This window comes from Gavia stellata, chromosome 7 (assembly GCF_030936135.1).
Source record: "Gavia stellata isolate bGavSte3 chromosome 7, bGavSte3.hap2, whole genome shotgun sequence".
Lineage (NCBI taxonomy): Eukaryota > Metazoa > Chordata > Aves > Gaviiformes > Gaviidae > Gavia > Gavia stellata.
Genome location: NC_082600.1, coordinates 43,965,674 through 44,032,510, shown reverse-complemented (window position 1 = coordinate 44,032,510; position 66,837 = coordinate 43,965,674). Strand labels below are relative to the sequence as shown.

The 66,837-nt window shown below is 59.3% G+C and overlaps 4 protein-coding genes across 4 annotated transcripts; 2 read left to right on the top strand and 2 right to left on the bottom strand.

Annotated features, from left to right (window-relative positions):
• Window positions 1-6,178: 6,178 nt before the first annotated feature.
• Window positions 6,179-25,427, bottom strand: LARGE2 (LARGE xylosyl- and glucuronyltransferase 2). The gene is made up of 15 exons (XM_059819271.1): window positions 25,358-25,427; window positions 13,046-13,219; window positions 12,492-12,748; window positions 12,005-12,087; window positions 11,595-11,718; window positions 10,886-11,057; window positions 10,616-10,720; window positions 10,183-10,295; window positions 9,942-10,067; window positions 9,627-9,782; window positions 9,346-9,509; window positions 8,782-9,060; window positions 8,304-8,450; window positions 7,931-8,126; window positions 6,179-7,814 (listed from the first exon to the last, which is right to left on the bottom strand). The coding sequence occupies exons 2-15, from the start codon at window positions 13,143-13,145 to the stop codon at window positions 7,617-7,619; spliced, it is 2,220 nt and encodes a 739-aa protein (XP_059675254.1). The 5' UTR covers window positions 13,146-13,219; window positions 25,358-25,427; the 3' UTR covers window positions 6,179-7,616.
• A 5,862-nt stretch (window positions 25,428-31,289) lies between these two features.
• PEX16 (peroxisomal biogenesis factor 16) lies at window positions 31,290-37,788 on the top strand. Its single transcript, XM_059819924.1, has 11 exons — window positions 31,290-31,440; window positions 31,623-31,658; window positions 31,952-32,028; window positions 33,290-33,423; window positions 33,729-33,835; window positions 34,333-34,410; window positions 34,868-35,020; window positions 35,373-35,445; window positions 35,749-35,868; window positions 36,078-36,142; window positions 37,281-37,788. Exons 1-11 carry the CDS (start codon window positions 31,290-31,292, stop codon window positions 37,337-37,339), a joined length of 1,053 nt encoding a protein of 350 aa, XP_059675907.1. The 3' UTR covers window positions 37,340-37,788.
• Window positions 37,789-39,066: 1,278 nt separating this feature from the next.
• On the top strand, window positions 39,067-39,666 carry FREY1 (Frey regulator of sperm-oocyte fusion 1). Its single transcript, XM_059820004.1, has 3 exons — window positions 39,067-39,134; window positions 39,333-39,406; window positions 39,530-39,666. Exons 1-3 carry the CDS (start codon window positions 39,067-39,069, stop codon window positions 39,664-39,666), a joined length of 279 nt encoding a protein of 92 aa, XP_059675987.1.
• A 1,197-nt stretch (window positions 39,667-40,863) lies between these two features.
• MAPK8IP1 (mitogen-activated protein kinase 8 interacting protein 1) lies at window positions 40,864-64,185 on the bottom strand. Its single transcript, XM_059819526.1, has 13 exons — window positions 64,100-64,185; window positions 56,393-56,498; window positions 55,218-55,226; window positions 49,430-49,645; window positions 46,100-46,181; window positions 45,003-45,878; window positions 44,302-44,377; window positions 43,666-43,838; window positions 43,250-43,359; window positions 42,985-43,104; window positions 41,902-41,972; window positions 41,477-41,575; window positions 40,864-41,031 (listed from the first exon to the last, which is right to left on the bottom strand). The coding sequence occupies exons 1-13, from the start codon at window positions 64,183-64,185 to the stop codon at window positions 40,959-40,961; spliced, it is 2,097 nt and encodes a 698-aa protein (XP_059675509.1). The 3' UTR covers window positions 40,864-40,958.
• Window positions 64,186-66,837: the final 2,652 nt, after the last annotated feature.

Here is a 66,837-nt window from a genome sequence, read left to right as displayed (position 1 = left end):
AGCTGTCTAGAAATGTGAACCCTAATTCTGACCTCCTTGGCTTCAAATCATCTTCTTCCCTGTACTGTTGCAGAGACAGCCCTGAAAAGCAGCATGATCAGCATTTGGGAGGACCCAGAGTGAAGTCTCTCCCTCTTAGCCCCACCAAGCTGTGGCAGCCCACAATACAGGGAGTAAACTCCGAAATTTCCTTCCCACGTGAATACAGTGGAAAATATTTGTAAATTTGCAGTGCACATGTTTCTCTTTCTTTTTTTTCCCCAGCTGGGTTGCACCCTGCCCTCTTCGCTTCTGAAGCACTAATGATGAATACATGTTTTTTCATGAAACACGTTTTTAAAATATCATATTTAGATGTCAGACCAAAACTCACTCTTTTACTGAGGGCCTCTCTCAGTGAGCTGCTCAGAGAACCACTGAAATACCGATATTACACTTCCTTGTGGACCATGCCCCTTGCGGGCAGAATTTGTTGTGTCTTTTCAGAACCGTTTTGACCCTTCTTCACCTCCGTTTGTCCTCCCTTGGGATTCTGAAGATCCAGGGCAAGTTCAGCCTTGCTGGGTTACTGCAGAGAGTTTTCTGCCAAGTATGTAGAAACTCTTCAGAAGAGTCAGGAACCTGGAGAAAGAGGAAGATGTTTTGTTGTGCAGCTAATTCATTTGGCGCTTAGGCTTGCCTGGCCAACAAACTACCTCAGCAAAGGCCGTTCCCAAGCACTATGTGGATTCTGTAGTTTCTGGCATTCAGAAGGCAAAAGGTCTCCGAAGAACCCTTCCAACAGCCAGCTAGGTACTGGCTCTGAGGGCACGCGAGCGAGCCTCGCAGCAACACGCTGGTGGGTCCTTGTTTTCAGTGGTCAGACCTGGACCAGGGAATGCCCTAAAAATCAGGTGAGATTAGGAAAACACCAGAGCTGCGAACATCTTGTCTCCAGGTTATTGTCGTCTTACTCAGATCCTTCTTTAAGCCTCAGTCCTGTTTGTAACACCTACAGAATGGAATGTAATACTTGAAAAATATGACTCTCGCTACCCTTTACCTTCAGCTCCCATTTCCCCCATGTTTATCTTTTATCTGGGACAAGAACTTTCTGCATCATTGTGTCTTGTATAGGCTGAGCACATAGTTGAAACTTGCCAATAAAGAAAATTATTTATACCGTGCACTGGTAAGCTTGGTAATTATAGACCCATGAAAAGACAAAACACCTCTCCTAGAGGTTCATTTAAGATGGGCTTGTTTCAGAAAACCAAGACCTTACCTGTGCGAGGGTCTGGCTGTATCCCCTGCCAGTATTCCTAAACGACCTGAGCAGTGAATGGAAAACAGGCTCGCCAAGCGCCTGGGTGCTGTGGAAGTGGCTGTGCTGCGCTGGGGTCTGTGGCATGAGAACAGTCGGGCCAGGGCTCCTCATCTCCCCTGGCCAGAGGTGAGTGCTGCAGCGACAAAGGAAAGGACAGAAGCCTCTTCTGAGAAGCAAGGGCAGTGAGAAGGGGTACAGGGCTGGAGAGAGGGGGAAGGAAGAAGGGAAGCAGGAGCAGCAAAAGAAAGGAAGATTATGTGGGGTAAAGCAGAGCAGAGAGAAGAAATGGAAAGAGATGAGGAGGGAAAGTGAGGGTGGGAAAAATCCAGGAGTGAAATAGGGCTCTGTTATGAGGAGACAGGTATCCCTTCAGTTACAGGGCTTGAAAGTACAATGGAAAGACTACAACAAAAAGGCTCTTTATCCTACCTCGATTTCTGAGTTGGGTTGATCTGTGTTCCAAAAGGACTAAGTGTGGTGGGAGAAAAGAGCTTTTCAGCTGCAGATGGGGAAGGAAGCGGGCACTAAGTCATCCCTAGCTCTGCTTCTGCTGCCGAGTCGTCCCATCCTGACCAGAGCCTTGTTTGGCTTCTGTGCTACAGCGTGGGACACAGCAGATCAAGCAGACCTTGGGGCAGCCAGAGCCTGCTCTCATCTGGACTGAATTCATTAAAAATTTCCCTGGCTAGACATATTCCCAGGACTAGCCAAAAGTTCAGCTCACCAGTGTGGTTGCACCTTCCTAGTTCAAGTGTCACCATCAGCCTAGTTGAAACCAGTGTCAGCTTCCAGAGGTCCTGGGTCCCAAGAAAGAGAAGGAGATGATTCCAGGTAGGACCTGTGAGTCAGGTACTTCTCGGCTGTCTCTTGGAGTATCTGTGCGAGGTTCCTGTTCTCTGGGCCATCACGTCCGGCAGTTCTGTGCAGAGCCAAAGCCCCTCTGTGCAGCACTGCCTCCTTGTTTTCTTAGGATCTGGTTTATTTAGGGACACGTGTAAAAAGGCCGTTCACCAGAGCAGCTAGACAGGGGCGTGTGGTAAGTGTAACGTCGCCTTTCAGGAGCTGAGCCTGGAGAGCCGTGCTGAGGGCCTGCATCAAGGCTACGTTAAGCAGGAGCCCGTGGGGCACTCTCCTGGGAGAACGGCTGTCCCGGCTGTCGTGTGTTCGCAGGGCAGTGAGCTTTCGGTGTCTGTTCCTCTTCCCTCTGTAGTATCCAAGCAGGTGTCAAATGCTTCAGACAGAACTCAGCCCAGTCCCCATTGAGGAAGGAAGAAGTACTTAAGAGTATGTTTATTATCGGGCGCGCATGGGGAACTCAAAAGCCTTCTACGCTTGGCTCTGTCTGTCCGGGGTGCAGAGATGGCACGGAAAGGCGGCAGCAGAAGGCAGCGAGCAGTGAGCAGTATCAGTCTGCTGGCACCCCGCGGACTTTTCATCACCCAGGGAATTTGCATCTTTTCCCTAAATTTACACTGAAAAATGTAGGCCTTGACCAATTCCTGCCCTTTTGTTGCCTGCCTTCTTTTATCTATCTGTGTTGTTGGAAAAGAAATGAAGTTCTGTTGCCTCTGAGCCTTGAGAAAGCACTTTTCTTAGCGACTGGAACGGCCTTGGGGGTGTAGCTCAGGCGGGGAAGGGAGGCAGTGGCTTATGCAGGTCCAGCACTGGCAGGGGCCAGCTCTCAGGGCTGTGTTCGGTGGCCACCCTCGACTTTGGATCCCCAGCGCTGAGGGTTGATACTGCAGCAGCGCTGGGAAGATGCTGTGCCCGTGCATGCAAGGGCAGGGGGCTCCCCTTGCTTGTTAGCCAGATCTATCAGACGGGCATGCCAAAATTGAGGCGGGTAGGGCACTTATTTAAAAGAGAAAGGAAGAATCCCTCTGTGCCTTGCATTTCCGTCTGTAAAGGAGGTACCGGCAGTTCTGACGCTGCAAGAGCTGTTTTTCACGGGCTGCAGGCAGCGGGAGCAGGCACTGTTGAAAGAAGAGGTACAGTCACGCTCCGTGCTGGGTGCGGCCGGAGGCTGCGTGTTTCTGCTTGTTCTGGGCTAATGTGTAATTTCTAATCATAGTCTCATATGTTTCTTTAATTATCACAGGCATCAAAACAGGGATTGACTCTAGAGCCAGGAGTAGCATCTTACCCGTCAGCTCTCCCCTCCAGAAGGTATCTTGTCTCTGAGTCGTTCCTGATGCCATATGTGACAGGCAGCCAGGACCCTCCTTAAGGAGGGGTTTTGCTACCGCCTAAACCCCTGAGGCTGGGGCAGCTTCCCCGCAGCCCCACGCAACCAGAGCCAAGAGGTGGTGGTCGCGGTCGTGCCCCACGGGCTGCTTCGCTGCAGTTACAGCTGCAGGGCCCCCCCCAAGCACCCTCTTACGCTGGCAGAGGCGCCTTGGCCACCTCTCACAGAAGCAAAGCACAAGGGTGCTATTGCAAACTGCGTTAAGCAAAGATTAAGCAAGGTAACCGGGAGGAAGACAGCTAGTGCCAACGTGCTCGGGCTCCTGCGGAGGAAGGAAACAACTTTGCAGTGTTAACAGCAGTGGGGTCTGTGGTGCAGATGGGAAGGTGAGCTGCGGATTTGCCGGGGAGAGCCTGGTGCAGTGGTGGGGTGGCTTCCCATGCGATACTTCATCTTTTGGGGGCTGACTGGCTCTAATCTGCAAACACCCACAGTGCCGTCTGCAGCCGAGGGCAGGTGGGTTGTGCAGGCAGCTCTGCTTGTATTGAGAAAATACTCAGGCCTCAATCACAGCTTCACGCTCCTGCGATGGTGCCGGCAGCATCTCAGTAGGCTCCTTGATGCCACCGCCTGCCTATGTGCCATGCTTCGTCCCGTCCCCCCACACCCGCAGCGTTTTACTCGAGACCAAGCTGTGAAGCAGGAGTCCTGGCTTGGGCTCAGACCAGGAGCTGACGCTGAAGGGTGCGTGTCCGAGCTCCGGTCCCTCCCCAGCCTGCCTGACTTTCTCCAGGTGCTTTTGGTGAAGAGCCCCCAGTTCTGGCGGCGCAGCCCCCTGCGGATGCAGGCCCGGTGCTGCTGCAGCTTCTCTCCGGGCTGGGTTTCCGCAGGGCGAAGCCATGGCTCTGCCCTCCGTGAGCCGGTGCCGCCTGGGCTGCCCCTCTCCCTGCCATCCTCCTGTCCTTGCAGGCCCTGGTGTAAAATGTCCTTTCTGACCGGTACCGCTCTGTTGTCACAGAATCACATCATGAGAACACTGACTCATGAGCTGGTTTGGGTTTTTTAAATATCTCTATTTTTTTTAGCCTGATGCTCATAGTGATCTGCAGTCTCTTTGCTGCCTTCAAGTCCCTTGTGGTTTCAGTTTTGGTACAAATGTGTTTAGATTTTAGCAAATTGAAGTTGGGGGGGAGGGGGTACAGAGCATCTGATCAATTTGTATTTATTTATTTTAACATTTTACTAAATAAAACACAATAAAACCTCTTGTCTCCTTAGCTGTATGTACCAGGCGGGGACAGTGGGTGCCACAGGCGCAGGGGATGGCACGGTGCCTGCAGAAAGCCCCCAGCCCCGGGAGGGGTTTCTGAGCGTGGCCCTGCGCGATGGCTGCGGTGCGCTCTGGCTCGAGGCTTGGTCTCTTGGCAGGGAGAATGGTGCTGCGTTAGTAGAAACCCATTTTAGCTCTAAAAAGGGCTGTGCTCTGTTAAGAAACTCTCAGCAGGCTCTGACTCAGTGGTTGCCTCCAGCTGATGCCACCTGGCAGAGGGCACATGGAGCCCAAAACCGAGCTGGGTTTACTCCAGGTACCTAAACCCTTGTGGGCACCTTTTGGGCGAAGGACTAGCTAGGCTGGGAAGGCTTATCTGAAAACGACAGCACGCAGCCCTCCTGCTACTGGAATAGCAGTACACCTTCCAAAAAACCCTGCAGAGCCAGCATTTCTGTAGCCACCTAACCATCAAAGAAAAGCCCAGAAGACGCCTGCTCCATCCTGGCACTGCTCCACCCTGTCTCTAGCACAGAGCAGGCTAAACTACTGTCTAGATCTGATTTAAACCTGTGTTAGGGCTTAGTGCAGCAGTAGAGCGGTATCAGTGAGCTTTGGCTGTATTAAAAGCTGGCTGCTAGGGACGGGTCGGGTGGAGCTGCGCCTGGCTTCACTGTGATTAGCAATGTCTTTCCAGCCCTTTCCCTTTCCCAAATAAAGCCTCAACAACTTGCTCCTGGCGTACCACCCCTGTCCTCCCCCCTCCCGCAGCTGCGAGGCTGGCGGCTCCTATGGCCTAAGAGCCAGCTTTTATTCCCAACAGTCTTGTAAAGCCAAGGCCGTTCAACGGGCAAGCGCTGGTCGGCCCCGCTGCCTGTGTCGTGGCCAGAGCTGGTTGCCTGTCCTCAGCGGGCGAGGGGAAAGCCCTGTGGGTCACGGCACAGCAGTCAGCTCAACATGCTGGTCTCAGGGACAAGCCGCAGCACTGCCAGAAGCAGCAGCCACATCTCTTCTACTTGGGTGCGATTAAACTGACGACATGCCCAAGCCATGAAGCCCCAGGCTCCATTTAAAGGGCGCTGGCTGTGCAGGCAGGCTGTGCTGCCAGCCCCGCTGCAGCGCCGGGAACCGGCGGACTCAATCCCACCGCAGTCAGTGGCCGCCAGCCGTTTCAGAGCTGGCAGGGTGACAAGGGCATTTCTTTTGCCTGCTGTTGCTCTCTGCTCCCCAACCCTCCCACTGTGCCAGCCAGAAAGGGCTTCAAATGCACCAGGCAGAGGAAGCCCAGCGATGCTTTTCCCCAGCCGAGGCTCAGGGTACCCCCTGCACTGCTCTCCTCCTGCTGCCTTTCCTCCAGGGGACACGTGCAGGCTCCAGCAGAAAAAAAATTAATAACCAGGCAGTTCTAACAAGGACATGAAAAAGAATAAAAAAGCTTTAATTTAAAAATTAAATTAAAAAGAGAGAATAAGCAAGAGGCGCTTGTGTCCTTTCCATACCCCACGCTTTGTATGGCTCCTCCTAGCCGCTCCCACCATGGACGGAAATCCTACTCCTGCACAGAGCTGGCTCTTGCAGCCCGGAGTAATGCTAAGGAGAGAACAGCGGAGACTGCAGCAGCAACTGGCCTGGAGAGCCTCCAGGGCCACCAGCAAAATCATCCAGGAGGAAGAAAGGATTAAAAAGAGAAAAAAAAAAAACAAAACAGGACACCCTAATCATTTAATTCTTATGACAAAAGTATTAAATAATTTAAATAGCATGAGGAAAGCAACCTATCCTCTGTGCTCCAGTGTGTGATAGCGGTGGAACAGCGCCCGGCCAAGCTGCTCCTGGTGCGGGGATGCCACCACAGTGCTCAGCTACGGTCTTGTCCAGTGTCAACCGCATCCCTGATTGTCAATGGCAACGTCTGCGCTGCCATGAGTTGGGGAGGAGCGGGGTGGTCCACCTGCCAGGAATGACTCCAAGCGTGTGCTGGCCCACAAAGCTGCTGCTTTGCCCATCGCGATGGCTGCCTGGAGTGGCTCGCAGCCCTGCCTTGCGGGGCACTGCCAGTCCCTCTACGGGGCCTGTCACTGGCACGGCTGCTTCCAGCCGGGAGGTGCAGGACCGTTCTAGGAGCTGACTGCTGAGGACTGCAGACAGCCCATCCTGTGCTGGGAGACTCCCACACCACCAGTACTGGGCCAACCCCACTGGAGACTTCGCATCCGTATGGATGAGGAGTAACGATATTTCGCCCTGTTAACCAGCCAGCCTCAGTTCGGGCTTGAACCAGGTCTCCACAGCTCCTGGTACTCCCTGGCCCCCTCCCAGGGTGTTGGGAGGCTCTCGCTGAGCCTGGGTCCACAAAGGATGCAAAAGGATGCGCTACATCCTCACCTCCCACTCACCAAAGCCCCAGAGGGGTTTGTGGAGGACTGGGATTTGGGACCACAGGCAGAGCAGGGTAAGGTACAGCTCGCAGGCTTCTGGAGGAGCCAGGCCCCAGGCTGAGGTGAGCTAATGAAGGCTGTGAATCCACATCTGCTAAAACAGGGGAGGGAGGAGACCCATCCCCCTGGCCCCTGGCCCCTGGCCTGGGGAGGTTCCCCTGTAACACAGGAAGACTGCTGCTCCGAAAAACCCCCTCGGCCACGCTGCAGCAGCTTGACCTGCATGCGCTGCCTGTTCTCTCAGCTGGCATCTTCCATCCTATCTACAGGCATCCCGTCGCTGGGCTGCAGAGGCCGTGCTGTGCCAGCTCGGTTCCCTCGGACCAGGCTGCGGTGGTGGGCCAGGGCAGGAGGGAGGCCCTGCGCCCTCCCCTCTCCAGTGTGCTGCTAGCACCCCGCACCCACTGTCCCCGGGCGTCACAGGCTCCTCTCAGCGGTGAGGTATTTGAGCGCAGCAGCCCCATACCGCCGCGACAGGTCCTGGTGGAACTCCTCCCGCAGCGTCTGGAGGCAGCCCCGGTACCCGGCGCTCAGGCGAAACTTGGAGATGTCGAAGCTGGGGGCATGGGGCATGTGGATCATGAAGGCGTTGGGCAGGACCAGCAGCTCGTACTCCTGGGGGCAGAGCCCTTACTGTCAGCATCGGCTTGGTGGTACCAACATGCCACCGCCCGACCAAGACCCCCCACCACCCAGCGCCTCCGTGGTGCCAAAAGCAGCCCCTCACCCACCTGCGCATCCAGCTCCATGATGTGGGACACCTTGTTCCAGCCGAAGCCCACGAACCTCTGGTCGTACTTGGGGCAGTCTCGCCTCACTACAACGTAAGGCTCGAAGTCTGGCTGCCACGCCACGCGGTACGGCACGGTGGCCGTCCGCCACTTGGCGTAGTCAGTTGGGGCATGGCCTTTTGGCCACACGTGGTACCTGCAGGGAGAGATGGAAATGAGAGACCAGGCAAAACTGGCAGCTCCCTGAGACAGGCAGAGGATGCAGGGCGTCCTCTGAGCCGACTGCCCCACAGCCCCAAGGAACAAGGGTACAAAACTGACTTCTGCTGGGTGTTACAGCGCCGTTGGACGGCAGGGCAGCTCCAGTCCCTACCTGAAGGTGTAGAGGGAGCCCATGTCCAGCATGGAGAGCAGCTCTGCTTTGGATTTGGGGAAGGTCAAGCGGTAGTGCAGGGTCTCGAACGCCGGCACGATGAGAGCTGCCTTCCTCTGGGGCAGCTCCAGCTGCTGGATGGAGTTCCTGTGGTGGTAAGAAGGGTGTGAGTTCTCCTTGGCTGTGAGCTGTGGCCACAGCCTCCTTCCTCAGCCCCTCCAGCCTGCCAGAAGGGTATTAATGGGTTTAGACACTTTGCAGTGGTGCCACACAGGGGCAGGAGGAACAAGGCAGCCCTCACAGCCACGGCTGCTTCCTCAACCGCTGGTGTCTGACAAAAGCAAGGCAGGATCCCAAGGTTGAACACAAAGGAAACAATTTCTGCATGTTAAGAACTGCCGCCCAGGGTGTTTCCTGCAAACCCCCATGCTTGGGGAGCCCGGCAGGCTGAGCAAGAGCCGGCTGGAGAAAGCCTTACCTGAGGTAATCGTAGAGGCCATACATAGGCAGGAAGTCAATGTCCGTCAGAAAGACATATGGCGTCTGCGTGTTGGCCAAGGCCACGTTGCGCAAGAGGTTGATGGGGTAGAACTGCCCCTCCTTGTAGACGATGTGGTAGGCGACGTTGCGGCGGGCGCTTAGCACCTCCGAGGCCTGGGCATAGCGCAGGAACTGCTGAGCCTCCGCGTCCGACATGTACAGTGCCAGGCTGATGGGGCCCGCCCAGTGTTTGCAGATGGCCTCCAACATCTGTAACCTGTGAAGCAGAGCGCACTGCGTGAGCCAGGAAACCTGCCCCGTGGCAGCTTGGCCAAACACAGAACTGGGTGCCTGCCAGTGAGCCGTGTGCCAGCGGAGTCCAGTTCAGGAGGGATCGGGAGGAATTGCTGCTCCCAGCTTGGGGTGTTGCTCCTCACTGCAAAGCGCTGGTGGGAGGGTGAGGAACCCGTGTTTCAAGATCCCTGGTAGCTCCCAAGCTGTGGAGCCACCTCAGAGGAGTGGAGGTGGGATCCAACCTCCCACCAGCCCCACCAGCAAGTACCTGTCCATGGAGAGCTGGGCCACAAGGGTGACGTCGGTGGGGTTGGGAAGGGCCAGGAACTCGTACTGCAGGAAGAACAGGTGGATGCGGTGCTGCGTGAGGTGCTGCCGGCGGAAATCGTAGCAGGGATCGTCCTCATCCAACTCCTCCAGCGCTTGCTGCAGCTGCAATGCCATGAAGGTGAGGGAGAGCAGGAGCCCCACGGGGAGCTGGGGCGGCTGCATGGGGTCTCTGCCCACCCCATGCTCTGGGGTTGGGGGCAGAGTCGCAGTCACCCTCACCTGGTTGCTGGGTGGGCTGGGGAGACTGGCACAGCCGAAGAGCTCCCTGCGCAGCAGGTTCCCATCGTACTCCAGGAAGGTCAGGTAGAGGTTGCGGAAGAACTCCACGTGCTTGTTTTTCACCCGCAGCTTCTTGGGTGAGTTCCAGTGGATCACCTGAGGACAGTGGTGTGTCACCCCATGGAGACTGACTTCCCAGTCAGCAGCACCCAGCGCTCCCCAAGCCCTCAGATGCTATGCTGACTCCCCCAGACCTCCAGAGCATGCGCTGTCCTTCATGCCCTCCCCAGTCTCAAAGGCAGCAAACCCACCCACCTTGAGATCCGAGACCTCGGTGTAGCACTGCTCTGAGCGGGTGTGATCAGAGAGCTGCACGTTCCAGAAGCAGGGGAGCCGGTACACCAGGGCCGGGTCCTGCTTGATCACTGCATTAAAGATGTCCTAGGAGACAGAAAGGCGAGTGCACAGGTGGATGAGGAAGACAGCGTGGCTGCCCTGTGCCAGCAGTGCTACAGGAAGGCAGCAGGGCCCACCACCCCGGAGGAGGGACCATTACCTGATCAGCCAGTGAGGTGGAGAGCATGCTCATGAGCTCCCGCTCTGCCGTCAGCCGCCACATCTGCTCCCAGCCCAGGCGACGCAGGCGGTCGAGCAGGAGCAGGATCACCCCTGGGTGCCAGGGAGGAGGGCACTAGGTCACCGAGGGAGCACCCAGACATTACAGCACTGGGACGGGGTAGACCTGGCCTCCCTGCCCAGTGCTGGGGTAATGGCCTCCCTGCCTGGACTAAGGGGTAGACCTGGCCTCCTCCTGCACGCCTTCAGCCCCTGGGACATGCCACTTTTCTGTGCCCACCCACACAACCCTAGGACGCTGTCGCAGCCCCCTCGTGCTCACCAGGCTCTCCTGCCTCACGTCAGTCTTCCCCAGCCTCCCTGTGCCAAGTGCCGCCTCAGCTGGATGCACCACCCCGGCAGCCCACACTCACCCGTGTTGAAGCCACGTCCCAGGGCCGGCCACGGTTTGTGGTTTTTCCACAGATTGCCCAAATACCAGTCACTTTGGTTCTCCACCAGCCCAATCACCTGCTTGTCTGAGGAAACAGAGGGACGTGGATGCAGCCCATCTTGCTGTAGGTTCAGAGGGCCCAAGCAAACCCACTGCACTGGTGCTGTGGCAGACGGGGACTGCCACCCTGAGCCCAGCACCCAGGGCCCTGCCAGGGCCCCAACGGGTCCTAGGGGCACCCTGTCCTCACCAGAAAACTTCCCGAAGACAGCCCAGAGCTCAGCGATGTCAGTGGCGAAGGTGATGTCGGTGTCCAAGACGATGACCTTGGAGAGGTTGGAGGGCAGTGCCTTGGTAAGCGTCAGCTTCATCAGCCCGTAGATGCCAGAGTAGTGCTTGTTGGGGATCCACGACACCTCTGGCTGCAAGGCGAGACGGCCTCAGGGCTGGGCATGGCCATGCCCTGCCCCTGCCCGGGCAGGACGGCTGTGTGTGCCCGACACCCCATGCCGAGGAGGCCAGCAGTGGGGCACAACAGAGCTGTGGAGCCAGCCGAGCCTGGAGCATCTCCTCCAGCTGCACCACCGGCAGCCACACACCTCTCTCCCCAGGCCCTTCAGGCACTCGCTGGCTACATCTCCTTCTCCTTTGCTCTCGCCCTGGCCTGGTTCTTCCTCCAGCCACCAGAACCCCCACCCTGAACCCCAGTGTTTCAGTGCTCAGTGGGAGACCCAGCTCCGCCGCAGAGGCAGTGCCACCCCAAGGGGCCTCCCCACCCCTCCACCACCTGTGCCCCCCTTCTCAGCTGGACCAGCAACAAGTCCAGAAAGGGGAGCAGGTGAGCGAGGGACCAGCAGGAAAAGAGTAAATAAACCCCCTCCCACTCGGCCCTCTCTGCTGCTCCCCTCAGCCCTCCGAGCACTGGGTTGGGACAGAGCAGAGGAGGGGCAAACGCCTGCCTTCAAGTCATCGGCGTTGTAGAAGCTGACGTGGATGGAGGGCACCATCCAGGACTGGAAGAGCGTCTGGAGGATCTGGTGGGCCACCGAGTCTGTGATGAAGTGAAAGTGGAGGGGGTTTTTCCTGCCAAGAGCAAGCGCAGCAGCACTCAGCACCACAGCGGGAGGAAGAGGACACAGTCCCCATCGCTCCCACCCCTGCCAAGGGCCAGACATCAGCTGAGGGGGCAGATGGAGAAAAATCAGCCATCTGGAGGAAACAAATCCCCCTCTGGCCCTCTAAGCAGTGGTACAGGGGTTAGAGAGAGGCCCTGGAGCCCTTCTCCCACAGCACTGCCCCCCCTGCAGCCTGCAGCAGCTCATCTGGGACCCCAAACCAGTGGACCTCTGGCACAGCACCTCCCCATTACCTGTGGAAGAGGATGGATTTCACCAGGGTGACCACATCCCGGCTCGCGTTGTGCCCGGCGCACACAATCGCAACGTGCAGGAGCTGCCCAGAGACAAACAGCGCCTTTTTTGAGACTGGACACCCCCCTGCCCTCACAGGGGCCTGTCAGCTCCTCCCTGGGGCCGCGCTATGGGGAGAGACTCCATAACCCAGCCCTTCCCCCGGGGAAGGAGCCCCAGAGAGAGGTGGAAGTCCCCCGGCTCAGAAGCGGGGACCAGGACTCTGGCTGCCACTCCTCCTGTCTGGCCTCTCTCTCCGGAGAAGCAAGACACCCTCACCCACCGGCTGTGGCCCGTTGAGCACCATGGAGAGCCAGGATGAGGTCTCGGCATGGCCAGAGCATGGGGTGAGCAGTGCCAGGCAGGTTGCACATCCATCCATCCTTAGCCAGGATCCCAGCCTCCCATCCGATATCCCCCATCCACTGTGCCGGTGCCGTCACTCACCTCACACTTGTGCACCGTCCGCTGCTTCAGGCAGGCCGTGCGGTTGCTCCTCTCGCCCCCGGGGGGGTCCCCGTCCTCGGCGGAGGCCCCCCACTGCGGGCTGCCATCGCCGCCCTCCGCCTGTGCCTGGCCGAGCTGCAGGCGGAGCTGCTGGTTCTCCTCCTCCACCCGGCGCACCCGAGAGGCCAGCGCCTCCCGCTCCACGTCCCGGCTCGGCTGCTCACCCAGGCAGGGCGGCAGCAGGAGGAAGCGGCCGTCTGCAGAGGAGACACAGGGCATGCGATGGGCACGGCAAGGCAGAGCTCGGTGGGAAGGGACCAGGTGTGGATGGTGGGGCAGAGCCCCAACTGAGAGGTCCCAGCACACCCCGTGTGTGCCCAGCCAACGTCACAGCTCTGCTCCCCTGATTCCCAGGGATGCCCCTGGAAATGCAGAGCTCAGATACACCTGCAGCAACTTGCATGGCCACAGAGCAACCACCCCAAGGCCTCGGCCTCCCCTGCCCACCCTCTGTTGAGGACCTTCCCTTGATCCGAGGAGGAGGACCCACTCACATTCGAGGCTGCCCACAAAGAGGTAGAGCCAGGAGAGGAGGACGGCCAGGGTCACCGTGGCAAGCAGCAGCTTCAGCTTCACGCGCCAGGAGCGCAACATGGTGTGCCGGCGGGACAGCGGCGGTGAGGATCAGGTGGGCAGCCCAAGCCCGGCTGGCCCCGGCATCCTAGAGCCTGCAAGGGAGAGGGGAGCGGAAAGACCGGTGTCACCAGCAGCCCTGCAGCCCACACCCAGGTGCCTTGACAACCCCCAGCAGGACATCCCCCCTTTCCTGCTCCCTCCAGGATACCGCCTGGATGAGCACAGCAGCAGACAGATGCCCTTCACCGCTCCAGCAACAGCCTCTCCCAGCTGGCACCCTCCTGCCCATGCTGGGGCATCTGGACCCACCCCAGTGCCTGTCCCACCACCCCGCTGTGGCCGCACAGCTCTCAGGGGGCACCTCAAACATGGGAGGAGAGAAGGAATCCTCTAAGTGATTTCACTCCAGCTCTGTTCCTTGCTCCTTGACCACCCCACAGGCAAGGGGGAAGAACGAAGGGCTCCCACGGGAGGAGAGAGGTTGTGCTGGAGAGGTCCTCCCGGAACCAGCTGGCCGGTCACAGGGTGGTTAATGGAGCCTGCCCTTGAGTGTGGCGCAGGGCCCTCCCCCACCGCCTCCGGAGGCCGGAGGGGCCAGGACTGCTCTTGAGACGGGGCCTCAAGGACACGGCCAGCCTGGGTGGGAGCGCAGCCCACGCGGAGCCAGGCGAGGAGCCCAGCTGGGCACGCTGGCTCCTTCCCAGCCCTCCCGCCGGCGGGCTCGGGGGGAACTCCCGCAACGTCCCATACCGAGGTCTGCTGCGGGCCAAACGCCTCCCCCTCCACTCACAGCTACCTGCCCCGACAAAGTTTGGTGGAAAAATCCCAAACGCTTCAGTGAAACTCACTTCTCGGCACTACTGGCTCAATGGGGCACGCCGGGGGACACCCCTCGCCCCGCCACAGCAGCTCTAGCCACGTGTGCTGTGCCGCTTTCATTCCTCGGCGGTGGCGAGACGGGCAGAGCACCAGGCTCCCAGCCTTGCTCCTGCACCCAGGCCCAACACGAGGAGAGAATGCCCGTCTCCAGAGAGCCCTGCCCCGAGATCCCAAAGAGCCAGGTGCCCAGGGCAGACAAAGACGCCACAAAGCAAGGGAACACAAACCTCTCCCCGGCACGCTGGCCTCACTCCCTGCCCCTGCCTACCGCAGCTCAAGGCTGAGCCCCTGCCTTCCACGCAACATCTGGAGGCTCAACAAAAGCTGCAGTAGGGATGAATGGAACGGATTAGGGTCTGCTCCCCCCTGCACACACCCCGCTGGAGCCCATTGATGTGCAGATGCCCATGGGGCCACCAGCGCTTGGGGGCTGAAAGGGCAGCTTGGGAGGACACCACCCTGAGCAGCCCCTGGGGCCAGGGTGCAGATGCCTGCCCACTTGCAGGAATTGCCTGCTGAGGGTGGATGGCAAGCTAGCCAGGAGCAAGGGATATGCAGCAACACGCTCAGGCACTGCAAGGGCTGGGGCAAGGCCAGCCCGAGGGAGCACAGACATCCTAACCTACTGGGGGACACAGCAAAGCCCCCGTGGCAGCAGGCACGGCACCTGAGGGCTGCACCCCTTTTCCTGGCGGAGAAGTGGTCCTGCCAGCACCACAGCTCCCCGCAAGCAGGGCCTGGCATTGCCCTCTTTGCTGCTCTGTAGAGCAGGCCAAACGCGTGCACGGAGGGGAAGAGGGAGCTGACGCATGGAGCACACCAGGCTCAAGTGCCCCTTCTCCCTGCCATGGCCGTGAGCCATGCTGGACCTGGCGAGGTCTCTGCATGCTGCCAGCCTGTCTCCCGTCCCACAAGCCGATCTCCACCCCTCCTGGGCATCCCCCAAACTTTGTGTTGAGCTCGCAGCACAAGAGGCCGGGGCGAAGCAAGATGAGGGAGGTCAACCGGCACCGAGCAGGCTGGGAAGCTGAGGGACGGAAAGGGACTTTAGGGCGAAGGAAGAAGAGAGAAGGTGGTGGCACACAGCAGCACTCCGCCTGCTCCCGCTCGCCCCGTGGCCCCTCTGGCGTGGCCTCAGCGCGGGGAACGGCACTCCGTCCCCAGCCCGCACGTGAGCACGCGACCGGGACGGCAATTTTGGGGGACAGGATAGGACCAGCAGCAGGCCAGTTGGCAAAGACCCTCCCAGAGGCACCCGAGGACTCCCTCCATCCCCCCCACGGCACCCCCACCCCTCCCGCCATCCCTTCTCCCACTCCTCACCTGGCCACCCTTTCCTTACCTGCCTTTCCCCCTCTCCTCCGCCTCCCCAGCCGGCTGGCAGCCCACTGCTGCTGCTGCCTCCCGGGTCTGCCGTTCCCCGTCCTCCCTTTACTCCTCCCTTTCAGATCTGACACTTCCCCCCCTCCTCCCCGCTCTCAAACCCAAGCTCCCCCCGCACGCCCGGCGCTGGCCCCCCTTTCGGAGGAAGAAAGAACAAACAAACCAAGAGATTAAATTCGCTTTCCACTCAAGAGCCCCCAGCGCCAGGGGCACGGAGCTGCCCAAAGTAAATCGGGAGGAAGCCGCCCTCCCTCCAGCCCCCTTCCCGCTCCCAGGCCTCCAACAGCCCTCCTTTGCTGAGATAAGGGAAGCACTGGGATTATTTACCCCCTGCCCAGCACCTGCCTCCTGCTTTCCCGGGGCAGGTGCAGGAGCCTTTGTCCACAGGGAGAGATACTCGGGGGGGGCTTTGGAAGGCAGCAGAGCCCACCCCATCTCCCCTCGGCTGGCAGAGGGGGGCTGCACGGCCAACCCCGGGATGCAGGTACGGCAAGGGTGGCTGCAGTCCTTGCTACCCAAGGAGAAGGGCTATCAGCCGCCATCTGAGCGCGAGCCCCTCGCCTGGGCAGGGTGCAAATGCCGCTGGGGGTTTGAAAAGGAAAAAAAAGCCCCCCCCCGATTGCCCAAGCTTGCTCCAGCCCCACCAGCCCAGGACAGCGGGGCTCCCTGAAGAGCGCGGCGTCCCCGACACCTGCCCAGCACCCCAGGAGTGAGCAGGATGGCAGCAGGAGGAGCGGGAGGCCGGGAATGCTAACTATGTAGAGACGGGCTCTACCTGCAGCTCCTCCCGCGCCTGGCCCCAGGGCTGGGGAAAGGCAGCAGGCTCCTGCCTGGGGCCGGAGTGGAAGGAGGACCCCCCCTGCCCTCCTTGGCCTTGGAGGGAACCTGCTGGAGGATACCTGGAGAAGGCAGGGTGAGGTGGGAGGAGGCCTCCACCAGCAGCAGGCGAAGGGATTAGGATGCAAACTGTCAGCATAGCAATTTAGATGAAACGTAAATTGCCCCCCACCCCGTAACCCAAGGGCGAGCTGCGGCAGCAAGTCCCAGCCTGCCTGGCAAAGACGGAGCAGCGCCTGCAAAGGCAGCCCCCGGGGCCCGGGGCAGGCTGGGTCTCCACCCAGGCAGCACTGAAATCACTGCCCCGGGAGATGCATTTACCTCCCGCTCAGGCAGCTCTTGCTTGCTCTTGCAGAGCCCAGTTACAACAGGCAGTTTCTCCTCAACAGCACCTTTCTGCCCAGCCCAGCCCCAGCAGGGAGAGGAAACCCCGGGGCTGCCCCGCTGCTCCTCTGAGCCAGGGGCTCCCCAGAGCAGGAGACCTCCCGTTGTTTCCCTGCCTGGCCCAGGGGCACATGGAGCTCAGCCCCAGAGACTGTCCTGTCCCTGTCCCGTGGTATCCATCATGTAACGAGTGCTCCAGCTGAGGCATCGGCCACGCAGGGCTTACCCACACTCCCAGGAGAAGCCCAGACCTCCCCGGGGGAGAAGACCACCTCCTGCTCCGGCTGACCACTGCTGCCTCTCTGCACACTTTTCCGGGCCTCCCTATCTTGCTCGCTCCCGCAAGCGAGGGCTCAGCACCAAGCCTGGTGCAATAAGACCCAGCCAGGGCAGGAGCAGGTAGGCTGCTGAGGAGCACAGGCGAGGCAGTGGGGAGCAGATGGCAAGCAAGTAGGCAGGTACCCGACCTCTCCTCTCCCATGAAATGTTAAAGTCACAGCAAGTAGAGCACAAGGTTGGAAGCGGCTCCCAGGCAAGGGGCACGGTGGGTACCAGCAGCCGTGGCATGGCACACAAGCATCCTGGCTCTACCCGTCCCTGCAGCCACAGCGCTCGGCCTCTCCACCCTCCCTCCCCAGTCTCCTTGCTCGCGCCAGACAAGTGCAGCCAGCAGTAAGATGAGAGGTTTCCCAATACTGCCGGTTTCCAGCCCCAGCGTGAGGGTGCAGGGCAGAAGTGCTGTTCGCAGCAGGTTATCGTCCCTCCCCCACGTTCTCCCCGGGAGCCAGGCGTCTCCTGCTTCGGGCAGGGATCGGGGACATGGCAAACGGGACAGAAAGAGGCACCCGGGTCCCCTCTCTCGCTGGGAGAGGCTGACAGCAGACACCAGGGAAGGGGCAGGCAGGACCCTGGTCTAGCTTCATGCCTGGACACCCCTGCCTCCAGTGACAACAGGGCGATAGCGAGGGTACGGGGAGTGTCAAGCCAGGAGAGCCGGGCAGCTGCACAAACACCGGGTACATGCTCACACCAACCTCTGAGGCGTGGGCAGGAGCCCAAGGCTGGCTGCCCGCCGGCCACCCCTCCATGCACAAGCAGCCTTCACTCCCGCGATGGTGCACCCACCTTGTGTGCCGCAGGCTCCCCCTCGAGAGCTGCCCACGTGCTGGCACCCTGCTCCTCCAAGATCCCCTCTTTTTGTAGGAGCATGGCTCAGCCCGACTGGCCTTCGCTCTCCCTGGCTTCGGTGACTATCAGGTGAGCAGTTAATGTTTAGGGAGAGCTGGCAGCGGGAGCTTTTCCATCGCATCAGCATGTTTCCCCCAGCCCCGCAAACACGGAGGGGAGCAGCCCTGTTTTCCCACAGCACCACAGCTGGCAGCAAGGCCCGTGGCAGGGTGGCCGTCTTAGCCTGTTGTCTCTCCTAGAACTAATGGGCACCTGCAGAAGGGGTGCTGAGGCACAGCAAGACTGTCTGCAGGTCACAGGACAGCAGCCCTGAGGGGCACAGGGACAGCCCCAGGCTTGCTGCCCCGCTCCTGTGTCCCCCCCGAGGCGTTACAAGTGAAGAGGTGGCCTGGCTGTTCCTGGTAAAGAGCTGCAGGGCAGCCAGGAGAGGAGTGATTTCGTGTTGACTTACCTAGCTGTAGGTGATAGAAACTGCAAATCCTTCTCCCAGGTCTCATTTTTGGAGCTGGGAGAGCAGCAACACTTTAGCTGACCTGCTTAGACTGCCTCAGCAGGAGCACAACGCGGCAGCTTCCCGGGCTCGCAGGAGGTGAGAAAGGGCCCGACAGCCGTGGCAAGAGCTGCGCAGCAAGACGGGCAACTGAGAAAAGGCATCACGCTTTGAAAAGAGGCAACTGGGGACGATCTCTTGCTCTTACAAAGAGATGGGAGGAGACATGCCGTGTTCCTCGTTCAGCAGGTCACCTTTAAAGCATGTACACAGCACCCATCCGACAAAGCGCCTCACAACTCGGGGTTACCTCCCTGCCCCCCTTCCCATGGCTGAAATGCTGCCACTTGAGGGGGGCTGCGCCAGCCAGCGGATACCACACAGGCAGCGCAGAGTGGGGCAGCTGCAGGAATTTACAGAGGCGGAATGGAATTCAGCCAGGAGAGCAGGATTAAAACCCCATGCTCCGGATTACCACGCCGTCCCTCCCTCCCCAGTCTTATGATAAGCGAAATTTAAGTGAGAATTTCATCTTCGTATTGCCCTGGAAAGAGCAACCTGTGGCAAAACAGCCACCATATTCTAGAGATGGGATCAAGTGACAGCCACAGAGTCGGATGCCAGCACATGAGCTGTGAAAGTAGAAAGTGTTCGCGTCTCCCCACTGCTCCCCGCCCCCCCCCCCAAGCTACAGAGAAAATCCCAGAAAGGCGAAGATCTTCCCGGGACAGCAGTCAGCCGTGCCTCAGTTATGGCTCATTCTTGTGCATCAAGCTCTCCTCAGCCCCGTAAGATTATCACCACACATAATTCTGCTGCTCTAAGAGTTCAGCTTTTTATTCTGCAAAGGTCACGCTGAAAAGCCATCTTCTCTTCTCTGACAGAAGCATAGCACTTGGGGAAGAGGAGCTAACAGTCTTTGAAGGGTGTTAGCTGAAGCTCTGAGCTTGGCTGAAGCAGGGACTTTCGTCACCAGACTGTTTCCCTGTTTCCAGAGGAAACAAGCAAGTTCAGGCTGGGTCTGACACAGGAACATGCCTCGCTGCTTACCTCCCCATGTCTGAAACCCCAGGAATGCATCAGGGAGCGACTCCTCTTGGCAGGGACTCCAATCACGAGGCCCTGCTAGACACAGTCCGCTTTTGCAGAGCGGCACTACAGCCAGCCTCCCTCTCCACAAGCGGGCACTGGACTCAGCTGCACAGCCCCAGTGTGCCCAGGGCTGTGCAGGGCACACATGGGGAGTCCGGTGCCACAGCAGGGCATGCAAGTGTTGCATAGGAGGCTCAAGTCTACCAGACATCCTACAATGCTTACAAGTTGGGTGGCTGCATTTTGCCGCAGCTCTCAGGCAAGGCAAGAGGGGGCCACCCAGCTAGCAACGCTGTCCCGAAGTGCTCTCACTCCTGTTAGGCCCAAGAAGCAGCTGGAAGGATCCGGTTGGCAATAGCCTTCAACCACATCTGTGGGGACACCAGGGCAGCAGAAAGCAGGGTGCTGGCTTGCACTCCTCCGCACGCGCTGCATTTGTCCCTCACTGCAGCAGGGGACCCTGAAAAGCTTGTGTATGAGCAGAGCTGCAGCAGACCGGACACGCTGCCCAGGACACCCACCCAGACATGCCAACGCCACCGGCTGGGTCTCACCCCGGCTAGAAGTAAGGACCACCTCTCGGGGACCAAGTCACTCCCTAACAGCAGGAAGCCCCTCACCCAAGGGCTGTCCAACCCTCCAGCATGGCTCTGGAGCAGACCACCTTCCCCCAGCGCTCAGCCTGCCCTGTGCCCGCAGTACCAGGCTCAGGGCAAGGGAGCACCCTGCATGTCCGTGCCGGTCATGGTTTTCCCACTGAGCCTGTTTCCTGCACAGCGTGGTGGGGTATACCAGCCCCGCTCCAACCTGGCACCTGGAGGTGACCCCGGTGCCTCCTCCCCCCGTGAGACCCTTCCAATGTGCTGCCGAGACCCCCACCAAGCTCATGGAGGAGATACCTGATCAACACACTGCTTCCAGCTTTACCTCCCTGGACTACAAGTTGGTTGATGCCAGGAGGATACTCGGCAGGTGAAGTATTGACACTGACTGGCCTTTTTCTGGGCCTGATGGAGCATAAGCCTGACTCAGGACAGCTGCTCTGACACTAACACAGAGGCTACAGAGTCCTGGATCAAATCTCTTCCACGTGCCCCCCTGGCCAGCACAGCTAGGCACAGGAGGAACCAAGCCTAGGCACTGTGCAGGAGCACTACAAGGGGCAGGAGGACCCTCTCTGCCTCTTGAAACAGAAGAGGAACAGCATTTGGGCTGATCTCCAGCTCCCTTCCCTGTGCTGGGATTAGGTTTCTAATATCTGCATTTTTGCTGACGTCCGTGCTGCAGCTAATGACCAGCTCTGAATCTATTAGGTTCACTGTGTCCCGGTCTCCGGATATGCTCTGGGCATCAATACCTGTTCACCCATGCCATTTCCTAATGCTTCCACTGCCGCGGGCTTGCAGCAGCCAGCAGTTCTGGGGTCAGAGCTGAACAGGGTCAGCAGCTGGGAGCTCCCAACTTCTATCCGAGCCAGTCTGCAGCCAAGCCCTCTGCCAGCTCCAGCTCTGCCATCAGCGCAGCTGGAGCACCCACCAGGCGTCATGCCCCACGCAGCAAAGGGGTGGGAATTTCACCCTGTGAACTACTGATGTCTTAAGTTTGCAGCTAGCAGTGCCCGTGGGTAGGGGCTGACAGGAGATTTCCTGCCCCCCCACCAAATCTCCCTGCTCCCTTGAAATGCTCTTGAACAACCTGCACCAGGAGCTACTCCCCAGTGGGACAAGGGAGACCATACCCCAGCATATCTGACCAGACCTAACAAGGTTGTGGAGTCTGCACCATCTCATACAATATTAATTAGGTTAATTACAGCAATAAAGGAGGCAAAGGGACTCCAACAACCCCAGACCGGCACTCTGCCTGGAAGTCCACAAGAGGCATGACACCATCCTCCCCGCCACCTCTGGGGAGGTGCCAGGGGCACGGCTCTGAGCCAGGCTCCCAGGTGCCTGCCGTGCATTGTCACCGGCAGAGCTGGGCAAGTGGTTTTGGCTGAATAGTTACTGATTGAAAACTGCAGTTTCCAGACAGCTCAGAGCTATTTGCTACTTCAGGACAAGTTTTGGACAAGAGCAAAATGCTTTGTTTTCCAAGAAAAAAGGCTCATTTTGCATTGTTTTGTTTGAAATTGAGCTGCGTTACATTTAAAAGAAAAGATAAAGCGTCTCTCAAACTCGGCTGTGCTGGGTTTTTTTCCTCTAGCTTTTCATTTTGGGCACTAAATCAAGCAATTAATTATTTGTTCAGCTCTGCTCTCCAAACAAGCTGCGAGCATCACGAGCCAAAGGGCCGGAGCAGCTCTGCCCAAGCAGCAGCGCTGAGGAGCGTGTTGGTGTTTTCTGCGCTGCCGGCTCCTTTCAGCTCCAGCTCCCTCGAGGCCAGCAAGCACTCGCCCGGAGAGCAGGACCCTGTGCGAGGGATGGCAGGTGCCCCACCGAAAAGGCATCCACCCGCCCTAGTGGGCAGCAGTTCAGGATACACAACCAAGAGGTCACAGCCACTGCTTGAAGGACATGCTAGGAGCAGGGCTTCCCGTGCAAACCGCCCTCCACAGTGCAAGCACATCACACCAAAGATCCCTCACTAGTCCTGCCGGTACCTGGCACTGGAGCAACTCTTCCAGACGCCATCTCTCGCAGCGCCGAACTCTACTCTGGCAGCACAGGGGAGCCAGTCATGCACACAGGGCACCTGACAAGGAAAGGCAATCCCTTCACTTCCCCTGTGTGCCGCAGGAGGCTGATGCTCATGGAGAGCTCGCGCGTGCAGCCTGGTGCCTCTTCCACCAGGGACTGGCCCAAACTGGGAGCTGTGCTCAAGCAGCCACTCCCACATCTTCCTTGCCCAGAGCTATTCCTGGCACTGGTGCCCTCAGTGCCCAAGCAAGGCTGAAAGCAGAACTCGTCCACAGAGGAATGGAACAACTGCACTATAAATAGCAAACCAGGATGGCTCAGGGCAGGCTCTATAAAACCCAAGCAGCAGTAGTGCTGTCCACTCAGGGTGCCCTGGGCATTTTGTAAGACCTGAAGTGATACCTGAGCTACAGAGAGGCTTACACATTGCAAATAGGCTCTGACAGCACTGTGGAGGAAGAGCTGCTGGCTGGGCTAAGAGACTGCAAACCTATCTGCAAGAAAGCATATGGGGCATTTTCCAAACTGGAAATGAGGTAGCAACTGATGGGGTCAGAAAAGGAGGGGAAGTGGACCCCAGAGGGGAGGCGGTTCCCAAAGCCAGGCAGTGGAAAGGAGAATGCTCCTGACACCCAAACTCCTTACTGACCATTCCCAGCACTCCTGCCCTCCTGCTGCTCCTTGTGTTCCCATCCCTGGGGCTTCTCACACTGCTGAGCTAAACCCTGAACCCACACACCCAAAGGACAAAGGCAGGGAACAAACAGCATACCTCAACTCAACCAAGCAGCAGATAAGTGGCTCAGGACAAAAGCTCACGTCTTCTGCAATCCACAGCAAGCTCCGTGCAGCGCCCAGCCTGCACCAGCAGTGGGACAGAGGCATAAGAGCTCAGCCCATCCTGTGACCAAGAGGGTCAAGTTCCCCTCCTACCTCCAGGAAGACTCTTATCCTTCCACCACACCCATCCTCCCTACTCCCTCTTCCCTGCTGGTGCCTGCATCTGGTATTGCAAATACTCCGCCTTCCCCTTCACGCTGACAGCATATGTCCTATAAAGGGATCTCAGCCTCCGCAGATGAGGATACGACCAGCCTCAAGCAGCACTGCCAGGCACCAGCCTCTCGCTCTCAGCAGGGAGCCCTGCGCTTTCAGCAACGCCGCAGCACAGCTCACTTGGGGGGTACGCTGGGAACCAGAGCACAGGACAGACAGTTGGGAACATGGGGAGAGGCGTGTATGCACAAGGAAGGCACAAGACCTGAACTGAATCACCCAGCATATAAGCACACATGCACACACACATAAAGGGAAGCAGTTGCTTCCTCTGACAAAGTTTTTTTTTTGTCAGAACAGGTAGACAGCACTCGAAAAAACCAAAAACCAATATACCAAACCTTGCTTTATCGCTCCTGGCGCACCAAAACCAGCCAGGACAAAAAAAGTGAAGACAACCAATGCTGACTACAAACCCACCTTGAGAATTCTGGAAGCCCATAGCTCCCTTCCCTCCTCCCCTACGGCTCTGCTGTCCCCCCTCGCCCTTCTTCCTCTGTGCAGCAAGCAAGAAGAGAGGTAGAGGTCTCGAGTTTGGCTGAGTTTCCACTCTGGGGACAGAAGCTCGATAACAGACTGGGCAGGATGTGAGCACCCGTTGAGGAAGAGGATTAGTAACCCCCTAATCTGTGCATTTTGGAGTCTAAGCACTTTACTCCGTTCTCTAATGAAACCACAGAATGCAGAGATTGCCAGAAGGGGGAGAAAGAGGAGGAAGAAGGAAAGGAAACAGAGGCTGTGGCTTAAAGGCTGTTCCTTGTGGCTTAAATGCAAGGGGTGTCATTGGTAGGGATGTATTTCACCTCGAGAGCTTTATACCAGGGCTGCTGAGCATCCTGTTGCCTCCCCTGATCCAATCCATAGCAAGGCTGAGGGCAGGATGAAGAGCAACCTGCGCGATGGCCTGGGGATGGCAGAGGAAGGTGCAAGGAGCTCTATCAGACAGGACGAAGCTTCACCTGTGGCAGCCTCCCCTCCTGAGTCCCCTGCCTCCTGGGAAACCATACAAGAGCCAGGCTGCGTTTGTCTCCACTTCCCAGACCTGTCTGCACAGAAGGGCCTTGTTCAAGCGCTTATCTGGCTCCAGGCTGAGGAGGGGCCCGTGCCTTGCTGCCCTGGCACCCAGGCAGGACGTTCAGCTCTGCGTCGGGCTCGTTCGGGGCTGCCTGGGAGGGGAAACTTTCCTGGCACAGGTAAAGAGGGAAACCTTTTACCGCAGCCCACGACAAACAAAACAAAGCAGTTCAAGTAATGTCTCGTTTCCCTCAAGCTGTGTTCGGGCTGACGTGCCTGTGCCGAGAGGAGGCAGCAAGCCTGTGCCTCCATTCCTGGCTGCTGGCACTTCAGCACGCAGCGGGGACAGCCTCACCGGGGACAGGAGGTCTCTGGGCTGCGGCAGGCCATGGCCCCACAGCACGGGGAGCAAGGCAGCTGGTGGTATAGCTGGGAACAGGAGTGCTGGGGAAGGGCTTCACCTCCCAAAAGGCTCTGCCTCACCAGACCGAGGCAGGGGGGTGCATGTGTGCAGGGGCAGCCTGTCACTCCAGCGTCCCTCTCTTCCCTCGCTCCTATTCTTTGGAATTCCTCTCTTCTGTTTGCTTTGTTTCAGCCCTCAATGAACAGGAAGAAAAGGGAAGGAGCCTTGACAAATCCGATCAAGGCGCAGACACGCTGAGGCTCCCTCCTGCTGGCATGCCAAGCCCTGCACTAATGAGGGGTAGAGAGGAGAGAGGCGGCCACGGAGAACAGTGGCCCCACAGAAACACTTGGTGTAAGGGACAGAGGGAAAAGAAGCTGCTCAGGCAGAACAACACCAGCACAAGCTCCCAAGCCTTCAGAAGGGGGTCTTCCCATTTCCCCTGGCCCAGGGAGCTTGTTCCAGCTCCTCAGCCCAGGTCCCAGTCACCTACTACCCACTACACTAGAAACAAGCAATAGATCGTAGTAGTGTTTGGGGCGAAGGATCCAGACGTGCACGTTCAAGGGAAGTTCAACTGAAACAGCCATGGAGATGGGACCACACTTTGTTCCAAGGATTCATGCAGGGCATCTGGTCTTTCCCTCCAGAGAACAAGGCCACGAGGGCTTACAAGTGCCAGTGTTGTCTCCAGAACCTCCCCACAGGTCCCAAATACCCACACGCCCAGTAGAGAGGAAACCCACAGAGCCAAGACCTTCTGCCATGCAATTATCCCCAGTTTACCAATTTGGGTACAGAAGCATTAAGACAGGAAGGGAGCAAGCACATGTAAACCGTCTACTTCACAAGCAAGATAACTAACCTTTGGAGGCTGCCAATGTTGCAGGGGTACCAGGGAACAGCTGGAGAAGCTGGCAGGGCCTGGTGGTGGCTGTGAGGACCACCCTTTAACCAGGGGTTCTCAGCTTGAAGGGCAGATAACACATCTCAGCGGTACTTGAGGGTTTTGAAGCTTGCCGTCACCTGAAACCCAAAAGACAAAACAGTCACGTGAAGAGCTACTGCATAAGAGAGCTCTGGGGACAGGCCCCTGCACAGCCAAGAGCGTCATAGATCAGCAGCACCCAGCACCTTGGTCCTGTCCCTTCCACAGCCTGTTACAAATCACAGCTCAGTGTCACCCAAGGCTACCCAGACAGCCCATGGGAGAATATCTGCGTGCTGCATGTTCCTAGTCCCAGATCACTGCACCGTCCCGTAGCATGTTCCCCACCCACGCAAGGAGGACTGTACACGTGTCCCCAGAAGTGCTGGCAAAGCCACAGCCACCGTGCTCCATCGCAACACATGTGAGTCCTCACACCAACTCTTCAGCAGGATGAGGAGCTGGGGGAGGGATGCGAGTTCCCTGGCCCCCTCCCAAACATGATAGCAGCAGCAAGTGTTTAGCTTGTGAAGCAATGAAGGGATTAACTATCATGTCCAGTAACCTGAGTCCCTGGGACATACCCTGGGCAGTCCCAGGAGGGGAGTTAAGAGAGTCTATCCAGATAGATGCACAACAGGGAGAGAGAAGGGATAAAGGCAGAGGAGAGAGAAGGCAAGCAAAACCACCATGCAACTCGTGCTGCAGAGAGCGGAGCAGCCTGCACATGTCACTCCTCCTCAGAGGAAGACAAGGTCATCCTCCTTTGCTGGGATCTTGCCAGCGCACCCCCTTCCTCCAGCTCCCATGGAGTTGAGCACCCACACCCCAAAACTGCAGGCTGGAATGGATGACCCCTTTGCCCAGGAGACTACAGCGATTATCACCTCCTTATTGGGAGCAAGCCCAAACCAGAATCAGAGCCACACAAATAAGTTGGGGCAAAGGAAACAGAGAAGAATCAGGAATTTTGATTTAAAGCCCCTTTATCCACACATCATTGCTCCAAGATACAGGAGGAACAGGACCTTCAAAGCAAGTAAAACCTACGAAAACCATCTTTCTGGTCTGTCCCACCTGTTTTAAAACCCCAAACAGAGAAGTAAGTGTGCCGCGTGCTGGGCACCAGCCCTGCCTCAGCACCCATTGCACCCCTCTAGCCACAGCAAACCCCAGGTCAGTCTGGCACAGCAGACTACAAAACAAGGGAGGCAACATCAATCCCAACAAGGGCTGGAGGTAAGAAATACTTTACAACAGCCGTTCACTTGAACAGTGAAACCCACCAACTCCAGCGAAGACGTACAGCACCACAGCTGCTCAGCAAAACCCTCCTCCAGCAACAAAGCCTGACACTACTACTGCTTTGTGAGTCTCCCACAGTACCTGGCTACAAGGCGGCAGCCAGTGAGAGAGGACAGCTACGGACAGGAGGGAACGCTACGGCACGCATCAGTAAACAGACATCTATCCCCTGCATCATCCCCACTCTGCTTGTCCTCATGTGTCAGCTCCCACCTCAGACTGGAGAGGTCTACAGAGGAAACCTTGAAGACGGATACTTCTGGAGCAGGGAGAACAGGATATGAACCAGGGTGCCAAATCCGCCCGGCACACATCACCTTTGCAGTCACAACCCTCCCTCTGGTGCTGCCAGAGCCCTGCATTTACAGGGAGTAGTTCAGCAGGTAGGAGCCAAGTCCCTGATACCCACCTGGAACAGGAAGCAGAAGACCAAGCAGTTTCAATAGCAAAGAGCTGGAAAACCAAAGGCACCTTCAGCGGTGCTAATCCTAATCCAGGCGCGTGCCTGCCACACACGGCAGCGCTGTCCAGTGGGATCTGCCACAGCACGACCACCAGCGTCACTGGGAAAGCGAACTTGCCGTGGGCAGGAGCCTACTCTCCAGGGTGGAACCCACATCCAACGGCTACGGCCCAGCCACCAGCACTTACTTACACAGCACTGCGCACAAGGGCTGCAAGACCTGCAGTGTGGTGGGACCAGTCTCCAGGTCTGCTGCCTTCTCCAGGTGGGGTCAGGGGAGCTTGGGTGAGGCTGGGAGAAAGGCAGAGCAGAAAGCACAGTTGCCCCGCTCACCCAAAAGCAGTTGCAGCTCCCTCTCCCTCAGGATCCAGCTGCATCTCTCCCTTGGACTGTTTCCATTAACCCAGGCCACCAGAGAACTGCGTGTCCAGAAGTTTTTTCCAACTGCATCACATGGTTATTAAAAGATAATCGCCTCTCTGCCTCAGCCTTTAGCACAGGCAGATTTGGGATATTACAGGAGAGACTGCACGTTGCTAATGAATCAGGGAAGGGAGTTATCCAAGTAACAGCCTGGGGCTCTAAATGGCTTTCTGGAAAAGGCATCTGGAGGCAGGAGGCAGTCACTGTCTCACAGCAGGGCTCTGCACACATTGCCAGACGTGTTATTCCTCCTGGGAAGCCAAAAAGAGTCTCCCTCCTGAGATGCCAAGTCTCAGCTAAGCTGGGAAGGGCAGGGGCACCCCAACAGAGAACAGCAACAAAGTGCCTTCAAGTCAAAACACTCATTAAAAGGCCCTTTAAGCTTGTTTGACCCGGGCTTCCCTTCCCCTCAGACTACCGCTTCGAGCAATAGACCTGTCAGCAACACTTCAGGAACTCAAGGACGACACCACGACCATCCCCTGCCAGCCGTTGCCTTTCCAGGTCCCAGGAGCGCCGTCGGAGATCAGAGGTGCGAGCTACCACCACCAGCAATGCCATGCTCTGAGCTTGGTGTCTTTGTCTCCTCATTTGGACTGAAATTTAGAGCTCTCCTGAAAGGTGTAGGCCTCCAGTGAGATACCGCGAGTGAATCAGGCCTTCCATTCTAGTCAGGGCTCATGTGTCAGGGACTAAAATACTCCCTGGACATGCCTCTGTCTGCAGGTTATTTGGAGCAAGTCACAATTTATCCCTAGCTATCCCAAAGGATTGGCTGAGCTCATCCAGAAGCGAGGAAAGTAGACGGCCACACCACGGTGCGGGCAGGAAGGGATGCCCCAAGGAGACAGGGCCAGAAAGGCCATCTTATCCCACACCAGGACTGCTCCCTTCCAACCACAGCCGGAAAGATCCACATCCCAAGCCTCACACTGCCAGGCTCTTTCCCTCCCGGCAGTGGAAGGACAGCAGGAAAACACGGTTGGGGAGAATATCCACTTCCCCCACAACTACCAACCTCCCAAGACACAGCCACGCTGCCATATATTGTGTCTACTCTCCACGTCCCACTCCCCAGCTCCAAGGTGGGCAAGCGCTGTGAGAACATGTCCTCACCTACACCAGCACCCTGCAAGGTATGTTTTGAGCATGGCTTACTTAGGATGAGCTGCCTCAGACCCACAGCAGTGCTCTGCCTGGGGTCAGGCTCCCCAAAAATGGTGTGGTCTCATGGATCTGAGCAGAGAGCGAGCCGCTGGCAGCCAAGCGAGCTGGACTTCACCACTGTACCCACTGATGGGCTGGCAGAGCGTTTGCTTTTTTTGGTTTGCTGCTTTTCCTGCCATTAGTGCTGAGCCTGCACCCCTCATCATCAGAGCATAGGAACTATTTGGCCTCAGTTCCAGCCAGTGGATTTCCAGTAAGCACAAGCCCTCGGCACCCAGACTGACAGTAAGTGCTAAGAAAGGAGCTGCTCAGAGATCTTTGCGGGTACAGTCGAGAGAGAAACTAGCCCCCCCACCCCAGCCTTTCACCTCCTACCCACCCCCTGCGCCACTGTGGGCACCATAAGCCAAGGCAATTTAAGTCTTGCCTAATCTTTAAGGCTTGCTGCTGCTCTGAGAAGCTACCCCTCCTACAGTGCTCCCTTGCAGCGTATTTACCATAAAAAGGCAGTGTGATGCTACTCAAACTGTCCTCCAAAGTCGCTCACTGCAGGAGGGAGATGAACAGAAAGGGGGACAGGACAGACAGCGGGTGGGAGGGAGGCCAGGGGCAAGTGATGAAGAGGAAGCGTCTGCCAAAAAGCTTCTCCCTCAGGGACAGAACTGCACTATCTAGCTATGCTCTTCGGAGTAGCCCAAGGACTTTGTGCATCAAGCTTCACCTCTGGCTGAAGACAAGGTGTCTTTGGCAGTCTCCTAGGCAGCCGGCTCTCAGATTGCTGCCTGGCAGAGCCAGAGCTTCTCCTTGAAGGAGAGCAGCTCCAGCAGTCTGCACTGGATATGCCCCTAGAGTCACTGGCAGCGCACACCTACCCCCAGCAAGCTGTTCTCCAGACCTCTGTCACCGGCTTCAGGTGCTATCTCACCCGCCTTGGAACCTACACTAGCAGCTTGGCCACTGTGAAATTCAGAGGAACTCACAGGTAGCACTGCATGTGAATGGAAAGTTGGGTCTAATCCACGTGATCCTGACTAAAAAGGTTTGTTTAGCGCCAGACTGTTTGCCAGCAGTATCTCGTGCCCTTTTTGAACTCAGCCTGCTGGAAAACAAACCCTCAGGGGAAGGGGGGGAGAAGAGGAGAGATCAGAAAGGATAAAGCGCCTGCCCATGCAACTGTAATTCTTGCAGAGGAAGCTGCAGGCACACACTGCGTCCATTGTGCGGAGGTAACTGGACAGAAGGAAGGAGGGGCAGCTCGGCGGAGCTCTGTTCGCACTGGGAAGACCTGCGAGAGGCCACGAAACGCCCTCCTCACCCACCCTGCGCACCCTCAAAGGTTGGGCATGGAGGCGCGCAGCTGTACCCACGTGCACCGCTGCCGATCTTTGCACCCCAAGGTGTGCCGAGGGCCAGGCCCAGCTCAGGGCAGCAGTGCGCAGCGGGGAGGGGATGGCCAGGCAGCCTCAGCGCAGGGTAACTCTCCCCGGCTGAGCGGGAGGCAGAGCTGGAGCCCAGGCTGTGCAGCTCAGCACCATTCGGCGCAGCGGGGAGGGTCTGCGGGGCTGAAGACAGGTTTGAGCCTTCTTCTGCAACAGGCTGCAAGCCAGACAGGTCCCACGCCTCCTGCCTGTAAAAGGGGGGTTAGTGCTTACGTGCAGTACAGACTAGAGCGTGTCTGTGGCTGTGTAAGTCCCGCGCAGGCTCCGGACTGACCTGACCACCCCTCTCCTGCACCTCTGCTCCCCTCTCAGCGCTCCATCCTCCCCTCCGAAGCCTCCTCCGACCCCCCCCATCCCGGGCAGGGAGAGACGGCGCGGTCCCCGGGTGTCCATCAGAGCACACACCCCCCCGGGGGGCACAGGCCCTCCCGGCTGGGACAGGAGCTCCTGCACGTCGGTGCCCGCCGGGGGAAGATGTGGCAGACGCCGCTCCAGACGCCCACGGTCCCCCCGCAACGCCACGGGGAACTTTTTACCGGTGCCGCCATCAGACCCGGTAGCCCCCCCCCGAGCAACCCCACGCCGGCTCCCCGGGGCGGGGGGAGGGAAGGCGGCCAGCACTCGCCACATCACCGCCAGCAGCCGCAGCCGCCCCGGGCCACGGCGCTGCCCGGCTCCCAGGCCCACGGAGCGCCAGATCCACGCGTGGGCCGACCCCCGCCCCGCTGCAGCGCCCGAGGAACGCCTCCCGCCCGGGGCCTCCTGAAACCGACCCTACCCCGCCTCAACGCCCTGCGGCAACCGGTCCCCCCTCGAGACACGGCCGGCGCCGGCCCCACGGCCCCTCACAGGCCCCTCTCGGCCCCCCCCAAGCCGGTAACCCCAGCCCGCCCCGTACCTGCCCGGCCGCCGCCGTCACCGCCGCTCCCGGTCCTTTAAACCCCCGCCCCGCCGCCCAATCGGCTGCTCGGCACTCGGCCGCCGCGTCTGGCTCGCTCGGCTGGGCTGGGCTGGGCTGGGCGGGGCGCGCAGGCGCGGTGGCGGCCCCCGGAAGCGTGCGGCCGTGGGAGCCATGGCGGCGGCCCCGGTCCTTGCCAGCGGTGGTGGCCCGGTGGCGCGGCTGCGCCTGCTGTGCCAGCGCTACCAGGAGTACGTGAGGCGGCACCCGGCCGCCACGGCCCAGCTGGAGGGCACCGTGCGGGGTCTTTCCTACCTGCTGCCAGGTGCGGGAGGGGGGCGGCCGGGTCCTCGTCCCTCCCGCCGGGGCCTGGGCCTGGGCCTGGGCCTGTGCCGGGCCCCGCTCCGGCACCTGCCCGGGGGGGTGCGGGGGGCTGGGGCCCAGTGGGGAGCGGGGGCTTCCCCCCGCGCTGGGCGCTGGCTGCTAGCCGCTCTCCTCCCTTCGCAGGTCGCTTCTCGGACTCCCACGCGCTGTCGGAGCTGGGTAGGTGGGCAGCGGGGAGCCGGGGGGGCGCGGGGCGCCGGGGCCGGGGCAGCTTGGCACCCGCCGGCTGCGGGGCTGGTGGAGTGCCTTTGCGTGGGTGCATGCGGGGCCCCGTTCCCCGGACCACTTGGTTTCTTCACGCCTGGCTGCGTCCTCTGGCAGCCGATGGGAGGAATCTGAAGGTCTTGCAGCCCTTTTTCCCTCGTCCCCTCCCGGGGGAAGAGGAGGCCATCCCAGTTTGCTTTGCTTTCTGCGCATCCTGTAACCGCGGTGTTCTTCTCTTCCTTTTCTAGTGTACTCTGCCTCCAACCTCCTAGTGCTATTAAATGACTGGATTCTCCGAAAGGAGCTGCAGCGGAGCCTGCCCGTGGTAAGGCTGGAGTGTGTGGGAGGAGGATTTGGGACACATGCTTTCTTCCTTGCAGAAGCTTTCAGGGAGTGTCTGTAGAAACTGACAGGCCTGTCTTTGCTGTCAGGTATGTAGAGGCCAGAGGCAACCTCTGAATGCAAGCAAACAGCACCCCTGCTCTGTAGCTCCTGGCTTGGAGGAGTGGCCAGAGTGTTCCCTGGACCACAGAAATCAGGCCCTGACTTGCACTAGGAGCGCCACTGGTTTTTTTGAGAAGCTCAGGACTTGAGCTAGGCAAAGGTGTTGCCAAATAACCATCACTGTTTCCAGAGCTGTGGCTCTGGAGCGCTGAAGCTCTGATTCCATCTCTCAGACTCTTCCTTTGTATATGCTATTGAGCAAAACAAACATAAGCACCTTGCTTCTATGTCTTACTTGCAAAAGCCCCAGGCTGGCTCCCAGCACTTGTTAGACCCTTTGGGGAATGAGGAGGAGGGCATTTCTTCCAGACAGGCCTCTTCTGTTGCAAGCCTGCCAGCTGTGTGGGTTTGGGTGTAGGCAGCTCTCTGGCTGGAGCGTCAGGCTTGTAACAAACAGAAATGCAGAAGACTTGCTTCCCTGGTTGTTAAAGACCAAAGTGAATTTCAGCTGTATTGTCTTTATTGATGCTTTTCAATGGGTTAAATGCTGTGGTTGACAGCACCAGCAAGTTCCCACCTGAGGAGCAGGGACCCAGGCTGGAAGAGCACCCACTGTCTTTGGGTTCATGCCTGGGATCTAGACTGATGCTGTATTCAGCAGGCATTCACTCTGGTGTGACTGTGGACTCTGGGTCCCCTTCCCTCTACTCCATGCGTACCCCCTTGTCAACTCTAACCAGGGAGGAGATGCACTGTGTATCCCAACTCTGGGACAAGGAGGAGGAGAGAGTTTTGCCGTGGAGTTCAGGCACAGTGCCACAACTCAGGAGACTGTCCCGCTGTGTCAGTTGGGGTACAAGGCAATCCAAGATACAGCTGTGATGTTCTCCCTGTTTTTGGGGTAGCAGCTCTGTGTGATACGGTCATGTTTTCATCTGTCCCTGCTTGGAGATAGAGAAGTGGGCTTGTGCGTAGACTCTGGCTGCAGTGGAGGCACCACTTTTTGTTTCTGGGGCTGTGACTTTCAAGGCCATCTGGTGCTTATTTCTGAGGGTCCCACCAGACTGGGCTGTGCTTCTGCCCCATTTAACTCCCAAGCAGAACCTGTATCCTGTCGCCCTCCTCCCCTCTGTGTTTTGCAGTCGCTGCCCCAGCAGAAGCTGCTGACCTGGCTGAGTGTGCTAGAATGCGTGGAGGTCTTTGCAGAGATGGGGACAGCCAGGGTATGGGGGGAGATGGGCCGGTGGACCATCATTGTGCTCATCCAGCTGGCTAAGTAAGTGCCGCGAGCAGAGGGGAAGGGGCAGCATGCGCTCGGAAAGGGGATCTGGAGGGGGCTCAGCAGTACCCCAGGAAAAAGCCCAAGCAGGACTGAGCTGCCGGTCCCTGAGGCTGGGGGATTTTGGAGCGCCATGGTGTGCTGGATACTGTGCCACAGAAGGGGACACTTACCCCTCTTGCCTTGCCAGTTGCCCTGAGCAGACCTGAGTGTTTCCCTCTTCTGTGGAAGCCACCTTTCCAGTGCAACAGGAACCCAGCTTCGTAGCCTGGTATTGAAGGCTTCCGTGTGTCTGCTCACAGAGCGATCCTTCGTCTCCTGCTCCTGCTGTGGTACAAAGCTGGCATCCAGACGTCTCCTCCCATTGTGCCGCTGAACAGGGAGCAGCAGCAGCCTCTCCACCCCCAAGGTGAGCCCATGGTGCAGTCATCGTTGGCTTGGTGCCTCGCTGGGCCACATGTCTTGTCCTGCTAGGAATTACTCATCAGAGCAGCGGCTTGGGCGGCACAGGGAACTGTAAGGCTTCAGTACACAAAGCTGAGCTGTGTTGAACTTTCTACCCTCTGCAGAGCACGAGTTAGCTTAGTGCCAGGCTGTCCTGCAGTGTGGAAGGAGGGGGTGGAGGAGTCTAAGCCTGGAACCGCTGGCTGAACTGTGAGTCAAGCTGTGTGTCCCCTGGCCTGATGGTGAGGAAAGCGATCCTAGGCCTGGGCAATGTCAGGCAGATTTATCTTTTCACCCTCTGACAGCTCTGCACAGTGTTAGTCCCTCCAGGATGGTCCGGTTTGCACTAGATCAAACTTTCAGTTTGGTCTTCTTGATCGCAATTTAGGGAAGGGTGCTGCCAGCTCTGGGGTGAGGTGTGTTCCTGTGGAGCCTGACCCCTGTGGCTGTTTTCTTCTGCAGACATGGAAGACAACTCAGGGAAGGATCAGACCTATGTTGGCAGGCGTTCCAGCCGTGTTGTGCGCTCTCTCCAGAGCAGTAAGTAGCTGAGCCCGTTTTTTGTCCTTGCCTAAGCTGTTTCTGCTCTGTGCCCTTTATGTATGACCTGGGTGCGGGCAGTAAAGAGCAGAACCTTGTATTGGGGCATATCCTGCCAGTCACTGGGCCCTGTGGGTGGGGGGATATCAAAGCAATGGGGATTCAGGCACGTGCTAGCACTCAAATTGTATTTTCCCAAGTGAGCTGTGCAACGGAGATAACCCTTCAGCATGGTTATGCTTTGAGGAGCACGGACCTTATGAATACCTCTCCCTGCTTTGTCCCCTCTGGAGGCAAGCTGTGAGGGTGCTGGTCAGCCGCAGCAGTTGCTGTGCGCACAACTCTTCAAGCTTTCCTGTTTCACACCATCACAGTGCACAAAGCAGTGGAGTGGTGGTGCGGGAAAGTGTGGTAGGAAGGTTTTATTTGCATTAGTGACCTGATGTCCTTGTTTCAGCCCCGTCCCTGCATTCCCGGCACTGGGGGTCCCCCCAGCAGAGGGAGGAGTCGCAGAGCCGAAGAGCAGAGGAGATGAACCAGCCTCCCACCCCTCTGGGTCTCCAAGAAACCATCGCAGAATCCATCTACATTACCCGCCCTCTGCTCCATCGTATCCTGCCCTGGCTGCGTGCTGTCTTGCCCTGTACCCTGGGTGTCAGCAGAGGGTGGTGCTGTGGGCTTGGCCTTGCTGGAGGGCAGTGCCACACCAGGCTTCTCTCTCCCTGCCGCTGCTCTGCTTAGGCAGGGGCCTTGGGACTCCTCCCTTCTCTCAGGCCTTGTTGGCTAGCCTCAGCCACTGGAGTTGTGGGTGCAAGTCCTCCAGCCCTTTCCCAGGGCCCCCCCAGCACTACCTTAGTGTGTATTCTCCTGGGCTTGGCAGAGCTTTGCCTGGGGGATCGCTTGGCTGTCTGCCTCTTCTTAGGCTTCTCTGTTCTTTCTGTTCCTTGACTGTGTGTTCCTAGTATTGAGTTTAGGAGTGTGGGGCCAGAGATCGTGGAAACCCTGGCTCCTCTCAGCAGTCCTGGACATCTCTAGGTCAGTCTGAGGAAGAGTCTTTGTGGGTGCTTGAGGTTGGTGGTGGCTGAGCATCACAATTCCCCCTGCTCCCCCATCCAGCACAGGCTGTACTGAGAGAAATACAGGCAGGGGCTGGGCCTGGTCTTTAGCTGGGAGATCAACACATTTGGGTATCTCCTGCAACACTTGCAGTGCTCTCTGTTCTGAGCTGGTGCAGCCTGCTCTGTGTGGAGCTGAGAACGGAAGGCATTTAGAAACCCACTTTCTTTTCCCTGCTGACTGCTGTTGCTATGAGTTAGCTCTCTGCCCTTCTCCTTCCAGCCTGAGCTTGCTGAGTGATCTGAAAGACCTGAACAGGCGAGAGCGAGCAGAGCTGAGGCGACGAACTATCCTACTGCTGTACTACCTGCTGAGATCTCCTTTCTATGACCGATACTCAGAGTAAGGGGCCCCTGCTGGGCTTTTGCTGAAAATTTCCCTTTTAACAGAAATAGCGTCAGGGGACTGGGTGAGTAGATCTGAAGAGGTCTGGGTGCCTGTGACCAGGTTGATCTGAGCCCTTGCGTGACAGCTGCCATTGCTGTTCGTGCATTCAACAGCTGGGGCAGGAGGTGTCCCACTGGACTTGTTTATACTTTCTCCCTTCCTAGGGGCAGGATTCTTCTCCTTCTGCGCTTGTTGGCTGATTACGTGCCTGGAGTTGGCTTTGTCACACGTAAGTGGGCCCCACTGCTATATCCCTGTTTCTGTTGGGCAGAGAAAAATCAGGGGAGTTGGGCAGAATGTTTGTCAATTGGTTCCAACCTGAGGAAGGAATGGGGAAGTCCCTGGAATGGTTAGCATCAGTGCACCCTGTGTTGATGCTTGTGTTGTTCTAAACTGGAACAGGAAAGGATGAATTGCTTCCTGGCTATTAGGGACACAGTGGTAAACCTCCCTGTGCCCTCCCACACGGCAGAGCTCCATCTCTGCCACCAGGGCCTGTTCTCCTGGGCTCCCTTTCTGCACCTCAGCTGGTGTGCCAGACCCCTGCTTTGCAGCCCCTATTTTTGAACTCTTTTCCTTGATCCCCAGTCTGCAATGCAGGCATGAGGGGTAAACAGGTGCCTAGAGGTATTGACCCAGCCAGGAGTCGATTGTAAATCAAAGGGCCGAACCAGGTCTAGCTTCTCCTAGTCCTTCACCAGAGGATCCCTTTATTATGGGCCAGAATTCCACCTCCCCCTCTTCCCTGCTGATGTTGAAGCCTTTTGTGGAGTGATTCATGGCAGTGATGTGGCATTAGATCAGCCTGGCATTGTGGGATTGTCCTTTCTTTGGGGAGCTGACAAAGCTGGCTAGCTCAGGAGCCGCTTCCTCCAGTTAGTGATTTTGGAGAGGCTTTGGAGCCTGCATTAAGCCATGTGCTACATAAGCATTTTCACTCTACAGCAGTTGCTTCTGTGTCTGCACCTGCTCATTATTGCTGAGTTGTCTTCCCTCTTTCTGGTGCTGCAGCAGCCTTCTCCTGACCTGCTGCATGCAGGTTTTCCCCTTGCACATTGTAGAACCCCCTTCCCGGTGGAGCTTGGATCTGTCAGCTCTGAGAGCATGGTGACCCACACCATGGCCATGCTGTGACCATGTTTTACACCCTGCTTGGTCCTGCTCTAATCTCTGGCACCACATACCAAAGTTGTTTCCCATCTTGGCGAAAGTAACTGTTGTATTCTTGGGTTCAGCTGAGCTGTATAACTGGAGATTTGGGATTGTTGGGTATCATAACAAGAATGGGGGGGAATATACCCCGTATACATACAGCTTCACATTCTTGCCTTTCTATGTGTGTGATTCTCTCTGTTCTGTTGTTTCAGGGCCACTGATGGATTACTTGCCTGCTTGGCAGAAAATCTATTTCTATAACTGGGGCTGATGAGAAGATAATTATTCTCTGCTAAGATCATGGCTGGACATTTCTAAGGAGGGCAAGCAGGCTGGGGGAGGGATGTTGATAATATCTAATTTTCAGTTAAACCATCAAGGAGAAGCTCTGGTTCTGCAGGGTGGGGAGGGGGATGTATGTAATTTTTTAAACAGATCTGGCTGTGAATGATGGACGCTACATGCATGGAGAGACCTTGGCCACCTCTTTCTCTGGACTGTTCTGCAGCTGCAGCGATGGTGATGGGACAACCTCTTTGGTTTTTAAGCACTTGATTTTTCTCCTTTTGTACAGCTGCACTATAATAAAGCCAGGCAGCATAGTGTTTTTTGGAGAGCGTTGTCTCCCACCTCATGGCACTGAGAGTGACCTGGAGCCTGCTTGTGTTGGCCGTGCCTGGCCCATCTGCTTGGAGCGGGCTTGTCTGTCAAATAAACTGACTGAAGGGAGAGAACTGAGCTGAAGGACCTCTCTTCCCCTGTTTGCATGGGATCCCCTCATAGCTGGTTGCCAGCAGGTCTCTCTCTATCGGAAAGAGCAGCTTTTGCAGTTGTCTACCCTGGAATACACCATCCCTTAGAAACCTTGTGCTGTGACCTATGTTGGGCGGGGCCCCACACATTACTCAGCTGATGACTGCAGCCTCTGTAACTCCAGGTGCCTGGTTCAGTCCCCAGTTTCCTGGGGTTCCCTTGGGGGTATGGAGAACTGCCTTTTGCAGGCTGCTTTCCTAGCACCTACTGTGTGCTAAAAGGGTTTGCAGAATGGCTGTCAGCCAGTGCTCACAGGCTTGGCTAGGGGCAAAGAAGAGAAATGAAGAGATGAATTCAGCAAATGCTGCTGTGCCATACTTACTTAATAAAGGGCCCAGGAGAGGCCTGGACAGCCATGGCCATTCTTTTGTACCTGCTCTGCTAACTGGTGGACAGTTAAGGGATCAATCTGCTCAGTGAGCTGCTGTGGAGGCTCCCTTGGCCAGGACAAAGGGGTGGCCAGCTGGTGGCATGGGATTGCCCTCCAGGTAGCTGCCAGCCCTGTGCAGAGCTTGGGAGCTAAAAACTGCCTTGGCCTCAAGTGAGTGACAGGAGCATTCCTACCTGAACCACCTTTGAGGGACTCTGGGGCTGCAGGGGTCACAGCCTTCTTGCCTCAGCACCTGAAATAGGGGATGTACCCCCACGCACACGCACCCCTAATGAGCCACCGCGGTTGGGGACAACAGGACTTTGACAGCACAGGGGGTCTGTCTTGTCACCTCAGCTGGCAGCAATGCCCTGTAACGCAGCAGCCTGGAAAAGCCGTGAGGGAATGCGCTCCCTTCGTTTGGGCTTTTAGCAGAGGAAGATGCTGAAGACAGCAAAGCCTGGAAAGTGGGAGGGTGGGGGGATGTTTCACTCCTGGGGACAGGGAGGTACCCAGATGAAGGGGTTTGCTGGTGGTGGGGGTCGAGAGGGAGGCAAAGGGTGGGGGTGAGGGACAGGGAAGCAGCCCTGGAGCTGTGGCTGCATGGAGGGATGTGCACCAGTGCGGGGCGGGCTGAGCAGCTGGCATGGCCTGGGCAGGACCAGGCAGCTCAGGACCAGAAGCTCACGTACCGGGAGGGGGTGGGCAGCAACGCCTGGGTGGGGGCCTGGCTCCTGCCCAACCCAGCCGGTGTCCCAGGGTGACCGAGGTGGCTCCTCTGTGACCTCGCTGTGGAGCCAGTGTCAGGACGTGCCATGAGGCGCTGGCTCCTGCTGCTCGCCCTGCTGCTGGGGGCTGCCCTCCCGCGGCCCCTGCGCCAGAGGTGATGGCACTTCCCCCTTCTCCTACCTGCAGAAGTACCCAGGGCTCCTGGCCCAGGCGTGGGCTGGCACTTGTGGCAGCAAAGCGTTGAGAGCCGGCGAGGCTGGGTGAAGACAAGCAGCGTGTGGGAGCTCTTGTGCCAGCGTGGGTGAGCGCCGTAGGGTCTCGGCTCACTCTTGCCCTTGGTTATCTTCCGCAGGGTCAGCTACTCGGTCCCGGAGGACTTCTCTGCTCCCCTGGAGCTTCCACAGCAGCACTTTGGCCTGGTGGATGGTACCGCGCTCTCCTGGCTCCTCCAAACACCCTTTCCATGCACTCACCCCTCCAGGCGGGCGGTTGTCCCCAGCCCTGTGAGCAGCCCCAGGGCTGAGTCCAGCCTCTCTGCTCTACCCGCAGATTACGGCATCAAACCCAAGCAGCCTCGCTTCAGGACCCGGGCAGCTCGGGAGCGGCCGGTTGGGCTGCGCCGAGCTGGCAAAAGCAAGCGTGATGAGCTTGACTTGCTGGAGTACTACTACGATGCGCGCCTGTGAGCCAGCCTGCCCCTGTGCCCACCGCAGCCCAGCCTCCGGGACCCCGCCTGTCCTCCGCTGCTGCGGGACAGGGTAGGTGTGGAATGTAGGAATGGGACAGGGGGGGGACGGGGCAGGGGGGTGGTAAGGGTAAGCCCTGCTTTGGATGGGGACTGGAGCAGATGACCTCCAGAGGTTCCTTCTGATCATCATACGATGGCTCTCAGACCAAACCTGAGAAGCTCCAGTTCCTCTTGGGGTCCCAAGGGAAGGAACGAGCCAGGGCCCAAACCCACTGCAGTGGGACACAAACACCACGGCAGCCCTGCTCCATGAACCATCATATTTAATAGCTGTTGCCATCACAGCAGATCCAGCTGAAGCACAGAGCCCGCACTGGCTGCAGGGACCGGGAGAGCTCTTCTACCTCCCTGGTGCTTCGAACAGCTCCCTGCAGGCTTTAGCCCTTCCCTGCCCCACTTCTGGCAGGGACCCAGCTTGGCGCAGGGGCTGAGTCCCACCACCCTGGGGTGGCCCAGCCCTGTTGCTGCCTCTGCTACCTGCAGCTGGGGGAAGAGGGGGAAAGGGGCAGAGAAAGGCTCCTCTCCCAAGGGGGTAGTTACTGCGGGACAGGGGGAGGCTTTTCTCTCTCCCCAGGGCACGGATACAAGAGGAGAAGGGATGGGGGCAGAGGCAGGGGTGAGCTGTCTCAGCTCACCCTGGTGCTGGCACACCTCTGGCAGGGGAGATAGTGGGGCTCCCACTGTCATCCCTGCCCAGCAGCCTTGTCCCCAGGGCCTGGCAGGGAGGCGATGCCCACCCAGGGCAAGCCCACCTCCCAGGCACGAGCCAGCACACGGGCCTTGTTTGCTATAGCTGCTGTGTCTTCATACTGCGAGAGTCCGACTCTGCCACTGCATTAAAAGTCACCCCGGAGGGATGTGACGGGAAGCTGGGCCATGGTCACAAGGAGGAGATGCTGTCACCCCAGCCTGCAGCAGGAAAGGGCTCGAGCACACTGCTGCCCCCAACCCGCTGCTGACAGGCGAGGCACCCAGCGGGTGCTTCTCCAATAGAATAAACTAAGAGTATTTTGTACAATAAACGCAATTTGTCCAGCCCTCCCCCCTCCCGCCCCCCCCAGCCCCAGCCCGAGGAAGGGGAGTCATGAAAAGAGGCGGCGCTCCATGCCCCGGGGAGCCCTGCCCCGGGCCCGCTCCTCCTCCAGGCTCAAAGCAGCTCTTGTCCATGCACGACACGGGGAAGGGGCAAGATTGCAGCCCTGGCTGTGCAGGAGATGCCTGTGCCAGCCCCTACTCCAGGTAGATGTCCTCTGTGGGGCACGTGTACTCCACATACTCCTTGTAGAATTGCTGAAAAGCCCTCCTGCAACACAGCACGGGGCAAAGCTGAGCAGCATCCTCCCTGAGAGGCATTTACAGAGCCCCGCTTCCCTTCTCACCCTCGCTACCTACCCTGCAGCTAATTCGACCCTCCAGCCCCGGGCCCCTGCGGTGTTAGCACCCAGAGCTGCCATCAGAGGTGCAAGGTCTCCATCCTTGCTCTGATCCCCTGCGCAGTACATGACGTTCAGCCATCTGCCTGCAAAGCCTTGCACTGGGACTCGTTCCAGTGCTGCCAGGAATATGCTGCCCCTAGCCCTGTCAGCCCTGCCTCTCGCCCCAAGCCTCTTACTTGAGGGAAGAGGTGCCAGCCTGGAGCCAGGTCCAAGCCCCACACATATGGGGAGATGGCAGGATTCAGCCTGGCTGCCTCATTCCTCCTGCCCTTTGGGAGCAAGTGCCTCCCTCCCTGCCCAGCCAGGACTCACCCTACGGACTCCGCCAGTGGCTTCGTGGACTCCTCTGAGACGAAGACATGGCACGCAAATCTGTGGTCAGCAGGATGCTTGGTAATGAACCCAAAATATCTGAAGGCAGAGAGAGCGGGTGAGACTGGACCAGCAGACAAGCAGGCACAGGCACCCCAGCATCCCCGAGGTGTACACACCCTTAAGGATAGGGGTTTGGGACCCGCACCCCCCAAACCTTAGTGGCAACCAGCTGCCATGGCCCATGCCCAGAGCTGGGATGTAATTCCCATCCAAAGGCTGCTTTTCCATGAAGCTGCAGTGCTGGGCTCACAGCCTCCCCTTCCCTTCCCAGCCCCAGTCGTGCTGCCCCCAGGGAGCGGGAAGGCAGCAAAGCCTCCATCCCAAGCTGCTGGCGTTGAGAGCCGCACCTCCTTGCTACTCACTTGTTGTTCTTTGGATGGTACCCGCAAAAGGAAATGTTCTTCAGCTGGAAAAAATGGCTACACTTGTTTACCTGGGGGAGAGAAAGAAAGACAAGGTGTCAGAGCTTTCCTCCCCACCACCCTGCAGGGCAGCCAGTCTCTGGCCCCTGGAAATACAGACTTGAACTGAGCAGTGAAATGAGTTGGAGCCTGATCCTGGGCTGCTACCAGCAGCCCTTTCAGGACGGCACCCAGCACCTGCGCACAGGGTGCTCTTCCAGGCAGCCCTGCTGGCTCCCACCCCAGCTGCCTCTACCTCCCGCAGCTCCTGCAGCGTTTCCCTGGAGGCCCTGGGCTAGGCTGTACTCGGGCTCAGTGCTGCTGTTTGCCCAGTGCACACAGCCTTTCTCCCTCGCTAGAAAGGCTCTCCGAAATACCAGCAGATAGGAAGTGAATGGATAACTTACTTAGAACTAAATAAGCTATTCAAGCCTGGGTGTTCAAAGGGTCCCAGCCAGAAATGAGAACTTATTTATACAAGTTTAAAGAGCAACTGATTTGATGGCATCCTCTAGATACAGGCAGGGCTTGTAGAAACCCCAGCCTAGCTCCCTGCCGCAGCACCCACAGCCATGAACAACTACTACGCCCCAGCTGTAGGGGAGGTTTCCCAAAGGCTTGCCTCAAAGCCCTCACTTCCTGCTGTGCAGCATCTCACCGTGTTTTGCTAGACTACTTAGCAGAACGCTAATCAGCAGCCTGCCACAGCCAGCTAAAGAGATTACAGGGCAGATCTGGAGGACACCACTCAAAATAGTAGCAGAAAGGTTTAGGAGCAGCTGCCAGATTACCGGCACGGCTCAGCTCGCAGCATCCCAGCGCAGCGACGTGCTTGGCGGCTGCAAGGGCATCAGCTGATGGTACGGCCCAAAGCTGGGAGCCTGTGGGATGCAGGGGACCCTGAGGTGGCCCTACAACACTGCTGATGGTGTTTCTCACACCCTTAGATGGGTGGAGATCCTCCATTTTCATATGCAAACATGCCTGTAGCACAGGGGGCACGAGCCAGCAGCCGGGGAAGGGACAAGATGAGCGGGGCACTACCTTGCTGTGCTCCTTGGAGTCATCAGCTTTCACAGCAATCTTGACCCCACGCACGCTGATCTCCAGGACGCAGCTGGAGGGTGGGTTAAAGTGCACAGTGAGGCGGCGCGTGGTGGCGATCTGGGGGGGAAAAAGATGGAGAGACAAAGTCCTGGCACTCGTGAGCAGTGATGATGGCTCACCCCTTCCCTTCCCTGCTGAGGCTCTGCCCTGCTGCCAGGAGGAGCAGGCAACTCCTGTTCCCAGGGATGGGGTGGGACACTACCTTCTGCATGGCCGCACACAGCACGTCGTTGCCCTTGTGATAGGGAACCTGCACCGAACCGAGGAACTTCACCCGAAACTGGTCCACCCAGTCACTGCTCTTTGCCAGGGCTAGAAGAGAGAGCACGCAGCGGGGATCGTCTCCGGTGACCAGGAACATGGGCCGAGATCCACCTCCCCACTGCATATTCCCACCCCTGCGTGTTTCCCTGCCCAAGGAAGGCTTCCCGCAGCACCAGGTGCCAGCTCCCAGCATCGCACCAGAAGCTGCCCATCAGTCCCTGCTGGGTGCCCAGCTTGGTCCTCCTCCATCCTCCTGCTCAGCACCAGGCTCTGCTCAGCACCAGGCTCTGCTCAGCAGAGAGGAGGTGGACACAAGATGGGGTCATCAGCAGGCTGCGCGCAGAGGCTTGGTACCTGTTACATGGTCTGGGTCCTTGGTGACTTCGATAGCATAGTAGGCAGGAAAAATGCCCCGGTCACCCGTCCGCATGTTGTAGGCCTCGTACCAATAATCTTCTGCCTGCACCTCCACCAGCAAAGGATCGTCCACCTCCAGCTCCAGCTCATCCGCATGGCGAGGCACAAACCTGGGCAGGGAGGCACTAGCACCTGGCCGGCCAGCAGCGCTGGTGGCCTTCTCACCAGCACACCACTGGGGCAGGGGGCCACACAAAATTTGCTGCCAGCCCAGGCAGGCAGCACCCTGGTAGGTGTAATTACCCACGGGGACCCGAGATGCTGAATAAAGCATCTGAGCGGGTTTAGGCTCAAAAGGCGGCAGCACCCTGCCACCTAAAAGCAAGAGTATCCCTATGGCACCACCCATGCTGCTCCCCAGAGGTCCCAGCTGCCCTCGGAGGTCTTGCCCCTGCAGAAGCCTGGGCAGATGTCGCTCCTGAGCGGGACACAAGCTATGGGCAGTGGTTTAGACCCCGGGGCTTCTCAAAAGCTGGAAACACTGGGGTTTGGGCTGGCCCCACCATGGTGGGAGGGCAGCACTGGCTTTGCCTCATGAGAGGCTGGGGACACCGCTCGCACCTGCATGCTTACCTAAAGACGGCGCGGTGGGTCTGCTCCTGCTCCTCCCCATTGATCATGCAGGAGAACAACCCGAAGGACTCAGCACCTGAGGACAAATGCAGAGGGGGAGATCTCAGCACCACACCAAGGGATGGACATCAAGCCAAACAGGCTGCTGATGCTCCTGGGGGATGGCTCGGCCAAGACGAAGCCATGCAGTGCCACATAAGAGAAAGGCATGGCTAGAGCCACCGCACTGGTGTCCAGTGGTCCCTGCTGGGACCACAACTTCCCTGCGCCAGCCCGCACAGCTGTGACAGCCGGTGTCACCAGGAAGCCCTGCCCGCTGGGGCATGCCACCAGCCCCAGTGCTCCTCTGGGCTTGGGAGGAAGGGGACACTCCAGGAGGGATGCTGTCCCCCTGCGAGACCACCCAGCCTTCCCCTCAGCACAACCACACCTTGGGCTAGCCAAAAAAGCAGCCTGAAACACCTCTGGCTACCCCCACTTGCAGGTCGCAAGGCTCTTCCAAGCCTGCCCCCCACCCAGTTCCCTGGCCACCAAGGGACAAAGCCACAGGCTGCAGCAAGCAGAGCTGGAGCCGGTGCCTGCTGGTGCCTCCCCACCTTGCTGCGGGGCCCTGAGCGTGCCCTCAGCCTCGTACCAGGGATGGGCAGAGCTGCCCAGGCAGGCAGCCACCAGCCCACCTCCCCCCGGCGCCCAGCACTCACTGGAGGAGCGTGCCCGGCCGCTCATGAAGACGTTGAGGAACTTCTTGGAGAAGTGGATGTCTGCCTCGGGGGTGGAGTCCTCAGAGAGGCAGACGGAGTCGCGCTTCAGCGCATCCTCCTCATACTCCTCGCCGATGGCCGACTCGTAGGGCGAGGAGACGCAGTTGTCATAGACGGTGGCCGAGTCGCTCTCGTCGCTGTAGCCCGAGTAGCACTGCTTGAGGCTGACCAGCTCCAGCTGCACGTTCTCGTCCACCACCAGCGTGTACTTGACCGAGTCGTAGGAGAGGGCACTGGTGTCCGAACTCACCGAGGCTCTCTGAAGGTTGTGCCCTGGCCGGGAGCCACCGCTCCCACCACCACAGGATGCCCTGGGCAGGTTCGTCTTATCAGGGGAGGACATGTAGTCCAGCACCTCATCCTCCTCGCTGATGGAGGGGTTGGTTTTCCCCGCCAGGGCCGAATAGCCGGAGGTGTCAATGTCGGAGCTGATGGACATGCGGTTCTCACTGGACTGAGACAGGAATGGCTTCTCAGTCTCCAGGGGGTCTGAGTTCTTCTGCACGGGCGTCAGGTAGATCTCCTCTGTGGCCTCCAGCCTCACATCCGTCTGGTAGCGGATGCGGTCCCGGTGGGCCTCGGGGCCCCTCGTCGTCACCACCACCACGCTGGCGCCATGCGGTGGGGGCCGGCTGGTGGCCTGGTGCTTCTCAGGTGGCCGGGACGAGGCAACGCAGGCGGGTGCCATCTGGGTGGCCGCTGTGCGCCGGCACGGGCTCTCCGTGGACGTGCCCCGGTCTTTGGTGGAGGTTGTGCTGTTTTGGTGATTGACCTCATCACTCAGGCAAACGTGGTCGTGGGGAGGGGTCTGCTCACCTGGAGGGGGAAGAGAGCAGCATTGACTGCCATGCAGAGGGTGATGGTCCCTGCCAGGGAAGGTGGCCAGGGATGCCACCCAGACTCAAGATGGGCATGCACCCTGCATTCCACGTGGGATGTTTTCCCCAATGGCCTGCTCTGGCACCACTTGTCCCAGGCTCTTGAGAGCCATGAAAGGGTACAAGGAGCTGCCCCTGGCCAACAACCTGAGAACTCACCCGTTTTCAGAGGGGACGATGACCGGGACACCCGCTCCTGCCAGCTGTGCTTTTTCCCCAGAGAGTTGTTATTCAGAGTGTCCTGAGGAGAAGAACAAAGCCGCCTTGTTGCCCAAACAGTAAACAGCACGTGGCGCAGTGGCAGCAGCACTCATCCCTCCCCGGGTCCACAGCATCCCGCTCAGCTACCCCCTCGCCTGGGCACGTGGTGCTCGGGGGCACCCCCCCACCAGCCCCACATCTCACCACGCCGCTACTGCGAGAGCTGGCGCAGTGGCCAAAGCAGGGCGGGCGAGGAGCCAGCCGGGAGGCAGATGGCCTGGATAGGTGTACTCGTCCACCCCAGGGAGACTCGGATGCAGGAGCCCATGGCTGGACGGTCCCAAACCAAAAATTCAAGACCTCCCTGGTCCCAAAGGCCACTAGTACCCCTCCTGCAGATGGGGGAGAAGTCCTCCCTGCCCATCTCCGCAAGGGTGTTTCTCCCCCAACTGCAGCAGTGGCATTTTCCACACCGTTAGTTTTTGCTCAAGTGCTAAGCCCCGCTGGGACTCCCTGGATTTTCTCATGGCCTTATCACCAGCCTGCAGCTATTACCAGCAGCGCAGGAGCTGCCCCATACTTTGCTTCCCCACCAACACGAAGCAAGCCTCTGCCCTGAAACTCCACCGAGTTGCACGCTGCTGAACCACAGCTCCCAAATCCCTGCCTCCACGCGAGGAGGGGAGAGACTCCCGCCACAGGGCTTCGGCGACCTCCCAGCACGGCCTCCGCGAGCCCCTCCTGCGCCAAGGCAAATAACGGCGCGTCCCCGTTTGCCTTTTCCAGGGACACGATGGGCCGGGACGCGGGCCAGGCGAGCTGCCGCAGCGACGGCCTCTGCGTGCAAAGTGCCACGGGGCCAGCACATGAGCCAGCCCGGATGCCCAGACCAGGACAGGAGGCAGCAACACAGCAGGCAGAGCCCACCGACGCCACCCATACCACAGGGCAAGGGCACTCTGGGGTCTGTAATGCCCAGCCGGGGCGGAGCGGCACTCACAAGGTCTTGCAGGATGAACCTAGCTAGTCTCAGCAGCTGTTTCTTGCCCTCCTGGGAAGGTGGGGATGCTCCTCTCATCCCAGGCCACCTGCCTGGGACAACTCTCACAGAGACCCCAGCAGCAACCACAACATCACCAAGCCAGCTCCTGGCCCCACAAGGAGAAGCTGGAGCAGCGGGTGGGACGATGCCCTGCCCGTGCACACCCTGCCCAGCACAAGGCGGCTGGAGGCACGGGAGGGCAGCCCGGAGCCCTGGCTGGGCGTTCCAAGAGAGGAGGTATGGCCACCGTGGTCCCTCTTTTGACCACCTGCAGGAGGAGGGAGCTGGGCAGGCCAGGAGGGTGCGGGAGGGTCTGGCACAGGCAGAGGCAGATCTCAGGCCGATCCCCAAGGGATGCCCTGCACCCTGTCCTCTCCTCGAGGCACATGTGGGCAGGGGTGCCTGCCTACCTTTGGCCAGAGGTAGGCAACCAAACAGGCACCCCAAGCACCTTACAGCCAGCCTGCCTCTGGCTCTTCTGCTTCTTGCTAGATGCCGCTGGCAGCGCTGCCCTCCCCGGCCAGCCATGCCCCAGCCCTGTGCCCCTATCCCTGCTGGCTCTGGGCTCCCGCTGCAGCAAAGCCCCCACCTCCTGTTCCCCATGTCCTCAGCTCCGGCCACGCCTGTGGCCCCACAGCCTGCAGCATCCCCCTCCCCAGCTCATGGGCTATGCAAATGTCCCCCACCAAAATCCCTCTCTGCAGGCCTGCTACCACCCCTGGACACTGGATGGGCCCAGCTGCCCGGGAGGGGGGCCCTGCTGTCCCCCATCCCTGCAGCTGGATGTGGCTGCCATGCGCCACTTGCTCCTCAAGGTCCCAGCACAGGGTGGGACAAGGCTGCTGCTGTCCCCTTGTCCATTATGTTCGATGGGGCTCCCCACCCCGCCTCCCCAGCCAGTGCCAGCTGGCCCAGAGGTCCCCAGTGGCAGCTGCCCCGAGGGCACCCATCCTGGCTCTCTGCCTTCCTCCTCCTCCCACCCATGGCCTCAGGCAGAGAGCTGGCATCAGCTGCCGGTGCTGGGCTGGTGACACCCAGCTCCGACTACTCCCCATCTGTCACCCACAGGGACACCTGCCTCTCGCTTCATGCTCCTCAGCTGAACGTCACCACAACAAAAATCCTCCTACTTGGTGGAAGGCATGGCTGAACGCAGGAGGGTGGCAAAAATAGCCCTGCATGTCGCGCATCTCGCATGGGTTCGTGAAGTTTGCAGCAGAGATGGGGCAAAGGGACTCCAGACACCGCTCAGAGGGTCACTGCGCAGGGCATTGAAATGCCGCCTGCCTCGGGGACAACAGCAACCCCAAGGCTGCGTGGGGTGGGTGGTCTTGGGGAAAAACATCCAAAACCTCATACGAAATCTGAGAGCGAGACAACAGAACCCCCTCACCCTCCCGGCCACCATTTTGGGCGTTGCCATTCTGTCTCTCAAATTTTGCACAGGGCGCTGACATTAATGCTTCTTTTGCCAGGCGCCGCTGCTCAGGAGCGGAGGCCGCAAAGTCCCCACCGCTGGGCATGGGGCACCCGGTGTCACCATCCTGCACCGGGGCTGGCGCTGCCCTGGCCTGGGGCCCAGCCAGCTGTTGGCCAGTGGGGCCACCAGCCCCATGGCACGGTACCCTGTCCTGCGATGGCTCATTCACGCGTTCCGTATGCCATGCCTCATTCGCTCTCCATCCCCACGGGGTCCCATCCCCAGGGGGTCCCTTCCCCACTCCCCCCTTGCCCCTGCCCCACGGGGGCACAGCTCAGCCCCGTCCTGGCCTGCTCCCTCCCCGCCTCGGCAGCAGGGATGGAAGAAGGGCTCACCGGGCCCCTAAGCCCCCCCCATCCACCCCCACCGAGCGCGGTGCCCGGCCCGGGGCTGTGCGGGGGGGCAGAGCCTGCGGGGGCTCGGCGGTGCGAGGGGGCGACACGGCGGGGAGTGAGCACGTCCCCGTGCCCCCCCTCGGTGCCTCCCGGGCCCGCAGACCGCTCCCTCCGGCTCCGCAGTAGGGCCCGAACCTGCGCTGCGCCCGGCCCGGGGATGCGGAGGGCGGCGGGCAGGGACCCTCGGGGCGGGGGGGGGGGGGCGGCCGCCCCGCCGGGCATCGCGGGGAAGGGCAACGGAGCCTCCCCCCGCCATCCCTCCAGCCTCCCCCCGCCATCCCTCCCTCCCTCCCTCCGAGACAAAAGCCCCCGGCGGCGGGAGCATCCCTCCCCCCGGCGCGCTCGCCCCGACCCCCCCGGCCCGGGCTCACCTGGCTGCGAGGCACCTGCGGGAAGAGGTTAAGAGTTGTGGGTCTCTTCGGCCTGTAGACATCCGTGGTCCCGGCCGGGGGGTCTTTCTGCAGCGGCTCCGGCGCCGTCTGCTCCTCGGCCGGCGCGTCCCCCGCCGCGTCGATGAGGTCGAGCTGGAGCATCTCCGCCTGCAGCCGGCTGCCCTCCCCGCCGCCCGCCGCCCGGGCCCCGCCGCCCTGCCGGCTCACATGGCCCTGCCGGGATTAGCGGCCGCGATCAGCCCACCGGGCGGGCGGGCGGAGCGGCAGCCGCCGCGCCGCGCCTCCCGCCGGGGCCGGGGAGGGGGGGGGGGGGGCCGGTGCAGCCGCATCGGCACTCGGCGGCCTCTTCCTTTTAAAGGGGCAGGGATGTTATTCCCGAGGCCGGGGAGCCGCGCGCCCCTCCCCGCCTCCCCCGGCAGGCGCGGGGCAGCATCCGTCCTTGCTCGCTGCCCCGGAGCGACGGGACACCCCCAGCAGCTCGTTCCCGGCGCACCCAGGTTTCATCTCGACATAACAAGGCCATTTTTGTACAGTGAGAGCCATCAGTCACTGAAACAACCCCCCCGGGGACGTGGCAGGGTCCCCATCGCTGTAGGTGTTCAAGATGCGACTGGACAGGGTGCTAGATAATCTCATCCAGGCTCCCTTGCCCACAAAAGGTTGGACCCGGTGATCTTTCAAGGTCCCTTCCAGCCTGGGCTGTCCTGTGATTCTTCCTCCCAAGGCAGACCGTGCCCTTTCTTGGCTCCCATCCTGGCAACTGGGATGCATACAAGCACGCAATCATTTTGGTTGGAGGTTTGGTCCAACCCCCGCCTGGAGCAGGTCGCTCAGGCCCTTGCCCATCACACCTGAATATCCTCACAGACAGAGAACCCACCGCCGCGTTGGGCACCGGTGCCAGTGCTGCACTGCTACCACTTTTTCTCCCTATGGGATTGACATTTTCACTGCACACCTCTGAGAGGAGTCAGGCTCCTTCTTCCCTGTAATGCCCGTTAGGCAGCCAGGGACAGCAGTTACATCCCTCTTGGTCTCCTCATCTTGAACAAACCTCTTCTCAAGCACCCTGCGTTTGCACCTTTCGGGATGTGAAGCTGTGCAGGAGGGATGCCCAACAAGCCGGCAGCCCAGCATTAGTTTTCCAGTCACCGGCTGGCAGTGGCTGTGCTCTGGCCGGGAGCAGCCCCACTCTTTCCCCTTGCACCCTTGGAGCAAGGCAGCCACCATGGCCCCTGAGGGCTGCGAGGAGCGGATGCCCTCGTGGCTGCGTTGCTGCGCGAAGAGGCACCGATGTCCCTCCATGGCTGCGGGTGTTTAAAGGTCAGCGGTTTCCTTCCCAAGACACCTTCCTTGCAGTAACTGGAGCTTGCACATGCACAGGTTGCTGCAGCCAGCAATAAAGGCTGCAACTTGGCATTAGCAACTTGAATTCCCCGTGTTACCAGCTGTTTGCGGTGACTGGAAAGCTCGTCAGCGGGCAGCGGTGGAGAAGGGCGTTTTTTTTGCAGCTGACGCTATCCACGTCTCCGGCTGTATGGAGGATGCCCCTTGGGCCACGGGAGAAGAAACAGCCCCAGCAGCTCTGGCAGCCCCTCCAGGAGCTCATGCTGCTACCAGCTCCTAAACCGTCGGACTAAAGTCAGCACAGGCAGGGCTCTGCCTGCTGCAGCCACAGCACAACCCCTCTCACGGGGGCCCTTTCACCCCAGTGTCCCTGCTGCAGTCCTGGCAGGCACCGGGTGAGCACCTGGAGGAGCACTGCCACCAAAACCCATCCTCTCAAGGCTTTAAACGTTTAACTCCCTTGTTTTTAATGTTAGCCTTCATATGATAAGTTCTGTGCTTCCGTGGCAGATCCCACCAGTTGCTTGTGGCAAATCTCATGGATATTAACGAGGAAACAGACGCAAAGGGAAAGAACTGGGAGGAAATGCCGGCTAAATACATCATACCTAGCTAAGGTAAGTGTGCTCGAGTCCGCCAGTGACGTTCAACCTAGACTGCTAATGATGCTGCCTCAGTAATCCTGTAGCTGTAGCAATCCCTCGGAAAACTCACAGAGGAGGGAAAGTCCCAGAAGGATGCAGAAAAGCAAAACAGTACCTGTTTTAAAGAAACGTGCGCCCTGGGAGGGATGCACCATTCCAGGTTCAATAGCTAGGAGGAAGCTACAACCACCACAGGTACTTACTAATGGACTGTAGCACAACAAAGTGATTTTGAAACCACAAAGCAATAGATCACCTTACCACCTGAGTGAGACCTGCGGTGATCTGCAAAGCGAGGGCAGGGACTAGATGTTGAGAAGCCTTTCTAACTGGAAGGACGCTGCCCCACCAGAACAGGCTGCCTCGGGAGCCCTCTAGGAACAAGTTCACGTAACCTAAGGCCAGCCTCAGTACGCTCACGCCTCAGCACAGACCTGATGGTGAGGTGAATTCCCAAAGTCCCTTCAGCCTGTGGGAGAGATCAGGGCATGTGGGAGAGCAGTACCAGTGCCCAAATCCTGCGGCGGGATGTATACAAGACGCACACCTGATGCAGTCATGCAAGGCTCACACCTCCGTTACGGATCTCTCCCTGGGATGGCCAGGACGCGGGCGTGCTCCTGCTGCTGCGACCTCCCGCCTGCACGGTGCCGGCCCAATGGCAAGAAGTCCCAGCGTCCAGCAACCGGTCTCTGATGGTCCTGATGCTGCGGTCCGTGGGCCCCGGCGGGGCTGGAGCAGCTCGAGCCCTGCTGCAACCGCGAGGTGCTGGGAGCAGCCCTGGGAGCACTGGTCTAGCCAGAGGAACCGCCTGCGTGGGGGCTGCTGCTGACCCCAGGAAGGGAGGGATGCTGCTTGCTTCCCTAGGAATGACAGATCCTTGCAAGGGGAGCGGCGCGATACGCAAGATGTTGCTTGCGTGCCCCTGGTCCCTACCCGCTATGGTCGAGCAGGCGATAGGCTCTTCCCTGCTCCCCCCCCCGCAGCCTTCCCAGCCGGAGGAAAAGTGACAAAACCTTCAGCTGGGAAAAGCATTTGATGAGTGTGGGGAAGCAAGGGGGACTTGCCGAGCAGAGGGGACAACTGTGTCCCCTCTCCCTACCACCCAGCTGTGACTGCTTTGCTCCTGGCTTCAAAGTGCCAGGAGAAGCCTCTCTGCCCCAGGCTGGCACAGCCGCAGCTGGCGACGGATCACAGAGGCAGCTTCATGGGACAGCCTTTGAAAAGCTGCCCGATGTAAGCAGCCACCTTGCTGCTGTATCCTTTGCTCCCAGCCCATGCAGCCGGCTCCCCGCCGCTCCCCGGATCAGCAGGTTGGCCGACTGATGGCAGCTGCTTCCCCCTTTGCAGTGGGTCCCGCTGGCCTTCCGGGGACGGCTGCTGCCAGCGGCACGCTGCGTCAGTGACGGTGAACATCAAGAGGAAGCCTGGCATTTCCAGCAGTCTGGAAAACCAGAGTGTTTGGGTTTTTTCCTCCACATATTTGTATCTTCATGGCTGGTTCAGGCCTTTTCATGCAGACCACGAAGGCTCAGCACAGCCCTATATCAGCTCTTTTCCTTTGGGCACTTGTTCTCATGCTCGCAGCTATTTCCAAGAAGGGTATTTCTTACTGTTTTCTTTTTTTTTCATTCCAGCATTAACTGTTTTCTGCAGCTTCTGGAATACAGATGGGGCACCCAGCCTTTATTAATCACAGCCTGGTTGTTTGCTAGGATCCATCTTGCTGAAACTGGGGACAGTCACCCCAGATTTCCCAAACACCAAACCGGGGCCAAACCCAAAGCAAAGGCCGGGTGCTTCTGTTGCAGCCGTCCCTCTCGACGCGCCCGAGCGCTCCGCTGGAGCCAGCTGCCGTTGCGAGGCAGGGTGGCATCCCTCACCCGGGCGGACCCCGCTCCTCTGCAGCCAGCCTCCTGCCCTGCCGCTCTACAGCCCTAAAGGCAGCTCCGCTCTTCTGCTGAGCGCTCTCCTCAGCCCACCCCTTGCTTCGCTCCCAGTTTTCATTCACCTGGGACTTCTTGTTGAAGTTAACGGGTGTTTCAGCCACGTTTGGGAATATTCCTCATTCTTAATATGTGATCTCCCGTCTATGAGGTGCGGTCCTCGTCATCCTATACAGTTCTCTCTTGCACAAACATCAGTCTACGCCTCCTTGCACTTTCTGTATGTCTAAGCCACTATTTCGGGCAAGCTGCTAAAATAGCCGACGATGAAGTCATCTTTGTTTTTCCAGGACCCAAAAAAAACCCCAAACCCCACCTCTGTTTGGGTGTTGAACTCCATCCACACCAGCCGCCTGTTCCTGCCACGGGGTTTTGCCACCGAGCGGCTCTGCCCAGACCCCCCTGCCTTGCCAAGGTCGCCAGCCATCCCCGTCCAGAAGCCACCTTCCCAGCCCTCCGGCGGGGTTTGTCCCCTCACTCCATCCCAGTGCTTTTCCTGCTTGCCGCTGGGCCTGCCCATCTCTCCGGAGACTCGTCTCCGGGTCGGGAATCTCAGAGTGGCTGGATGCTCCCAGCCCTACAGCTCACCACAGTCCCCAGAGCCTCTATTTCCCCCTTCCCAGTTGCTCTCTGTACGATCTGGCGAGCGGGCAGCTCGCTCTCGCCCCACATCCCTCACTCCATCACTGGGCTTTCGCCAGCCGCCCGGCGCCGTTGGGGTGACTGCGGCCAACCCTCCATCCTACGTACCACGGGTGCTCTGCGGCACCGGCAGCAGGAGCTCGACGCAGGCAGGACATCAGTGTGGGGGCCCCCCGGCCCCAGCGTCAGGCTGACTCGCCAAGCCAGCCGTCCCCACGTGATGCAATTAGCCGGCTGATGCCGGCTGCGGGTCATTAGTGATTTGCTGGCCCCCGCGCCACGCGCAGACCCGGCCAAGCCGCTCCCTCTGGGCCTGGCTGCTTCCATCAGGCAGATCCTGCAACCCCGTCACCCCAAGCTCGCTCCGGAGGGCAATCGGATTGGAAAGCTCCCTGGCTCTCGCCTTTGACGTCTGGGATTGAAAAGCCCCTCTCGCTGCCATTGCTGTCACCGCTTTCGGTTCTGCTCCTCAGGCAATTCTCCGCGTCCCATATAAACCACTTGGACATATTTTTAGCAGGCATTTTTTCTGAGTGTGGTAGGTTTCTTCCTTTGCCGTGTTTATGAATAGCTCATTGCTTCCCCGGCAGCAGCCTCGCGTCCCCCTCCCACCCCAGCAGACTCTCAGTGCACCCGGGCATTTGTGCAAAGCAGCTCCGAGCCGTCCCCGGGGAAGGCGTGGGGCTCGCTGCTGGAGCCCAAGCAAACCTTCTACCGAGGGTCAGGTCTCTGCATCACAGCGCAGGGACACGGAAACCCCTCAATAAACTGTTTTAAATTGGCGAAACAGTCTATTTTTCCTCACCCTCAAGGAAGGGCTGCAGCAGTTGAGCTGCAAGTCCCCCCCACCCCTTACCCTCCCTGCCAAACCTCGGCCAAAGGCTGGCAGTCCGTAAAGAAAAAAGAAATCCTGTCCTAAGAGCCCAGTGCTGCTACCGGCAGCGGAGAACTGGGATGGCTAATGGGAAGCATCCAGCAACGCACCCACAGCAGCCTCTGCCTGCCTCACCTATTGCAGGCAGGAGGATCTTCCCGATGCCCTGCCCTGGCTGCGGCTGTGCGCTCATGGACACCCAGCACCTGGTTTTCCTTTGGTTTTGCCTCCAGCATTATCCCTCCTTCCTTCAGCACAGACAGCCCATGAGCCCAGGCTCTCCCCATCCTTCCCCGGCCATAACATCCTGGAGCAGGAGGAGGCTGTGGCCGGAGAAGAGATGTGGAGCAGCAGCCCCATCTCCGGGAGCTGCCGAATTTCTGCGGGGAAGGTCCCAAATGAGACCAGGGAGCACAGCAGAACACCTTCATCTCCCAGGGATGAGGTCTGCCTGTACCATCCTGCCTGCAGCGAGGGATTCCCAACACCACAAATTCAGTTTCTAATTTTAAATCTGCAACAAATTCCTCTGCCTTTCCCCTCCTCACTGGGTCTTCAGCAGTTTTGCAGAGGACATATTTCTCCTGAGGGATGAAATGATTCTCAAACCATTTGGTTGCTCCTCCAGCGTTTGCATCCCTTTAACATGAAACACATTGGCAAAATGCAAAATCCCTGCATATTTCCAAATCCAATGTAATTCTCAGTTTATCTCCACGTTTCTGCCCCCATGGCCTTCTCAGGCAGTTCAAATAGTGGTGTGAACCCCGTCGGGGTCTCCGCATCGTGCCCCAGACCTGAGAGACCTGCCTGAAGCATCTGCACAGGCTTCACAGCTCCCATTTTCATGTCACCTGCTGCTTGCTGGGGTTGGAGCTGCCTCCTCCATCCCCATCTCACTGGCACGCCAGGTCTCCTGCTTCCGAAACACCCGAGGATGGCTCCTGCTAAAGGCAGCCAGAAGTTACACCTCGGGTGAGCGGAGGAGGGCTCTCGCCACGGCAGCCCAGCTGCACCTGCAGGTCCAGGGATGCACCTGGGGGCAGGAGGAACAGCCTGTGCAGCACCCTTGCGTCCATCTCGCATGTGTCCTTGCTTCCCAAGGATGGCTATCGGGTGCCAGAGGCTCACTGGCCACCCTGCTCAAATGGGGGGGGGGGGGGTCGTGCCCCCAGTCACGCCCAAACCCTTAGGATCATCCCTGAGCAATGAACTCAAAGCCCTCCACCACAGTGGGGACCAAAAGGCACCGGCTTTGAGATGCTGTTTTGTCCCCTGGGTTTGGCTGGGTCAGAAGGGGTCTGTGCTGTGCCGTGGCGAGGAGAGGACACTGCCGAGCAGAGGGGATCGGGGTCGTGGCAATGGGAACACTAAGGAAGCATCACTGGCCTGGGGATCTGGTGGTCCTGCACAGGAGCTGCTGGCCCTGCCAGCCCCACCGGCACGCTCTGCCTGCCCCCATCTCCCTCCCTCTCCCCGTCACGCTTACCCGGGCGACCAGGCTCTCCTTGCAGTGCAGGCTGATTCCACACTCGTCGGTGATCTCGGAGAGGTCTTCATCCTCAAACTCCTCGAGGCTGATGTCGTGGGTGAGCCTGGAGGGAGCGGAGATGGGGTGGTCACCCACTGCGCAGGCGGTGGGCAGGAGGGTGCAGGACGGCGTGCTGCCTGTGGGCAGGGAGCAGCACCGCCCGCCCTGGGAGAGCCTCTCCCAGTCTTTATCGGGGAGAAAGACTGGGAAGGATGCTCTTTCTGGAGGGGGTGGGTCTGTCCCCACCAAACAGCTGGGCTTGGCATGGTCCGTGGCTGTGGGGAGGCAGGAGGAGCGAGCCCCAAACCAGCCCCTGCCTGACCGAAGCCAGCAGGAACGTGCAGGTTGGGAGAGGACAGGACAGACAGCACAGCTAGGTATTCCCAGGACGTTCGGTTCCCACCATCCCACGGAAGCACAGACACCCAGGAGCAAAGGCCGGGGTTACAGGGAGGGGAAGGGTCCTGGCAGGGCACAACTGGTGAACGGACCCGCTGGGACGGGTTGACCACATCAAGACCCACAGACCTTGCAAGCACCGCAAACCCACCGTCCATGGCACGACCAGCCCCCGAGCCACGGCTGGGAGGGATGTCCCAGCCCAGGTGCCTGCAGTAAGAGAGGGCAGCAATTTCCCTCTGCGCCAAAATCACTCCCCGGGGTGACTGCGGGCATCCCGCGGCCATCAGTGCTGCAAGCCCGCCCTGCCGAGCCCGCCTGCGTGGCCTCAGGGGTCTCTTATGGCTGTCAGCCCCACAGGCTCATTACACCCCTTTAAAAAGTTTACAGAGATAGCCTTTTAGCGGCTGGAAACGTGCTGATGAGTGGGCTCCTCACATGCTTCCTTGCATCCCCGGGGGGAACGGCGAGGCACTCCTGGCCGCCGTGCATTAAAACATTGCTCCGTGGTGGTACCGCAATGCTCTTCTCGCTTATTCATTACCACGGGGGTAAATAAAAGAGCCCAGCTCAAAAGTCCTCTGCCAACCAACTCAGCCCCCTGAGTTCGTCCGGAGCAGCCATGGGCGCTGCTTTGTGTGCTGCCGTTTACATTTGCTCCCAGCTCCTCGGGCTGGGAGATGCTCAGGTGGAAGCAGCACTTCAAGCCCGGCATCCCTCTCCAGCTCGGCCCTCGCCGGTGGGGAAGGAAGGAAAAGGGTATTTTGTGACCTGCAGAGCTCCCACCCTGGCGTTAAACATCACTCGCACACCTTGGGGCTCCCCCCCTGCAGTGGCACCAAGCCCGTGCCATGGAGGGGTAACACCCCCCCTTGTCCCAGCCCCCGGAGGGGGGAAGGAGCGGGACAAGCCCATGCAGGAAGCAGCATCTCCCCTCTATGTTTCTGAGGACCCCGCCAGCGGTGGGCTCCTGGGGTGAAGGTGGCCAGGAAGAGCTGTGCCCAGGGGGGCAGCCCCTGCAAGATGCATTGGGGGGAGGAAGGGACACAGCCTTCAGCACAGGGTGGGGTGTCCAGACCTGCCCCCCTGCCCATCTCCTGCTGCTGCCCAGGGGAGGGAGGGAGGGAGGGAGGGAACGCGGAGCGGGAGGCTCCTGATGAGCCTTCAAAGCACAAATCGATTTCTTCTCCGGTTACGCGGGTCGCAAGGGTGGGACACCATCAGCCATTAATGCTTGCGGCCTCCACCCGCCACGGCGTGGGAACGCAGCGGTGCTGCGGGGTCCCAGCAAGAGGTGCAATGTCGCCGAGGGGCTGGCAGGGGCTCCCCGGCTCTGTGGGGTAGGTGGCAGTGCCCCCCGCTCTGGGATGGGGACAGCCAGCCCTGCCCGCGCTCTCAGGGACAGGGAGACGATGCGCAAGCCCTGCCCGCAGATGCCGGTGCATGGCAGGATGCAGCCGGCCACCTTTGCCGCTCCGGCGCCCGGCTGCCACGCAGCTCCCGACGCAGCTGGGAGAACTTTGGGCTCGACTGGGTGCCAAGTTTGCTCCTGTCCTGTGGCCATCGCTCGCAGAGAAGGGCAATGTGCGCAGGGGCGAGGGGCTGCCCCTTGTCCCTGTGCCCACTCACGGGGACAGTCCCCCCTCCCCGAGGCCCGGCGGGTCCCCTACCATTTCTCCCACTGATCTTCCAGCCAGCTCTCCTCCTCGGTGCTTGACTCCATTTTCAAGGGCAGCTGCATTGAGGAGGACCCCCTTCCCTGGGGACACACTCCCACCCCAAAGAAGACCCCCAGGCCCGGGACGAGGAGGAGCGAGGGAGGTGACGGACGAGCCCCGAGCACCCGCTGCCACTCCGCCTGCCCCAGTGCAGTCTGTGGCTGCCGGCGCTGCTCTGTCTCCTCACTGCGCAACCTGGGGAAGCTCATTAAAAATAGATGGAATCAGCTGTCCTGGAGGGGAAAAAAAAAATAAATAAAAAATAACCTCCCCAGCTGAGCCAGTGCCAAGTCCCTGCACTCTGCCGGGGATGCTGACTGTCTCCGCCTGCCAGCCAGCCAGCCCGGCTCCTGGTCCTGCTCCAGCGCCCGCTCCCCAGCACCCGCAGCGAGCACAGGGGATCTGCTTACCCCGGCACGGACGCCCGCGCCACCCAGCCTCATCCTCCTTCTCCTGCCCTTGCAGCATCTCTGGCCGAGCCAGGGACGAGGGGCTCTGTCCCTCTCTGCCCCACCGCAGTGACGGGATCCCTTCCTGCAGGAGATGGGAGCATTCGTTCGGCTTCTCGCCAGGTAGACTGGGGCCGGCTCACAGACGCAAAGGCCTGAGCATTTCCAGCACAGCGGGGCCAGCATCGCGGCCGGTCGCATTCCCCGAGCGGAGGAAGCAAGAGGAGCACCTTCACCAAGGGGCAAGCCCAGCCGGCGCAGGGCAGTGCCGGGAGCACCGTCCCTTCCCGGTCTGACCCCATCTAACCCCCAGCCCCGCTCCCGCCTCAGGCAGGGCTGTCCCTGAGCTTCCCCAGCCTCTAACCCCTGTTAAGGGCCAGAGAAATACCTGATGAGCTGCTCTGCCAGCTCCCACCCCTCTTCTGCTGCCGTCAAAAGGAAATAGGGGCCTTCCCCAGGAGGGGCTGCCAGGTGTTGCAGACATACTGTTGGCGTAGTGGCCTCAGATAATCCTCCATCACCCTCATGTCTCTCGGAGCTGCTCGCTGCCCGCCGGTGTGCCACACACCCTGAGCCTCCGCAGAGCCGTTCACCCCTTGCTGCATCGGGATGGAGACAAAGCCGCTCTGGGAAAGAGGTGCCCACCCTGATTTCGAGATGGGGACAGGGCATCCCCCTCCCCACCAGCTGCACATACACCGCTCTGGCACCCAGTGGGGTCGTGCCCCACTGCCGCCCATCGCAGCACTGCCCTCCTGCCCCACGCTGGCACCCACCCCAGGAGCTCTCCTTGGCCCCCCAGCCCCGGGGTTGTGAGCGACGGGTGCATCTCCCACCAGCCTGACCAGCACTGCCAGATCCTTGGGACCCAGCTTTGCTCCTGGCCAGGTTAAGGTGGGGGATGTTCGCAGGAGTCCAGCTCACCGGGTGGCTGGGATCACTCCGCTGAGCTAACTTGTCACTGCGCCAGTGCCATGCCACTGGTGAATGTCACTTGTGATATTGTGTTCATTGTCTCTCAGCTCCCCGATAACGGTATCCAAGGCTCCATCTTCCCTAGCAGCTCTGCCTGGAGGCACCTCGTCTGCTCAAAACCTCCTCGCTTAATGCGATGAATAAAGAAATCTCTATCTCCATATTCCTCCCGCCCTTTTCTCCTCTCACATGGATGCTCCAGGACTTCCTAGGAGATACAAGGAAGGCTCTCCTTTATCCCCCCCACTCCCTGTGCTGGAAACACCCCTGCTTTTCTCTCTTGCTTCTCAAAGAGGCTAAAAATACCGGCAAAATGCAACAGCTCTAAGTCCCCTCAGCTCCATCATTGGCAGTAGAAGTCTGAGCAGGACCTACACGGGTATTTTGGCCAACTTCCCTCCCCAGCAGCAGCAGCGGAGGCATGGGTGCCACCTGCATGTCACTGCAGGCAGGCACCACGGTGTCACAGGTACGTGGGAGGTTGCCCCCGGCTGCAAGGGTGGGCAAGCCCTGCATCTGCGGAGGTTATGGGTGCTCTCCTGAAGGACGTGCCGAGAGGCTCCCGGAGGCTGGCAGCCCCACTGAATGCATGAGAACTGATAAACTCAGGACACCCAGGAACTGCGAGCGAGGGAGCACACGTGCGTGCATGAGCAGAGGCAGATGTTACCTGCCCTTAGTACGAGCAGCTTGATCACAGTCCTAATAACAGCCTTATAATCAAGCCTGGCTGCTGCGCCCCCCTCCACTCCATCCCCTGCCAGGGAAAAGGGGATTTCCAGCATCGCCTCCCCATCCCGCTGCCGCTGTGCAGGATTTCCCACACAGGGAATTGGCCAGGGCAACATGGCACGATGGAGCTGGGGGCTCCAACAAGCCTGGCTGGCCAGGCCATACTCCGATATTCTGCTCCCAGGCAGCACTGTGTGGAAGTCACAGCATCAGTGGGGAAGAAAGTACTATCTTACATTTGGCTGGCCCCGGGTTTTTTCTTTCATCATAAGAGCCACAGAGACTCTTTTATTTGAACCGAGGAGAAGGCTTCTCTCTCTCTCCATCAGAAGAAGACAGCCCTTTCGTCTCCCCTCACAAGAAGCCAGGTAACCTCACTCCGACACGCAGCTCATCACCCTCAAACAGGCTCCTCCGACAGCTCCAGATGAGCGTGGCAAACGTAAAACAACGCATAGTGCTGGGACTGAGTTTTGCCTCAGCCTGAAGGTGCTTCCTTGAACTTCCCGTGGAGATGGAGAGGTCTCCTTCCCCCAGAGACCTCCTCCCTTCCCGAGGCCCTGGCAATGGCATGGGAAAGGGCTGTGATTTTCCACGGGGCTCCCCAGGGAACGGGGTAGTTTCCCCATCTCTCCTGACCCACGCAAGTAACTCCCTAAGGGTTTCCTTCCCTAGGAGCCTTCCCAGCACCTAGGTGGACTGCGGAAACCAGAAGGAGATTGAGGAGATGGGTCGCTGACCCCCCCTCAGGTCCTGGCTGCATCAGAGCCATGTTCCAGTGGGCAGCAGGGGAGGCAGGCGGCAGGGCGAGCGCGGCAGGGCGAGCGCGGCAGGGCCCTGCACCCAGCTGCACCCCGGTTGTGCCAGCCCCCCCCCATACTGGGCAGAGGGACCCCCACCCCTGGAGAGGCCCCAGAGAGCCCCTCACGGGGCAGCTTGGCCCAAAGCACTGGCAAAGCTTCTTGACAGGGTGAGGAGCTGCAACGTGGTGTCCCAGAGAAAGATGCCAAGGAGCCCCAGTGGGGCGCAGCCCTGACCGCGGGGCTTTGGGAGGCTTAAGGACAACAGGGATGCTGGGTGAGAAGGACTTTTTTATTGCTGTCTCCTAAAACGCTGTTGTTCTTGTCGTGGTGAGCAGGGACCTCTGGAGGTCCTCCTGGCTAAAGGAGGGCTCACCTCACCGTCCTTCTCCTCCCACCTCTTCTCAGACAACACCAAACCAGCACCGGCAATGAGGACCTGCCAGACCACCATCTCTGGCCACCAGAGCTTCAGACCTCAGCCCATTGGGCCGCTTGCTGGCCAGGACCAAGTCCTCTCTCGGTTCAAGCCACCCGATCACCTAACACTTAGGTTCGTGCATTGCTGCTCGGGGAGCTGGAAGAGCCTGCAGACGTACCAGAGGGCAGGAAAGCTGGAATACCTCATCCCGCAAGCAGCAAGCTGGGGGAGAGGGCAGGGCTCACCCAGGACCTGGCCTCCAGCGGCAGGCTGGTCGCTCACCCTAAACCATGGTCATCGCTGCTGGCTCCAGCTCAGCCGCCGGGGGATGGCCCCTCGCTGAGCCCCCGCGGTGGGGACGCAGGACCTGGGACAGGCACAACCCAAGCTGTGCCACGTAACCCAGCTCGCAAAGGTTGCACAAGCGGGGCTCTCTCCTCGCACGCTTCTCCCCGCCACAGTGTCGCCTCTGGTCTGCCAGACCCTGCCCCAGGCTCAGGGACATCACCAGCATCTCCTTCCGCTTCATAGCTCACACCCCGAGCTCGGCTCCCGGGAAAGATCTCACGCTCCTGCCCCAACTCCCCAGCTCTCTACCCGGCTGCCCGTCCCCCCCACAGAGGTCGGTTCTTCCCCGGGGCAGGCTGCCAGGGTGCTGGGCTCCCTTTCCGAAGGTCTGAGGCACAGCAAGAAGCAGCACCTCATTCTCCCTCCCGGGGTGTCGCTGTTTGCTGGGGAGCAGGAGGGTGCCCAGGGGACAGCCGCTGCATCCAGGACAGCACCGCCTGACGAGCCTGACCCTCTCACGGGCCTGGAGCTGCTTGGCAGCTCAGCCTCCGGCCCCCGGCTCGGTGGCCAAGCCCCTTCTCCACGGTGGACATTTCCAGAGACAGCATTTAATTGCTCGATTTGCAGGGTTTACCCAGCCATGTTGCAACAGCTCCCAGCAGCTCTCGCAGGCAGCGCTGCAATAGGAGGTGGCTGCCGAAGCCCCGGAGGCACTCGGCAAAGGGGCTCCGGGAGCAGAGGAGCCCTTCAGGGGTAAATTGCCGACCCACCACCATAGCCCAGCTGCGCCTGCCTGCTTCCTCGCAGGGACCCTCTGGCTGGCAAGCCACAGGGGCTGGGGCCTGCCAGAGGCAGGCATGAGCTCAGCCATGGCCCCAAGCGTGGACAGGCCCCTCCCCTCCCTCCCCAAAATCTCACCACACGCAGAAGCCGGTACAGATCCCCCCCTTCTCATCCAGCTCCCCCGCAGCACCCCTGGGTGCTAGAGACAAGCAGAGAGCAATGGCTGACGATGGCACGGCCGCCAGAAGCATTGAGCCTCCGCCGGATGGCAAGCACGCAACGCCGGGCACCGCACCCGCGGGCAGTGGCAGAGCTCCCTTACCCACCCAGCGCGTCCCCATCCCGCAGCTGCCCTCGGGAGGCACCGCGGGGTCCGAAGCCCACAGCCCCCACAAGTCAGCACCTCTAGCCATCCCCGGCCTGGCCCGTGCCATGGGAAGTCCCTGGGAGCAGCCTCGCTGGGTTTCGGAGGAGAGACAGCCCCCTGCGTCCCAAATCGATGGGAGCACTTGGTATTGCCGAGAGGATCAATTCTGGCACTCTCCCACTGTCTCACTTGGGGTTCCTGTTTCACTGGGGTGGGAAGGAAGCGGGAGCACCTGGGATTTCTAGGAAAGGGCTAGAAAAAGGCTTTCCTGGGGGTGGAGAAAGAGATGAAGCGCTTTTTTTTTTCGTGAGGAAGAGGTGTTTGGAGGTAAGACAGGTAAGGAGGCCGGGGAGGGGCTGGAGGGGGTCATGGGGCCAAGCAGGAGCCTGGCAGGAGCTGAAATGGTGTATGGGGTGAGGGCCAACATGGGCTTGGGGGGGTGGGGAGGGCTGAAGCAACATATGGGGTGGGTGGGCTGAAGCAGTGATGGGGGGGCTGGAGTGATGTGTGGGGTGGGGGTTCAGCGGTGTCTGGGGTGGGGGGGGCAGAAGGGATGATGTGTGGGGTGGGGGGCCGAAGGGATGCGCGGGGAGGAGGCAGAAGCGCTGGACGAGGCGGGGGCCCGGCGGTGCGGTGCGGTGCGGTGCGGGGGGCTGCAGCAGACGGGGAGCGCTGCCCGGGGCGGGGGGCAGGGGCAGCCCCGCGGGGATCCCGGGCGGGGGGCGGCCGGTACCTGAAATTGGGGGGCGAGGCGAGGTGCAGCCCCAGGAAGGGGGAGGAAGCGGGCGGGGATGCGGCTCCTTTCTCTCGCTCCGCCATTCTGTGGCTCTCTCCATGCAGGCGGAGGGCGGGCGGGAGGGAGGGAGGCAGGGAAGGAGGGATGGAGGGAGGGGGATGCTGGCGGTGCCGGCGGGGAGGGACATACCTGCTGTCGGGGGGGGGGGGAGAGCGGGGGGCGCAGCCCGGGGGCTCCTTCCCGCGGCCCCCGGCGGCAGCTGCAGGACAGATGCGGCCGCAGCTGGAGGCGACACCCCGCACCCCGTCCCCAGCCGCAGCGCCCGGGCCCTGGGAAACGCCGGCCCTGGGGGGGAGGCAGATGTGCCCGCAGCTGGATCACCCCCCCTCCCCAGCTGTGCCCGCAGCTGGAGGCAGCGCCCCCCCCGGGCAGATGTGCCGCAGGTGGCGGCAGCAGCCCCAGAGCCCCCGGTGTGGAGGGGGGGCCGGGGTCCCCCCCAGGCCCGGGGGAGCAACCCCAGGAGCGGGGCCGGCTGGCAGGCAGCAGCCCAGGGCGAGGGGCTGGACACACCGGGCCACTTGCAAGGGTGTGCTCCCCCGCGGGGGCAGGCCCGGAGGCAGCAGGAGCAGCAGCTAAAACCATGCGCTTTCCCCCCCCCCGGCAGGTTGCACCGCCTGGCTGGCAACAGGTCTGGCAGCCCCAGCACAAACCCTGTCCCTGGTGAAGCTTGCCAGGGCTGCAAGCACGGCAAGGGGAATTAAGCAAGCAGCTTATACACACGTTCCACAGGCACAAGGGGGGAAAAAAATGCATCTCCAGGTTGCCAGTTTCTCTCCAGAACAGGCAGACCCACTCCTGCATCCAGCTCTGGCCCAAGGAGCATCTTATCTTGGGTGAATGCTTTTCGCTGCTACCTTCCCCTACCTCTCTCCTCCCCATGCTTTGCAGGCTCTCTCATAAAACCAGGCAGGTTGTGCTGTGCACAGAAATGGACAACATCAGTATTTTTAAGTCCCAAGGCCTCTTCTGTACCTGAACAGGAGAACTTTTCATATTTCCTGCATGCCCACCGTGCTCAGCACTACTGTCCGTGGCAGCCCTGCTCTCACTCAGGAGTCTTGATCTCCTGCCAGACAAACTCAAAAGAGATGTTACTCCTGGGCCAGTGTGAAAACAAGCACACCCCCACCGGGTCACCACGCACAGGTACCCCCCCCAGGGCAGCTCCCAAGGGGGGCAAGGTGTCCCCTTCACAGATTGGCTGCACAGACTGAATGGTCTTACATGCAGGACCCAAGAGACTCACCAGCATCTGTTCAGGGACTGGGGGAGCTTTGACACTGCTCCATCTTAAAGCATGAACCCCAGCTACGAAAACATGATTTCTCTGCAGCATGGCTGTAGTTTGGCTTCTGACCTGGGGCAGAAGGTAAGGCTGCCGCTGCCTCCTCCTCCTGCAGCCAGATCACCACCAGCCTGGAAGCCAAGCACCAAGAGCTCTGCCCCAGTTTGGCCATCAGGCCCTTCACCCCAGCCCTGGCTCAGGCCGACCTGGCAGGAGACCCACTTTGGTCTTTCTGGCTGCACTACTGCTGGTCACATCTATCTCCTTATGTGCATGGTAGAGCCCATGGCCTCCGAGATGTGCATGTACACGTCCCACAAAACACAGGCTATGCTTCTATCCTAGCCAGTGTCTCTGCTCACAGGGCATCCGCTGTCTTTTTTGTCCTCAAATTGTCCAACTGACCATCAGGTTCACTTCAGAGCAACTGTTCTCAGCCTTAAGTGAAACCTGAGGAAAGGTTATGTGCTGAGAGAGGTTTTCCTGCTTCTCTCCCCCAGCTGAACCACCTGCTCTCCCCCTAGATGCAGTTGTGATACCAGACTAGCACTCTGCTCTCTTTCCATCAGCCATCCTTCTCACTGCTCCCGTTTCCTCTCTGCCCCAATGGCCACAGCTCTAGCTCCCATCCCTTCATATCCAACCTTTCAGCCAGCCCTGCCTGAAGCTGCTCCAGCTCCTTCTTCGTGCAGACAGAAGAGACGTGGGGGAAGTTAATTTCCCCAACCACCAGCTCATGGAGCAGGCAATCGCTCTCTGCTAGAAATCCAAGGTTAGCCAGTTTCCATCCTTAGCCACATCACCATCATTCCTTTGACAGGGAGAACAGAGGTGCTGGCCAGCACAGCGGAGCCTCAAACCCGACCTCTCCAGGTTTAATTTACATTATTACCCTCTGGGTAGAGAAAGCTGGACTGAGCTTGCTGTCATCCTGGCTCTTCATCTTCTAAGGCACAGGCTGCTATTTTCAAAACGTTTTTGTCATGTACGAGCCACTTCAAGCATTGAAGTGTTACTTCCTCAAGCCCACAAAGTCATTTGCTGGAGACAAAACTCAGCAACAGCACGAACTTTGACCGCACCCTCACTCAGTCAACCAACACGCTGTACACGTTGCCCTCCCTGTAGGCCAGAGCATGCCCTTTTATCTCCAGCACCTCTTTGAAACATCCTCATTTCCATCTTCAAAAACTGCCTTTTGCATTTCAAACTTGCTGAGCAAATTAGGCTCCAAATTTTAAATGCTTATATATGCAAAATGATTTAAAATTGCATCTTGGCTTTGTTGGATTGTTTGTAATAGTCGCTTAGCAGGTGTTCGGACTGATCTCCGAACATACCCAACTGAGGCTAAGGCTCTAGCAACTTCTGTTCTAGATCAGCCTCACTG

Excerpts from the sequence above, each read along its gene's own strand:
- LARGE2 (XM_059819271.1), bottom strand. The coding sequence starts at position 13,145 with ATGTTGCGCTCCTGGCGCGTGAAGCTGAAGCTGCTGCTTGCCACGGTG. Across the intron at positions 10,068-10,182 it reads CCACCTCACTGGCTGATCAG|GACATCTTTAATGCAGTGAT; the intron begins GTAATGGTCCCT and ends TCTGTCTCCTAG. Across the intron at positions 9,783-9,941 it reads CCGAGGTCTCGGATCTCAAG|GTGATCCACTGGAACTCACC; the intron begins GTGGGTGGGTTT and ends CACTGTCCTCAG.
- PEX16 (XM_059819924.1), top strand. The coding sequence starts at position 31,290 with ATGGCGGCGGCCCCGGTCCTTGCCAGCGGTGGTGGCCCGGTGGCGCGG. Across the intron at positions 32,029-33,289 it reads TGCAGCGGAGCCTGCCCGTG|TCGCTGCCCCAGCAGAAGCT; the intron begins GTAAGGCTGGAG and ends TGTGTTTTGCAG. Across the intron at positions 33,836-34,332 it reads GCAGCCTCTCCACCCCCAAG|ACATGGAAGACAACTCAGGG; the intron begins GTGAGCCCATGG and ends TTTCTTCTGCAG.
- FREY1 (XM_059820004.1), top strand. The coding sequence starts at position 39,067 with ATGAGGCGCTGGCTCCTGCTGCTCGCCCTGCTGCTGGGGGCTGCCCTC. Across the intron at positions 39,135-39,332 it reads CCGCGGCCCCTGCGCCAGAG|GGTCAGCTACTCGGTCCCGG; the intron begins GTGATGGCACTT and ends TATCTTCCGCAG. Across the intron at positions 39,407-39,529 it reads GCACTTTGGCCTGGTGGATG|ATTACGGCATCAAACCCAAG; the intron begins GTACCGCGCTCT and ends CTCTACCCGCAG.
- MAPK8IP1 (XM_059819526.1), bottom strand. The coding sequence starts at position 64,185 with ATGGCGGAGCGAGAGAAAGGAGCCGCATCCCCGCCCGCTTCCTCCCCC. Across the intron at positions 45,879-46,099 it reads ATCGTCCCCTCTGAAAACGG|GTGAGCAGACCCCTCCCCAC; the intron begins GTGAGTTCTCAG and ends TTCCCCCTCCAG. Across the intron at positions 41,973-42,984 it reads ACTCCAAGGAGCACAGCAAG|GTAAACAAGTGTAGCCATTT; the intron begins GTAGTGCCCCGC and ends TCTCTCCCCCAG.